Source organism: Artemia franciscana, chromosome 16 (genome assembly GCF_032884065.1).
Source record: "Artemia franciscana chromosome 16, ASM3288406v1, whole genome shotgun sequence".
Taxonomy (NCBI): domain Eukaryota; kingdom Metazoa; phylum Arthropoda; class Branchiopoda; order Anostraca; family Artemiidae; genus Artemia; species Artemia franciscana.
This window is the reverse complement of record NC_088878.1, coordinates 2,048,674-2,100,330: the sequence shown is the minus strand read 5'-3', so window position 1 is coordinate 2,100,330 and position 51,657 is coordinate 2,048,674. Positions and strand designations below refer to the sequence as shown.

The window sequence follows — 51,657 nt, the reverse complement described above, 5'->3', positions numbered from 1 at the left end:
AAATTTGAACACATCGGCACTTTGAAAACAGATTTTTCCCTTTGAAAACAGATTGGGTATGGCTAGCTTTGGCATACATCTTAAAAGCCATCCTCCTATATTGTGAAGCCGATTTTTACCGGCACTCGAAATCGTTATTTTGATATAGACTAGGCTATTAGTCTGGCAAATACCGAATATATATATAAGATCCGTGAAAATAGTGCATTCAAATTTGTGCTATAGAATTCTTGAACTGGCAACAGGTTAAGAACTGGTTTCAAGTTAAAACATGTTATTTTGGTAAAGAAACAGACAATAGAAGTATAAAAGCCGCCTATCCCCTAAAAGAGGTCTGTGGCCTACTTCTTGGGTTGCACACGTGCAGGGATGTATGTCCAGTTCCAGTAAACTTAGTACTTACTCTTAAAACAATCCTTTCGCGTAAGGTAATGAACGCTCTTATTGTACACAAATTATCCAGGGAACCTTCTCTGATCAGGTCAGATGAAGTTATAAACTGAGAATCAAATCTAATCAACCCTTTTTTGAACACAACAATGGTGAGTCAAGGGACAAGCTGCCGACAAATCCATTAATTAAGGTTTGTAGTTTGTAGAAATGAAATTCCCTACGGACAATGAAGACATGTTTAGCAGTTTGCTAGAAAATTGCAAAAGATCATAAGCGGCAAGTTAGACAGAGCTCAAATCAACAGAAATCGGGAGATTATATCGAATGAAGGTAAATATGAGAAACAAAACTGAATATCTCTAAAAACATGAGAAAAACATGAGAAAACCTCTAAAAACATGAAAAAAACTTGAAAACATGAGACAAACTTTTTTCACATGAGAAATCTTCCGAAAACATGAGATGTCATGAGAAAATATTAGAAGTGGAGGCCCTTATCCAGCCGTATCTGCTTGACATGAAGCTGTAGAAGAAATTACGATCGGCTTTCACTCTTTGCGTCAATCCATGACATTTTACAAACTCAACAATGTGATCAGAGTCAGCTTTGAATAAACGTACCGTGTTCTTAACTGTCTTGCAAAATTATTTTGTTGCATTTTTGTATTTTAATAGTTAGTTAGCTACCTATTATATCCAGAATTCCTCGAAACATAACATAATTAAGAGTTTCTTTTTCGTAGCGAGCTGTGTTTTAGCGGCAAGAATGTGTCGGTCTCGAAAAACAAATGGAAAGTGAAGCTGACTTATAAGTGAAAATTATTCCGGCTTGTCACGATTAACAGGTGACAAAGCAAGTCATTTAAAAACTGACCACACTTTCATTATTATAATCAATATAATGCGATGAAAGTTATTAATATTTAGACAATTTTTTTTCTTATCAAGTCCACTTTCCATATAGAACCAATTTTAGTCTTCTCTTGAATAACAATTTAGCAGCTTTCTGCTAGTAGCAAGTAATGGAAATAAACTACAAAGTGGCTTTGTTTTCTTGCTCGTAAAAGAGGGGTTTTAGTTAACTTTTGTTAGTCTTATTGGCCTGATTGTAGAAATATTTAACTATTGTTACCTATAAGGGTTATTTTAGGAATCACTACAGTGTAATCTATTTGATTTTTGCAGTACTCATTTCCTTTAGACTTAAGTTATTTTATTGAAGAATTTTAGTCAGAGTGTAGAATCTAGCCAACATCTGCTTCGAGTGACCAGAACTTGCCATTGAAACAATTTTTTCTGGTTATCCATCAATAACTAAATTCATTAGAAAACACAGTTAATCAGAAACTATGGGAAATGAATAGGAGTGACAGTTTCTTGAAAAACCTTAGTTTTACCTTAGTTCTTCTGCCCTAGGAATGACGCATAGACGGATAATAGATAGACATATTTATTAACAAATGAACTCATGTCATTTTTCTACAATCCTAATGAGGAGGGTTAATGCCAGATTTGCCTTTCCCTCAATTAGACTATCTGTCTTGGCTTTTTTTACAATTAGCGATGGCTTGATGCTCTCAACCCATGTGTTTTCTTGAATTTTCTTGTTGTTTTCTTGTGTGTAAAGTAAATCGAATTAAACTTTGCAATTTATTCTTTGATACATCATATAGACAAAATTTGAGTTGATAATGCAATCCCTAAATCCAGATTCACAACTGTTTGGAAATGGTATAACTGATACAATGTGTGTAAAAACTGATTGTATCATTGTACTGGACTTTTTCTAGCACTCAAGATATAAATATTGTACGAACAGGGAGTGTACCTTTGCCATGGCATTAGCGGAGAGTATTGCATTAAATTCATTTAATCAATTTGAAACTTACCGTGAAATCACCCCAAATACAATAATCCACTAGACCTCGCACCAAGAGCGCAAATTGAGCAATTAGCGTATATGATATAGAATTGTGCATGTCCAAATGAAAATCCTATTGTAAACCATCAGATTTCCTTGAAAAAAGGCAAAGTGTCAATAATACCATTATCATTGTTAATTGGCTATGCATCTTTCAAACAGCTAGGATACAGAATTTCTTTATTCTCTTAGCCTACCATATACATTCTACACACAGCACATAAAAAGCTTTACTAAAACGCAGTGAGATAACTATTATTAAGAACCAGAGGAGAGTGCAGGATTTAAAAACTAAAAGCTCTTGTTTTCATTAACTATTTTATTTCATTTTTCGATGTCGTTACTATTATTACAATGAATTTCTAAACATTTCTTTAGACAATCCTCGCCTGAATGACTTGCTAGTGAAAAAAAATATACTTTCCAATCAGTATAATATTGATTTCTGTGCCCTACGAATAAAAATTCTAAAATGTTTGATAGTTTGTTTATTACTAAAAAATTTGTAAATACATAGAAACGACTTTTCTCTCCTATTTAGATTTCTACTTCTATGTATAGATAGCTGTCGAGAACAAATAATGGTGGCAGATCTTTTAAGTTCGGCGTCTATTGATCTTGATGTAAAAAGTCAGGGTCAGATTTTCTAAAGTACAGTGGAAATTCATTCTTCTTGCATCTTTCTGTGAATTCAATGATGTTATTTTGATTCATATTATAAACTTCATTCGTTTTAATTTGCTTATTTAAAGCAGTATCAAATGCAGTGTTTTCTATTGATGAATCACTTTCTGTAACAGACTAAAATTCCTTGGGTTTACAAAAACAATAGCCATTGTCTTTACAGCGATGGCGTGGAAACTAAATTATCTTTTTATTCCAACAGTTCAAGTGTAGACCTGATTCTTCCTCCCAAAACTATTTAAAACTATAACGGTACCAGTCTGTTAGAAATAAACTGAATTCTCTTTAAGGGTTCTTTCCAATTACATCATTATAATAATTCTCCCACTGATCACATTTATCAAAGTGAAAATCTGAGCAGAGGAATCTTCTTGTGTGAGAGTCACAAATCTCTTCAAGACATTTCAGTCTTTAATTTGTGCTGCATATTCTCATGGAATACACGGGCTGCATAATCTGCGCTCTGCATTTTACTCGTCAATAATTTTATAATTCTCACATGGTGACCAGCTGCCCGGTGTATATATGCATAGTGAACATGAATATAACATTTTTCCAGTGTCGACTCTCTCACCACGAAAACTATTCTGACTTATGATCGCTGAAGAGAGTGTTCTTTTTTAGTTCTAGCGGGAGAGAGGAGCAATCAAGTGATATCAGATTTCAACTGAGCCTGTTTGAACAGGATCTTCGAAAAAATATTGATTTTTTATTCCGAATTCCGTCTTAAATCATCATTGGATTTCTAACGTAGTGTTCAAAATCAAATCTACAATAATATTTTGTTTTGTTTCGATTAGTATATCAATTAATTGAGTACTTGCGTTTGGGCCACGACATAAAAGTTGCATACAATAGTGCAAAGACGGATAATCACTCCTCATTATATTATTAAATATTCTTTGAAAAGATATTTTATTTTGAAGAGATAACTATAGAAAATCATCGTCTAGAATCAAAATTTTTTCCAAAATTGCAAGATTGTGTATGATTTTCGGTTTCTCAAAATCCATCCATTTTTAAATTCTAGCACTCTAACAGCTGCATACAGACTAACTAAGATATCCAAAGATTCTTTCTACGTCAATAATTTTTCAAGAATATTGGTAACCTACTATAAATATCTAACAAGAAAAAACATATTCGATTTAGAAACATTTCATTACATAATTACAACAATATACCACTCATTTTTTACTTACAGATTCATCTTATTGTCCCCAATGTAGTTCACTATTTCATTTAAAGCGGATAGAAGCCTATATATATGTATTTTGCGAAGTTTTGCTACATAACATAACTGTTCCTTCAATTTGAATTAGCTCAATAAAATGACATATCTCCCATACATATTATCACATTCTAGGCTTAACTGAGTTCCTCTTGTAATTTCTACTGCTACATTTGGTAAGCTTGTCCTTGTGTGATTGCTGCTGTTACTAGCCCCATTATTAACTTCAAATAGTGTAACTAAACCATTTATTATTTGCTAGTATTTCTTGTCAAATTAAAAAAAAGATGATAAAGAATATATTCAAGCTGTTCTCTCTGTGAATTCTACTTTTTTATCAAGAAAGATTTCTCTTTCTCTCTTAGAATTCTTTCTTTATGATGTAACATATTGGGTTTTCCAGCTATTTACCAATAGGGAGTAATATACAATTTAAATTGTAAAACATGTTTTAATATTACTTGACATGAAAAATAAATAAACCCCCAAATGAACTCGGGAAATCCAGTTATTTCTCTCTATACAGCGGAAAATTTCAATTTACGACACAAATCCTAAAGCCGGTCTTTAGTCCTAACATTATCAAGATGGCTTCACTTGAACCTCGTCTAAAAACTGTTTTTTTTAACCAAAACAAGATTCATTCATTCGACTAAGCCTATTGTGCTTTGGCGATAAAAATTAATGAAGCTAAAATTGAGTATCAATCTTAAAATTCTTGATCTTTTTCCAAAAGTCTCCTTAATCTGTTTGGTTTACTGTACCAAAATTAATATATTCGACTACGTTTTCAGTAAAGCACTAGTTTTTTAAGATTATACAAAAATAAGGATATATCTGTTATTTTAGTTGCACTAGTTTTATTAGTAAATGCTTGATCGACCGTGAAGTAATAAATATTGTGTGTTTTACCTACAACTTCACACTTTACTTCTATCGGGAAAATATTTTTTCCAAATAAAAATTTTTGACTCTTCTGCCATAATTGTATAAATTGGAATTTTATGGGCAATTTTACGTATATCATCATATTTAACCTTCCCTGGCATTCAATACAGATTATTGCAATTGATTTTGCTTACTGACAGCCAATGAAAACCATTTTATGTTAAATTGAACCGTTCTTATTGATTTTCAGTTACGACGATGAATTGCAATCAATTGAAATTAGTTATATTAATCTTTGTAGTAGTAGTAAAAGTAGTAGTAGAGCAGTTTTACTGAAAATAATCAATGTTTATATAATACCACAACAAAAGCGGAGCTTGCGAGGATGTGCTAAAATAAAAAAAAAATAAAAGAAAAAAGTATGGAGCATGAGACCATTTACTAAAACCAACATAAGAACAAACAAGGAAACATCACAATATAAAACCCAAATACAAAACATAAAAAATACAGAAAAAAAAAACAAAAATACAACCCACTGAAAATACAGTTAGTCTGTTTTGAAGGCACACCGACCAAGCAACGCCACACATAAATCAAACTTAAACTCTTTGAAATTACCATAATCCTTAATATTATTACTACAGGCATTATATTTATTTCAGCTATAGACAAATCTCATGGACTCCCGGTTCCTCACACCACAAAAACTCGGATAGTATCATTCTGGATTATATAGATTGGACAAAGTAAAAAGGGGAAACTAACAAGGCCACATCGATAACAATACAAAATGTAAGGGCAAATAAAGGAAAAATATAAAAGTCTTGAAATATTTTGAGGAGAAATATATTTTAACTTGTGCATCAGACCTCGGCTACGCGACAGTATTATAAAATTGACTTCACATGGTCCTTAAATAAGTTTCCAATGATTGAGCATTTATTCATTTTGCCATTTTTGAATTTTTTAAGCCTCTTTATGTTTTTGGGTAAATTCCGTGCTCACTTTAAAAAACTGATACGAATCTACATTGCGTGTTTTTTTTAACCCGGGACAGAAAACTGATAAATTGGATAGTGCAGACCTTCTCTAATGTTCCACTTTCCAATTTCAGGGTAATCCACACAGGAACATGCCAATAAATGAGCGGGTGTGCCAAAAAGCAGGGAATGTAGATCGGTTGATCTGTTTTAGGGTGTTCTATCAATCAAAATATTTAGAAGCCGTAGGGTTTACCAAACAGATTAAGAAGGGGAAAGGAAAAAAGATAAATGTTCAATGACTGAAATTGGGGGAAATCTAGCGGTTTACTTTAGCTAAAATTGCTAATATAGGCCACCACCTGTCTCCCAATTTTCAGATAACGTCGAATATAGATTTAACCTAAAATGTAGAGATTTTCCAATTCAAAAAGGCCGTACACACGTATTTTTTTCCAGTGCTAATTTGAGCAGCTCAATGGGTAAACAGTAGCGGTACAAAAGCAGAGGTTTTCAGAACCGAAAATCATAGACATGAAAAGTCAAATAAAGTTCATCAATATTTGTACGATTGATCTAACTTTTTTTTATTCCCTTCTGAAAAAAGAGAAACGATCAAGGATTGAAATAGCTCATGAAGACCGCGATCACTTACGAATTCCGTACTGTTTTTTTTTTTTTAAATTAAAACCCTGCGGTCACGCAAAAAATTTGAAAAATAAGACGGAGGGAACCATTTTCTGTCAAAGCGTGATAGATATTTAAAGCAGTAGATAGCCTAATGTTGTTTATATGACAGAAGAGATCGCACTTTTTTGAATTCTGACCAAAATATTTTACAATCCTTTTGAGTTACTCACTTTTTTTGGCTTTAGTTTTAGACAGTATAATTCCTGCTATTTTAGAAGACCTTCAGCCTAAACCATTGGCTTAAAATTCTTTGGTAAAATTCTAGTTAATTGACTTCTTGCTATCTCAGAAAGGGTTTAGGCTAGGAAAATGAAACTTTCAGGGATGGGTCTTCAGGCTAAACCAGGTCCCAGGAAGGTATTTTAAAGTACCCACCTCCACTCCTTCTCCCTCTAGAGGGCCCTGAAATTTGCCTACATGACAGGTCTATACCTATTGAAATTTTGACAAAACGACATTTTACCTTAATTTTCAGTTACTAGTTGCTTTTTCTCTGCCTTTTGTTTCTGAAAATGCAATTCCTGTTATTTGAGTAGAAGTTTGAGCTGTATCAATATTTTTTTTTCAAAATTTAGAAAATGTATTTTCATATCTTTAAAACCCTATAAAATGGAATTGACCAAGGTTATGAAGCTGAAAACAATTTTGTTGTACTTCAATTAAGCAGAATATTTATTTTGCAAGGTTTCACTTTTATAACACACATATTTGTAAAGGTCTTCAAAGGTCAGGGCCCTCTAGAGGGAAAAGGAGTGGAGGTAGTTGCTTCAAAATACCTTCCAAGTAAATACTTTAGTCTGTAGATTCATCCCTGAAAGCTTCATTTTCCTAACCTAAACCCTTTCTGAGATAACAAGAAGTCAATTAACTAGAATTTTACTAGTGTTTTTCCTTCTTAATTTATGAAATAGATTTATGGATCCTTTAGATCTTACATAATCAGGAATTCAGCAAAGGTATGAGGGTTAAAGTACTTTCCCTAGGCTATGTGGTAATTTTGTTGTTGTTTGTATTATTAATGAATAAATTAAACATATCATTTGATGCCCTTTTGTAAGGTCTTTACAAATATAATTATTGCCTCTACTGCACATTCAAATTTAATCACTTTTTGAGCTCTTGAAAATGACCAAAATATTTCTACTTTTTGGGTAGGCCTATAAGAAAGGCTTAAAACATTAGTATCAAACTTACTGTTTCATTAAAAAATTCATTTTCATATTGTTACATAAGCCACAGGCACTGATTTCCCACAATTAAGTTTGGTAAATAAATTTTTCAATATTATGCCATTTCTTCTTCAATGATACTGACTGTTCAATTAAAGTACATGTTTTCAATGAAATATCAAAAATATGAGATTCAATGAAAGAGGGTGTAGATAAATATCCCACAAGGCTACAATCCAAAGCTGTGTTTAAATTTATGGATATTCAAAATGTCAGCAAATTCTGGTTGTGAAGGTTATAAAATCAAGTATACAAGGATGATGACAGGATTGATTTTTTTCAGGTGCATTCTTTTATTTATTATTAATCTCTTAAGTTAGAATAATTCAATTAATTATGTTAATTGTTGCTATTAATTATGTTAATTATTGAGTTAGTATTAAGTCAAGATGAGTAATAATTCCTGTAAAAACCTATGGTTGATAAATATTTTCAATACATTTTTTAATGTTTCTTAAATTTGTGTTGTGGATATTTAAATACACTTCTCAGTTTTCTAATTTTTCCTCTTTTCTTTTTTTTCACATATTTTAGAACAGTTGGAAAAAAGAAATTTGCTATTCATTTCAAATGTGATATTTCAATATATCATTTTATTTTTATTTTTAAATGTCTTCTATTCTCAGGACACATGGTATGTTGCCAACTGAAGTAACTTGTCAATGCGGTCAGACCCCTTGTCTGCACTTACTTACTTACCAAATAATGTTTGGATGCATACCAACTCTGTTGCAATTCCAAAAACAAAAAAGAGGAAACAATGCAACTTGTCTGTGAGTGATAGGAAGGGAAGTTTCCTACATGACACCAGACCTCCACCAAACAATGCCATCATGTTCATTACATTCTTTTTGACTAACAGTTGTTCTGGACTAACAGTACAGAACAACTCTGGACTGGAGGTTAATTTGTAGTTAGGTGCTTGAGCATTGGGTAGGACACCAGGAGCCAATATGAGGTGAAGGGTTGTTATCAAAATAGATGAAATTATTTTGGTACAATGGAAATATAATAGGGGGAGGCCTCTCAGTCAGGTTTAGGTACTTAGAGGAATTGAGAGGGTGAGCAAGAGGAAGTTTATAATTCCTCTCTTAAATGGTAGTGAAATTCTGGAAAGGAATAAAGAAATCCTATTCCTTCTTATTCAAAGATACCTAAGGCCAGGTTCAATAATTATGAGTAACTGCAGGGCAGCATACTCTAGTCTGTCAGATCTTGGCTTTACTCACCACCAGATAAATCATTCAAGCAACTTTGTTGACCCTAAGGATGTGACCATCCTCACCCAATGTATTGAGAGGCTATAGCTCTCTCTTAAGAAAAATTACAAAAGGTCAGAGATGAGGAGTCTGTACATGAGGCAGTGCATTGTTAATGTTCTCTTCCTTGAGACCTATGAGCCAGAAGAGTGCCTGCATTATTTTTTAATTGAAGATAAAAAGCTTTACCCCCCAGGGTCAGAGCCCTCATTGTCTATAGTAGTGGATGCTGAAGCCAACCAAGGGGTATATTCTGATGAGGATTCATATGAAGGGGATACCTTACTGGTTTCAGTTTGAAAGATTTTTTAACTGCAATAATGAAGGTAGCCTATTTATTTTTTCACTTTTAGAATTATTGTTTCATGTAATTTTTTCTCGTTTTTGTGTTTTCATGAAAAACATTCAATGTTATTCATGTTTTCATGTTTTTCTGGGTTAGCTATCATAATGTTGAACAAATTTTGACACTGAGAAAACATTTTATATTATTTTGTTGAAAATGTGTACTTTAATTGAACATTCAGAGTCAAGGCAGAACAAAAGGGTATAATATTTATATTTTATTTATCCAACTTAATTGTGGAAAATCAGTGCTTGTGTATTATATAACAGTAAAAAATGGATTTATAATAAAAAAGTACGTTTGAAACCAATGTTTTCCTTTTTTATACCGAAAAACTAGAAATATTTTGGTCATTTTCAAGAGCTTGAAAAGGGCTTAAATTTGAATTTGTGATAGAAGCAATTATTATATTTATAAAGAGCTTTGAAAAGGGGATCAAGTGGTATGTTCACTTTATTTATTAGTCAATAATATGAACTATGAAAAATCTACCAGTTATGCTTCATTCAAGCAGAAAGTGAACCTGTTTTGCAAGTCTTCAATTTTATAATAGTCTACAAATATTGTGAAAGGTTATCAAGGGCTAGTGTCCTCATGCAAGGGAAAGTGTGGAGGCTGGTTCTTCAAACATCTTCTCAGGGGCACTGGCAGATCCAGAATTTATTTTGTTGGAGGTGCAAAATATTTTACTCTGATAAACATGCAAATAAAGAAATACCAGCAATTTAAAGGGAATCTTAATGAGTATATACTGTAGGTGGGTTATGGAAATGGTTGTAACTTTAATCTAAAATCTCCTGAGAGTTAAAGTTCTAATAAATCTACTAAAATGGTGTAAAAATATTAATACAAATATAGTAAGTTATAGGTACCTCCCCACCATTAAAAAAGTGAAAAGCTGTTCACCCTCTAATAAAAATATGATATTTAATATAGCAATATGATATTATCCCCAAATCTACCACTATGTTGGGGGGAGAGGATGTGCACCCTCACCTCAATCTGTCACTGCTCAGGAGATCTTTTAGCCTAGTCTGTGTACACATCCCCAAGTGTTTTGTCACCTAACTGCTTTTCAAGATGGCAAGAAAAAAGCTAAACTTTCTCCAGTACATCAGTGTAATCATAGACATTAATCTACAGTTTGACATAGCCTACTCAAACTAAGGAAACATTATATTATTCTGAAAGCCTTGAAAATTCCTAAAATAGCCTACTCACTTAGGCTATATCATTTCCAAAACCAGTTCATTTTACCCATGTCCCTCAATGCACAAATATAGTCCTATTACCCAAGTTGTATATTTTCCATGTATTTTTCTGTTTCTTGAAAACATCACTCTTTTGTTCAAATTGAATTAAAGGCTACAAAGAAGCATCAATAATATCAAGAAATAAAATAGTGTAGGCTATATATTTGCACATTAAGGGGGAGGGAGGATTAAGTCAAAAATTTTTTTAAAATTGTCTACATTATTTTATAATATTACCTTTTGGGTAGGCCTAGCTTCAGACTAATACCCAGTTATACACTATAGCTCCTATATTAGAACAGTCATGTTCTTACTCTTCAATGCACCTCTGTGTGCAAATTAAGTGCATAGTTTACCAAAATATGCTTTGAAATGGTGTTAACAGCAAATAATAGCAGAAGATAACATTACCTCAAATTACCATATGTCACAGCTTGGAGCAATATAAGGATTTTCCATCCTTGTCATGCTCCAGTGATGAAGAAAGATCATATAATAACCTTAATAACTAAACTTCTATATGTTGTAGGCTAAAGTAAAAATCTACATATTACACATACAATAAGCATATTAAACATACTTTGTGACTTGTTAAAAGTCTCTAAATCCATTTGATCAGTATATGTTCTTCTTCTTACAAATTGAATTGGAGAACCTACAGTATATGCAATTGTCTTTGGATAGGATGACAATATTTATTATCCAAAAATAATGTGATAGCATTGACTTAATAGATAGTTTGGACACCTCTTGTAGACTACTATTTTTGATAAAATTATAAGATGGGGTCCTTCTAAAGAAACAACTTAACAAAATAAAAGTAGACATATTTAATTTCTTATTAGAAGTATTGAATTATTTACAAACATCATGGCTGCTTTTGTGAAAATATATCTCCCCTTCACAGTCTAATATATAGCCCTAGGAATATTTAAAAACTAAAAGATGCGCCAAAATAGTGAAAATCTAACTTTATGATATGCAACTTAATTCTGTTAATCAAATTATCATGTTTTCCTCTATTGATATTCACTTTTTAAACTCATTTCAAGTAACATTTTGGTAATTTATGCACTGAATCACTGACAAAAATATATTCAAGACTGCAAAATAGCCAGTTTAACAAAGGAACAATTCTCTATTGTTCTTTTAGAAGGACCCTTCTCCTATCGTGCTAGTTTATTTTTTTTTGATAACTCAGGTAGCAAAAAAAGATATAAATAATTGGCATATGGTCAGGTCTTAACAGTCTGTTGAACACTATCCAGTAGCACAAATCTATGACCATGTTTGCAAAGGGGTAAGGATTCTTGTTTTGATTTTTTTTTTTAAGAGAAGAAACCTATTGGGAATATATAAAAGTATAGGATGAAGGCAATCCAACCCTCACCCTAAGTGCAAGTGTTCTACATATTTATGTGTCTTTTTTATCTATTTTTCTTATAATTGGAGTTGTAGAGATTTTGAACAGTATTGATTGTTTCAGAATTTATCCTAAGTTTTTTTTTATAATGCAAAACTTCCTGTGCAAAGCACAGAGTATCAATTCAGAGTCCAAGGTGAATGCATCTATATTAAAATTGGATATTTATTGAAATTATCAAACGAGTCAGCTTTCTCAGTGAACTTTATGAACAGTGAATTTTAATCCCAGTGAAGCTAGCTAGATTTTGCAATATTTCGCAAAAGATTGGTTTAAAATAAAACTTGTCTGACTGGTTTACTTTAATTCCATTGCTGGATAAACATATAACAAAGGAATTAAATTGAAAATTGATTAGTATTTCAAAAGTAAAAAGAGAGAAAAGAGGAAGAAGAGAGATTGTATTTTATTTTGCAAATGGGAACAGGAATGGTATAGAAGTGCCATAGTACCAGCTGTACTTTTGCACTTAAACTTCTGGGGACAGGTGTACCAGGTCCTGCACTTCCCATTTTGGAGATGATAAGTGAAACTATGCAACTCGCACTTGTAAGCTTATCTGCTCTGATGACATTGCAGTGAAAGCCCTTTCCTTTTTTGGTATGGATTCCATTTTGGCAGCTAAGGAGCTAGTGACTCATGTGACATCCAGAAAAAAACCTGCTGACACCATGGTAGACATCATACAAGCTATTCAACAATGTGATGGAAAGAAAACTACTCTCCCAAGATATGTTATTTTTGAACCTGATGAGGTTCCAGAAACTGCTGGTGAGATTAGCAAAAACAGTGAACGAGCTAGTTGTCAAGTTTGACAATTTTGTCAAGTCAGATCAATCCACTACCGCTAGCAATAGTGGGTTTAGTAGAAATGACTCCGCATCTATATCTCCGTGTCCCTCCTATGCAGTTGTTTTGAAAAACCTTCCCAAAGATGTGACAGATGCGGCAGCTCAGAGAAAAAACAGATGTGGCAGCACTTGAACAAAGTTTGTGGCAATGATGCTGCTAGTATCATTGCACTGAAGCCTTGTAAATCTCTCTGGATGGTAATAGTAGATAGCAAGAACGCCACTAATTCTGTAGCTCAAGCCATTTTGACCTCTGATTCCTCCCTCTGTACAAAAGTAAAATCCCTAGCTTATTACGGAATTGTGCATTGATTTCCAGCTGGTTTGTGCTCTGAAGATGTTTGTGCTAAGGTGTAAAACTGTGTTTTGGTGGTCAAGATTGGGGCAACACACTCATGTAAGCTAAAGTTTTAAAAACAAACAGCATTTACTACAAAAAAAAAAAAAAAAAAAAAAAAAAAACACACACACACATAAAGAAAATACATCCAATGAAAAAAAAATGCAATTCAAGATAAAGAAATGAATAAAATAACTTGATAAATAAATAAAAATATATCTATAACCATTTGTAACTTAAAGCAGGACTTCACCAGGTTATATCCATGTATATTTGATGTGCTATGTGTTTTTTCTTATGCTCTGTCATTGACTTTGCTTGTTTTAGTTATATTTATCCTCACATAAAGTACTTGATTGGTTCAATGTATGAAGATCACATCTCTGGTATATTAATTGGCATAGCTTCACTCATTTTGGTCTTACTCTTGGTGCTCATAGGTAACTATTAACCTCTTTTAGTTTATTATAGTAAGTTATATTCTAATAACTTACATTCTAAAAAATACATTCTAAAAATTGTCAGAACAGTCTTTATAGCATATGGATCTTTTTTGAGGCTGCTTGACACTTTTTTTTCTCGGGATTTGAAAATTTAAGGTGGCAAACCTTAGCAGCACTTGCTTTTTTTCTTAACAGGCCCTGGGTCTCAATTTCGTTTTTCTGACTCTGGATTTTGCTGATCAGTGAAGCTAGTAGTTACAAAAACAAAATCATTGATCACTGAAATCCATTAAATCAGAAAAGCGAAATTGAGGCTCAGTGTCCATTGAGAAAAAGAAACCAAGCGTTGCTGAAGATTACCACCTTAAATACTCCAATCTTGTGGAAAAAAGTTTCAAGCAACCTGAGAAATTAGGTATTCTTTGTTAAGTATAAAAATCTCAAGGCTTTTGAATGGCTTTTAAAATTCATTTTTTTTTGGAACAGGGGTCAGAGCCGTGACTCTGTAAGCTCAGCCAGAGTCAACCCATCTGATAATGGGTACCTGGATGAATCTGGGGAAGGTAGGCAGGAGGGGTCTGCGAAAGCACAGGATAGCTGGCGCCCTATCCTTTGTTACACTTCCTGGCTGAAAAGCCATGAAATGCAGATCAGATACCACAGTAGAGATTGCAAAGTTCAATGTGTTTTTTTATATTATATACGAATTTTGAAAATGGTATTAGCCTTCTTAGGTTTTAAGGATCCAACTTTCAAAGTACTTTGAACATAGTAATTAAAACCTGAAGCTTATGCCAAGGTGGAAATAAAACTTCAAAATGTGCATTTGTATGTATAATTATTGTTGCTACTATAATTTTTCTGAAATGATTTTTTAAGACTTTGGTTTATTACCCAAGTTATAAGCACCCATTTGTATATGAAAGAAATGCTACCTATACGTCTTTTTTAATGCGCCTATTCGCTGTCTAGTATTCCTGTTGCACTGTAGTGTATTCTTTTATTTCAAACTAGTCTTGTCTTGGATTTTTCAGAATGTCTCTGCCAAGCAATAGGGATTTTCGCCTATATTCATGGGTTGACCCAAGATTCTCTCTGATAGCTTAGAAAAAAAATGCTCTAAAATTGCGCTTTTTGAGAGTTTAACTTTCCCTTTTGATTCCATGCTCTCCCAATGCCTTTGTTTTATTCCTCAGTACATTGTCTATCAAATTTTTTTTTATAAATGGGGATACAATACAACCCTGCTTAACTCTTGACTCAACACGAAACCAGCTACTAACATCATTTCTTAAACGCTGCAATTTTATCCTCATGCATAACACTAGTCACTTTAATATGTTCATCTGATATAGCACACAAGAATAGGATCTTGGCTAAAGCTCTTCCATCAGCTGAATCCAACGCATGCTTATAATCTAAAAGAATAAGGGCTAAAGGAGTCGAATGTCTCACATACTTAATTTCTAGTGTCTTTTTCAATGACCAAAAAATTTGTAGGGCCCCTACCCCCTCTCTCGGTATCCCCCCAAATTCGTCAAATAAAAATTTTAAGAAATCATTCTGTTCAGTATAGCTGAAATGTCCAATAACTATGTCTTTGTTGATGACATGCCCCCCTCACAATTCCTAGAGGAAGGCTGCAAGTTATGAAATTTGCCCATTGTTTCCAGGTAGTATTTGTTGTTGGGAAATATATAGACATTTTTCTGAGGATGGATTTTATACGGGGAAAATTTCCCATTGGGTTAAAAGTTTTCGGCAGTGGGGATTTTCCAGGGGACAGTTTACATGGGGGAATTTGCCAGAACTCAGATGCAAACTTTGTTTTTTCCTCTTACTTTTTTATTGGCGACCCCTTTTTTATGTAGAGATGCTCTGGGGGAAATTTTCAGTGGAATTGGAATTCTCTGGGGTATTCTTACCCTAGGGGATTTTCCGTAGGAAAAACCTCCTTGGGGGAGTTATTACCAGGAAAAATTCTGCAGGAGGAAATTTTCTGCAAGATAAACTTTCCTTTGGTGTTTGGGAGATCTGGGAAAAATTGTCCACACAGGAAAGACTCCGCTATGACCGGAAAAATTATCAGGAATTAAATAAAAACAAGTCTTCTTTCATATGAACGTATGCTATGGGGTATTTTTCAGGAGGTATAGTCCGCAAGAAATTTTCTAGGGGAATCAGCGATGAGGATGGAATTGCCGGGAGATAATTTTCCGACGAGGAAGGAGTGTACGCGCTAGGACCTTCTTATGGAGGAATATTTCGTTGGGGCGAATTTTCCATGGGAGGGGAAGTGGATCTCCCAGGATTATTTGAAAAAACAAATAGAACTTAAATAAAAAGAAACAACTTTTTTCTCCTGATAGTAAAGAGCATTATTAAAACTTAAAACGAACAGAAATTATTCGTATATGAGGGGCCTGTCCCCTGCTCAATATCCCGCTCTTTATGCTAAATTTTGACCTTTTGTCCCAATTCTGTAAGAACAATTCCTGAAACACAAGAGTAGTGATACCTTTCTGCTTTTGGGAAGGTCCATAGGGGGTCTACAATTGGAGCTACTAGCCCCTCAAGACGCTATTATGTGAACTTGGGTTTTACGCAATAGGCTACTATAGTGCACTGGTAACAGTATAGTACACCTGTATGTCAAGTAGAGTTTGTTTACTTATGCAAATAATTTGCAATGGTATAGTACACTGGGTTGTTGCGTAATAGGATTTGTTTACTTATACAAATGGATGCAAGTGCTTGTTAATAGGGTATTGTCTACTTCAGGATTTCTTTGATTGTTACGTAATAGAACTTGTTAGTAAAGCGTAATGAGTCCGCTAGTAAAGCGGGGAATTTCTGGTAGTAAAAAACTAATTGGTTCTGGTCCAATAGTTACAGGTGAAGATAACGCAATCTTGCGTGACTTGTTTTGGTTTCGGTGGGCCTTTATAATACAGCAAACACTGGTTTTGAAGGTCAACGACATGTGAGATGTTAGTTCTTACAGTTCAATCACCTCAGTATTGGAAAATCTTTCAGTGTGTCTACATCAAGGATATTATTCTTGGCATATTCTTTAGTAATGGCTACTTTTACTCTATTAGATATTGTAATTTTTTACAATTACTTTACTCTAATTGGATATTGCAATAGAGTAATTTGCTCAATTACTCTATTGGATATGCGCTAGCAATGGCGAAATGGAACCTAGAGTGCCTAGCGTAGAAGTAGAAATTACAAGAGCTTGCCGGCTAACCTAGAATGAGACGAGATATTTGTGCGACATGTAATATCACTGAGCAAAATCAAGTCGTAAGAACAATTATGTTTTGCAGCAAAAGTGAATATATTGCATATACCGGATTAAATGCAATTGCGAAATATATTGACGACAATGATCAGAATCAATCTATAAAAAAAGAATAAGTTTGTTACTAGCGAGAAAGAATCCTTGTTAGTCTCTAATCGGTAGAAGTAGTATTAGTATTGAAAAATGGCTTGATTTGAGACACAAAAAATCATGCAGAATCTAGTGACTTTGGAAAAATGTTTGATTCTAGATAATGATCTTCAAAAATTATCTCGTCAAAGAAAAACCATTTTTCATGGAATGCTTAACGGTATACTGAGAAATGATTATCTATCTTTGGTTAATTGTATGAATCTTTTACGTCATTGGCCAGATACATTTACTCAATCTATTGCTATATTAATTGAAACAAAACAAAGTAATATTCAGGTCTTAGTTTTAACAACTACCTAAAATTCGTTTTTGACGGCCATTTCAGCATGGGAACTAGAAATAAGTCGACATTATGAAAAATCCTGTCCAAACATGTTTCGTGACGTCACTCCGTTATTCCCCCCTAGAATACATTCATTTTCTTGATTGTGAGTTAGTTTCTTTTTAGTCGTGAGATAGTCAGTATTAAAAAATGTTTTAACACATGTCCATTATGTTTGTATACATTGAGCAGTTGGTCATCTTGTGAGAATAGTACAATTATTGATGGCAATAACGAAAAGTGTAGATTTTGCAATCCGTCTAAATTGCATAGAGGATACAAAGTGTAAATTAAAAACTGTATTTACTGTCTTGAAGATGTTTTGGACTATCACACTAGAGGTTTTTTATGTTTCAGTAGCCATTACAATAATTGTGATCAATGGGAAAATACTTACCCTGGTATGATTGCAAAAAACCCTATGCATGATTTCAGTTTATTTTAAAGAGACTGGTATGGTTGTGGTTTTAAATTGTTTTGGGAGGAAGAACCTGGTCTACTTTTAAATTGTTGGAATAATGAGAGAGTTTGGTTTTTACGACATCGCTGTGAAGATACCGGCTACTATAATTATAAACATACTGACTTTTATTTGATTGTTACAGAAAGTGATTCTTCATATGAGAATACTGTGTGTGACGATGCTTCAAATAAACAAATTGAAACGTGTGAATTTTATAATATGAATCAAAATAATATTATTGACTATACGAAGAGATATTATAAAAATGAAGTTAGATTATATTGTAGAAAGTGTTAGCCTGACTTTTCATGTCAAAAACAATACAAGTTGAATCAAAACGAGCTGCCGCCACTTGTCATTACTGATCGTTAACTATATATGGAAGAAGTAATCTAACGAACATATAGTTTTTATTGTACATACAAGTTTTATTAATAAACCAATTCACAAACATTTTTTAAGCATTTCAATCTTAGGGCACTGAAATTGTATTGTACAGGTTGAACGATTGATCTAGAAAATCGTTCAGTCGAGGATTGTCAGCGTAAATGCTGATTAATTCGCTGTAAGTATATGCGCGATATCGAAAAATTAAGTATTATAGTGCATGAAAACTACAATTTTTTGTTTATAAATCTTGTACTCGGTTCCGATTTTGAATAATAGATTTTCCACTTCGCTCAAGAAAGTTTCAATATGAGGCGTGTAGGATGCATACGGTAAGCGAAGAGGATAAACAATTCAATATTCTTCGCTGTTTGAAAGATGCATTGACTTTGCCCCGTCTTTAAAGTTGATTAACTACTATTAACAATGATAAGGGTATTGTTAAGGCTTTGAATATGCTCGAGGGAATCCAAGGGTATGCAATAGGATCTGTATCTGGACATGTAGGGATCTAAATTGAATACATTGATTATTTGACTCGTGTTCATTGCGCCAAGTCTAATAAAATACTGCCATTAGGGATAACTTCCCAATAGGTTTAAAATTGATTTTGCGAGACTAGTACTATACTCTCCGTCAATGGTAATACTCTCCTCCAAACTCTAAATGTACTGTACCCGTTTGGACAATACTCAGATCTTGAGTACTAGACAAATCCAATAAAATGATACCATGAGTTTTTGCAAACATGTCTTCGGTTATACCATTTTGAAACAGTTGTGAATATTGATCTAGAGATTGCACTGTCAATTCAAATACGGTCCTCCAAGATTTATCAAAGGTAAATTGTAGAGTGAAATTCCATTTTCTTAACATACAAGAGATTAAAGTCCAAACATGTCAAATTTGTTTTCCTGTGCATAAATAGACCGGTGTCTATAATATACCAGACCTGGATTCATTCAGTCCCTATAATTTATCGTTGGTAGAGGATGGGGGTATGCACAGGACAAATTCAAAACAAAATTTTATGCCAACGGTTTAAAGGTCCCTAAGATTCATAGAGCCCTCCAATTTGATTAAAAGCCATATATGAAGACATTTATTGATACCTTTGACAGTAAGTAACCTGAGGCAAAGACGAAGGTTGAAAGGAAATCTTTAAACTTATTTTAACTTAAGCCTTCGGTAGGACGTGCGAGAGTGTGTGCCATAGGAGTCATTTTGACGTTGTAATCGACCCAAAGCATTAGTCCAAATATTTCCAGATCTTAATTTCATATCGTTCACGATGGTAGACTCCAATATGTTCCTCATACATTGGAGAAAAAGAAGTACAGTTTTAAATAAAAATATTACTGCTGGTAGTGCAATTTTAGAAATTTCATTAAACTGACGTTGGAATTTTATTACAATATGTGTAAGCTCCAATGGCTGGGGGAGGGGTAAGTTCAAGTGTATTGAGAAGACACTGATTCACTCCCGTTAAAAGTTTAAACAGAGAATCTATTTGACGATTTGGAAAATGGTGAGCACATTAGCTCTTGAATGGACTACACCAACTGGGATTCGTTTACCCGGAGCTAGTGATGTGCCAGGCCCCAAATTCTGTGTGGTCCTTCAATGTCTTTCAAAAAAACACTTTTAACGAAAGTAATTAAAAATCGTAATAAAATGTTTATGGAAAATCCGAAAAATATCTATTATTCATTCTCGGCTTACAATCAAGCTACTAATTAACCCTATGGTTACATTCTCAATCAAAAACACACCTGAAGAGTTATGTGACGAATATTTTGGCAATCAAATTACCCGACGGCATTGGCAATGAATTCATTAATCTCCTTTTTGACTTTTGTTTATATATAACTGAGGACAATGCTCAACTGTCAGAAGTAGTTAAGTAACGGACAAAGCAAAATCGTCAACTTGTTCTTGCCCTAGCTTGCAAAAATAAAGGAAAATATTTTAAAAGAAAACGGGTCTTTTAAGCGGTTGGTTGTTTCTTTTCATTGTTACTGCCAATTATTGCAGGATTTGTAAACAGTATTCTCTAGATGGCTAGACCTTGCAAATTTACGCCAATTGAATTCACCCTTTCACTAAAAGAGGACTTTGAACATAATCTCGATAAATTTTTTAACAATGAAGCAATTGCCAATTATGAAAAATTAATTTCGCTTCTAACTGCACTTCGACCTGTCGATAGGTATAAACCCTACCGCGAAAGATCGCTCAAAGTAAATATCATTTATCAACCTAAAGGTTCTGAAACTTTGAAACCACCAAAACAGGAAGAAGAAGATTTATCTGAACCTTTATCTAGTGTTGTTGATCTATTACCCTAATCATATCTTGAGCTAGGTTCAAAATTTTTTCCCTGTCTCACTGAAAAGGAACATTTACAAATTGATAACAAAAAACAATGAAGCTATAATCCACGGCAAGAGTTACGATTTAATTGATTTGGTATCGGATTTAATTGCAAGTCGTAAAAGACTTGAATTATTTGATAGTGACTTGTATAAAATTTTAAAGTCATCAAACCTTGCAAAAAGTCTTATTGGAAATACATATGTTTTATAACGATTAAGGAAATATGGTCAAATATCAAAAGATATTTTTAAATTGTTTTTGCAAAGTACTAGCGAACCAAATGGCGATGATGATTTAAAAGATATCAAACGAAGGCGTCTTAATAAAAGTGCATAACCTATTAGTAGGCAAAAGGGTAGTGCACACTTTGCACCGCGTTTTCGTTCAAAATGGCTCAAGTTTGGAAACGAGCTTATGAAAAAAATGGCGCAGCGAGAAGTTTAAAGTCCCCACTACACTTGCTTGAGTCGCTAGAGTTGAAAAAAAGTTGGCCACAGAGTATTTGCACAATGAATCCAGTTACACTCTTCATCGAAATCATAGAGTTTGCGGTAATCATTATCGAAAAACAAAAGCCTTATTTCCATTGCGTACATTACAAGCAGATCTTCTGACTCTAGATGCTAATTAAAGACGCCATAATAGGCCTTACAAGTATTTTTTTACTTGCAATCAGTGCTTTTATTCGCTTTGCATATGCCGTTCCATTGCGTTCAAAGAGAGTGGTTGAAGTTGCTAGAGCCCTTGAATCAATATTTGAAAAGGATTAATATAGAAACATTACATTCACACAGATCATTTGCTAATCAACATATAAAAGAAGTTTTATTGAAACATAATACAATACTTTATCATAGTCATAGTCTGATGCAAGCGGCATTGTCTGAACGATTGGTGAGAACAATTTGACTTTAATATAGAGATATTTTACGTTGAAAAATACGTTTGCTTTTATTCAAGGTTTAGTTAAAATCATTTCGATTTATAATCAAAACCCTTATCGATCCCTGTTCAATCTTAGTTCTCTTGAAGTGTAACATTAGAGTCATCACAGTAACATTACACTTGACATTTTTCTTAAACAGTATTTCAATGAAGGGGGCAAGTGGAAAAGAAGAAATTTAATGTTGGTGACACAATTCGAACCAATGGAAAAAGTAATATTTTTATGGCACTTGGTATTAACCAAGTGACATATAGCAGTCGCCAATTCTGTCGGTCTGTCGGTCCAGGTTTTGCTACTTTAGGCACTTCCAGGTAAGCTAGGACGATGAAATTTGGCAAGCGTATCAGGGACCGGACCAGATTAAATTAGAAATAGTCGTTTTCCCGATTTGACCATCTGGGGGGGGGGAGTGGGGGCCTGGTTAATTCGCAAAGAATAGAAAAAATGAAGTATTTTTAACTTATCAGCGGGTGATTGGATCTTAATGAAATTTGATGTTTGGAATGATATTGTGTCTCAGAGCTCTTATTTTAAATCCCGACCGGATCTGATGACATTGGGGGGAGTTGGAGGGGGAAAACCTAAAGTCCCGGTTTTGCTACTTTAGGCACTTCCAGGTAAGCTAGGACGATGAAATTTGGCAAGCGTATCAGGGACCGGACCAGATTAAATTAGAAATAGTCGTTTTCCCGATTTGACCATCTGGGGGGGGGGGGGTAGGGGCCGGTTAATTCGGAAAAAACAGAAAAAATGAAGTATTTTTATCTTATGAGCGGGTGATTGGATCTTAATGAAATTTAATGTTTGGAATGGTATTGTGTCTCAGAGCTCTTATTTTAAATTCCGACTGGGTCTGATGACATTGGGGGGAGTTGGAGGGGGGAAACCTAAAATCTTGGAAAACACTTAGAGTAGAGGGATCGGGATGAAACTTGATGGGAAAAATAAGCGCAAGTCCCAGATACGTGATTGACATAATCGGAACTGATTTGCTCTCTTTGGGGTAGTTGGGGGGGGGGAGTAATTCTTAAAAATTAGAAAAATGAGGTATTTTCAACTTACGAACGGGTGATCGGATCTCAATGAAATTTGATGTTTAGAAGGATATCGTGTCTTAGAGCTCTTATTTTAAATCCCGACCGGATTTGGTGATGGGGGCGGGGAGTTGGGAGGGGAAACCTAAAACTCGGAAAACAATTAAGAGTGGAGGGATCGGGATGAAACATGGTGGGAAAAATAAACACAAGTCCTAGATAGATGATTGACATAAACGGAACGGATCCGCTCTCTTTTGGGTAGTTGGGGGGGGGGGGTATTTCTGAAAAAAATGAGGTATTTTTAACTTACGAACGGGTGATTGGATCTCAATGAAATTTGATATTTAGAAGGATATCGTGGCTCAGAGCTCTTATTTTAAACCCTACCGGATCTGGTGACATTGGGGGGGGGAGTTGGGAGGGAGAAACCTAAAAATCGGAAAACACCTCCAACGAGTGGAGGGATCGGGATGAAACTTGGTGGAAAAAAACACGAGTCCTAGATACATGATTGACATAACCAGAACGGATCCGCTCTCTTTGGGGTAGTTGGGGGGGGGGTTAATTCTGAAAAATTAGAAAAAATGAGGTATTTTTAACTTACGAACGGGTGATTGGATCTCCATGAAATTTGATTTTTAGAAGGATATCGTGTCTCAAAGCTCTTATTTTAAATCCTGACCGGATCTGGTGACATTGGGGGAAGTTTGGGGTGGGGAGACCTAAAATGATGGGAAACGCTTAGATTGGAGGGATTGGGATGAAACTTGGTTGGAAAAATAAGCAGAAGTCTTGCATACGTGATTTACATAATTGGAACGGATCTGCTCAATTGCGGGGGGGGGGGGGGTAATTCTGAAAAATAAGAAAAATGACGTATTTTTAACTTACGAAGGAGTGATCGGATCTTCATGAAATTTCATATTTAGAAGGACCTCGTAACTCCGATATCTTATTTTAAATCTCAACTGGATCAAACGTAATTGGGGGGGGGGCAGTTGGGGGGGCCGGAAATCTTAGAAAATACTTAAAGCGGTAAGATCAGGATGAAACTGGATGGGAAGAATAGAAACCTGTCTAAGATACGTGACTGACATAACTGGACCGGATCTGCTCTCTTTGGTGGAATTGGGGGGGGGGGGTAATTTTGAAAATTGAGGTATTTGTAACTTACGAAAGGGTGACCAGATCTTAATGAAATTTGGTATTTAGAAGGATCTTGTGATTTGAAGTTCTAATTTTAAATTCCGACCAGATCCTGTGACATTCGGGGGAGTTGGAGGGGGGGAACCGGAATTCTTGGAAAACATGAAAATTGGAGTATTTATATCTTACGAATAGATGATCGGATCTTAATGAAATTTCATTTTTAGAAGGAATTCATGTCTCAGAGCTCTTATTTCAAATCCCGACCAGATCTTTTGACATTGTGGGGATTTGGAGGGGGAAATCTTGGAAAAACACTTGGAGTGTAGGAATCGGGATGAAGCTTGGTGGATAGAATAAACAAATGTCCTTGATACGTGATTGACAGAATCGTACTGGATTCGCTCTCTTTGGGGGAGTTGGGGGAGGGGTTCAGTGATTTGGCGAGTTCGGTGCTTCTGGACGTGCTAGGGCGATGAAAATTGGTAGGCGTGTCAGGGAGCTGCACAATTTGACTTGATAAAGTCGTTTTCCCAGATTCGACCATCTGGGGGGCAAAAGGGAGAGGAAAAATTAGAAAAAATTAGGTATTTATAACTTACGAGTGGATGATCGGATCTTAATGAATTTTGATATTTAGAAGGACTTAGACTGTGACTCAGAGCTCTTATTTTAAATCTTGACCGGCATTAAGCCTCTTATTTTCCGTTTTAAATCAATCTATTGATTCATAGAATTTTGTTAGAGCTCATACCATATGATCTCTTGGCTCTTAGCTCTTCTTGCCTCGTCACAAGTGCCATATGAGCTCTTAGCTCTTGTTTAAAAGGGGAATTACTTATGGCCCACTGAACTTTTAAAAGTGTCAAAAGTCTTAAACGCTAAACATGTAACGTATTTTTTCCGTGATGTGAAAGGTGAAGAGATTGTTGGCGATTTTTACGAGTATGAATTGCAAAAAGCTAAGACCAGTGGAATGTCTCAGATTGGAAAGATATTGAAGAGTTGAACTAGCAAGGGTAAGAGACAGTTGTTTGTTCTTTGGCTAGGATGCAACTCTGATTTTGATGTTTTGATTGCCGTTGAAGACATTCACAATGTAAAATGATTATTATTTGATATTTATGTCTAATATCCTTGACCCCTTCTATGATGCTTTGAATAAAACAGGCGATTTTGGGACAAAATTCTCCCCAGCCATCAAATTTGACGAAAGGTATGAAGTTGTCCTTGTTGATTGTATTCTTAAAAATAAATATCATATCCTGAGAAAGGATCGTACATATAATATAAAAGTTAGATCGCACGGTTGGTCACTCGTTAGTCAGGAATGTATGGAATCAATTAACTCGGCTGAATAATCCTTCGTCACATTATCATACAAGAAATATAGTATTATCGATAATTTCTGTCGTGCTATCAATATAAGAATCTCTGCTCGTAAATTTGGTGCGTTCCACTTTAACTATTCAATGGAACAGGGTAAGATTAGTTTCACCATTGAAAATGAAAAGTTTATTCTCAATGATAATATCAGAGATCTTGGATTTATCCAAAAAATAATCAATGGTAGGAGTGCCTCCTGCGTTTTTTGAATGAAAAACCACTCTTAAACACATTCACCACTACGGTATAAAGCACCTTCAATGTATTCAAGTCAACACTTTGTATTTGGAACTCTGTCAGTTAACAATAAGAAGTGAATTGGGCGATCCTCTAACAATAATAAAAGGTTTTGCTGTGATTACATGTCATTTTGGACCTATTCAGTGAGATGGCTAATAGAAAAATACTTTTGTTTATCCTGATATGGATTACTATGATGCTACTCTTAGACCACGACAATTGGGTCATGGAATGGGCTATTATATAGGTCGTTCGTCACTGTATGGTTAAGATTTTGGCAATTAGTTTGCTAAGTTGTTTCACTCTGCACTACTCCTGACTCAAATTTGCTGTGATTACATGTCATTTTGGACCTATTCAGTGAGATGGCTAATAGAAAAATACTTTTGTTTATCCTGATAGTGATTACTATGCTGCTACTCTTAGACCACGACAATTGGGTCATGGAATGGGCTATTATATAGGTCGTTCGTCACTGTATGGTTAAGATTTTGGCAATTAGTTTGCTAAGTTGTTTCGCTCTGCACTACTCCTGACTCAAAAATATATTGCACTGGTTGCCACAGATTCTGCACCCTCTACAGTACAAAATTGGGGCTCTGGGATAGATTAAAAAAAAACTGTTTCGCAAAATCTCAGGTCCAGCATGCGGATCCCTCGGTGAGCGATTGAAATCACGGCAAACCCGAACAGGTCTAAAAAGGTTGAAAAACACCCCATCACTCATCCGTCTCAACTCAGGTAAGAAGCGTAAAACATAGCACTCGTCAAAGAAGAAAAAGAAACCAAAAGTAAACATTGTTAGATCAAAAAAAGATTTCTTTTTCCAAAAATGACACTTTTACCGTGTAAAGTATCTCATCCTTCAGTAACCTCACCTTAAACCTTTTCAATGCAGAAAGTGTTGATGTGATTGTAAAATGTGGTTACCATGAAGGATTTTATCCGCAACAACCGCTCTCTGAAAATGTACACTTTCAAATTTATTCCAGTGAAGGCTATTTCATAGATTTGACTTCCACGTCTATATATTTGCATGTTATTGTCTAAAAATCTAACAGTAAAAAGCCAAGTGCAGCCGGGGGTTATCCTATGAAAATTGTGTACTACACAATTTGTTTAGACATATCAGTGTCTGCATTAATGGAACATTGATGAGCACAAGCAATAATCTTTCAAGCTATGTAAGTAATATGCAATTCATATTGATGAATCCAACCGGCTATGAGTTCTTTTGCTTTGACAAGTGAGAAATTATAACCTAGTGGAAATAATACCAAATTGATCGTTCGCATACAGTCACAAATCAACTATATATAGATACGGGTACATGTACCTACACCGATTCGCCATTTATAAATGGCAAAATTCCTTTAAAACTCGCTTTAGTTTTTGTAAAAAATGCCAATGCCTCTGTATCATGGACAAATTCTTCACTCATATTTTAAATGTTTGGGCTTTCAGTTATCGTATGTTAATTAAATGGAATTCCACTATACAATTTGTTCTTCGATAAATCATACAGGACCCTATATGGATTAAATAAAAAAAAACTGTTTTTTCACTGAAAGTAAGGAGCGACATTAAAACTTAAAACGAGCAGAAATTACTCCGCATATGAAAGGGGTGGTTCCTTTCTCAGTGCCCCGCTCTTTACGCTAAAGTTTGACTCTTTCTTTCAATTCTACTTTATTAAACAGTAACAAACTTTAACGTAAAGAGCGGGGCGTCGAGAAAGGAACAGACCCTTTCATACACGGAGTAATTTCTGTTCGTTTCAAGTTTTAATGTTGCTCCTTACTTTCAGTTTAAAAACTAGTTTTTTTTATTTAATGTCTGAACCTTTTCGAGTCAATGCATGTTTGATTTTGGCTCTCCGCACATAAATTATTTAAATGAAATTTGTATAGTAATTCTTTTTTGGCTAAATGGCTTTCTCGAGTTTTTATAAAACGATTTTGAGAAATAAGGGGTGGGGAAGGAAGCCTAGTTGCCCTCCAGTTTTTCGGCTACTTAAAAAAGGCAACTAGAACTTTTGAGTTTTAACGAACGTTTTTATGAGTAAAAAATATATGTAACTTAAGATTTAACTTAGGTAATAAACTTCTATATTCTTATATTTTGTTATGTACACGAGGGGGTTTATTAATACCTCGCTCTTTACATTAAAGCTTAAGTTGTGTACGAATTCTTTAAGAATGACCCCTGAATCAGAAAAGCCATAGAATAAATAGTTGAAGTTACTTAAAAATACTTTAGCATAAAGAGCGAGTTATTTAGGAGGAGAAGAACCCTTCGTATGCGTAAATAATCTCTGTTTGTTTTAAGTTTTAATGCTACTCCTTACTTTCAATTAAAAAAACTTTTCATGTTTATTATTCCTTTGTTTTCTTTATAGTTTTGCTAGAAAATCCTGCGCCCTTTCCATTGAATTTCTCTTCCCTCATGACATATTCCCCCAAGGAAAGATCCTCCCACATAGCCCCCTCCACTCACGTCTGTACACTTCCCAATAACCATCACTGTATGTAAACACAGGTCAAAGTCTCTAACTTGCAGCCCCTTTCCCGGTTACTGTGGGGGAGTAAATCATCCCCAAGACTTTGTTAGTATGGTTTTCGACTATGCTGAACCAAATGGCTATCTCAAAATTTTGATCTGTCGACTTTGGAAAAAAATGAGCGTGGGAGGGGGCCTAGGGGCCCTCCATTTTTTGGTCACTTAAAAAGGCCACTAGAACTTTTTTATTCCGTTTGACTGAGCCCTCTTGCAATATTGTAGTTACAAATTTTTTTTGTCAGGCTCGTAACTTTTGATGACAATGACTAAATTTGATTAAACTTATATTTAAAACTGCATAAAAATCCGATTCTTTCGATGAATCTTTTAGTATCAAAATTCCGTTTTTTAGAGTTTTGTTTACTATTGAACCGGGTCGCTCTTTACTACAGTTCGTTACCTCGAACTATTTGATTGACAATTCAGTCTCTAGACTCAGATTCACAACTATTTGAAAATGGTATAACAAAAGAAATGTTTGTAAAAACTCACGGTATTAGTGTATTGGATTTTCCTGGTACTCAAGATATGAGTATTGTCTGAACGGTTAAAGTAAGCTTAGCCGAATCATTGGAGAAGAGTGTAGTATTAAGCTCACTAAATCAATTTGAAACCTATTGGGAAATTATCCCTAATGGGAGTGTTCGATTTGACTTTTCACCATGAACACAAATCAAATTATCAATGTATTCAAGTTACATCCCTACATGTCCAAATACAAATCCAACTACATACCCTCGGATTTTCTCGAGCATATTCAAAGCGTTACAAATATCCTATCTGATTGTTCACTGTAGCCCATCGATTGTAAAGACGGGGCATTGGCTGCGTATCTTTCAAACTCTTGGCCTACCATATGCATTCTGCACGCCTAACACTAAAAATTTTCGTGAGCAAAGTTGAAGATCTCTTATTCAAAGTCAGAAGTAAGCACAAAATTTATCAGCCAAAGTTGTGGTTTTCATGCATTATTATATATTTTTTTTCGATGTGGTTGATATACTTACAGTGGATTTCTCAGAGTTTACGGTGGCAATCCTCAATTGAACGATTTTCTTGTTGAAAATGCTCTATCTAACTTGTATAATATACATTTCAGTGCCCTACGATTGAAATGCTTTAAAAATGTTTTTGAATTTGCTTATTAATAAAACTTTTGTTTACAATAAGAACTCTGTGCCATTATATTTCTTGTTCCACGTATAAGTAACCGTCGGTAATGATAAGTGGCGGAAGCTGGTCTGGATTCAACTTGTATTCATCTTGGCATGCAAAGTCAGGGTCACTTTTCTACAATATAATGTAACTTCATTTTTATTATATTGCTTCGTAACGTCAATAATACTATTTTAATTCGTATTACAAAATCCACACGTTTTAATTTGCCTATTTGAAGCAATGTCATACACAATATTCTCATATGAAGAATCCCTTTCTGCAACAGCCAAATAAAAGTCAGTAGGTTTATATTAGTAGTAGCCTGGATCTTGTCAGTGATATCATAAAAACCAGACTCTCTTATTCCAGTAATCTAAGCGTTGAGCAGGTTTGTCTTCCGGAAAAATTTAAGACGACAACGATACCAGTCTCTTAAAAAAAATGAAATCACGTTTAAGGTGGGTTTTTCGCAATCATATCAGGGTAAGTATTTTCCTTTTGATTACATTATTCGTAATGACAATTGCAATATAGGAAAGCTCTAGTGTGAGAGTCGCAAATATCTTCAAGACAGGAATTACCATCTTTAATGTGCACTTTATATCCTTTATGCAATTTAGGCGGATTGTATAATATACACTTTTCTTCATAGTCATCAATAATTGTACAATTCTCACAGGATGACCAACTGCTCATTATATACAAACATAATGGACGCGTGTTAAACATTTTTTCAATGTTGACTGTCTCACTGCTAAAAAGAAACTGAGTCGCTATCAATAAAATGAATGTCTTCTAGGAGGAGGAGTAATCGAGTCACAAAAATGTTTGGACAGGATTTTTTTAAATGTCGACTTATCTCTTGTTGGCACGAAAATGGTAGTCTTAAATTAATTTTTAGGTAGTGATTAAAAGCAAAACCACAAAATCATTTTGTTTTTTTTCAATTATCTTAACAATAAATTGGGTAATCCATTTGGCCCACGACATAAAAGTTTCATGCAATAGTCCAAAAATGGAGAATCAATTCTCATTATATCGTTAAATATTCCTTGGGAAAATATTTTCTTTTGAAGAGATAACTCTTGAAAATCATAATACAGAATCAAAATTTTTTTCTGAATTCATTAGATTCCTTGTTATTTTTGTTTTCTCAAATCCAGTCATTTTTTAATCCTTATAGTCTCACTACCGATTAGAGACTAACTAGGATTCTTTCTCGCTTGTAACAAACTCATTCTTTTTTTATAGATTGATTCAGATCACTGTCTTCAATGTATTTCACTTGCATTTAATCCGTCTTGTAATCTTTGTATATGCATTAAATTCATTTTTGCTGCAAAACATAACTGTTCTTCCGACTTTAACTAACTCAATTAAGCACTATAGATTTCTTTTCGCGATTACTAGCGCCCTCAAAATCCAATAGAGTGAAAGCATCCATTACTAAAGAATATACCAAGAATAATTTCCTTGATGCTGAGACACTGAACCCTTTTTTAATACTAAGGTGAGTTAACTGTAAGATCTAACAACGCGCATGTCGTTGACCTTCAAAACCAGTTTTTCCTGGATTATAAACTTCCACCGGAACCGTAACAAGTCGCGCAAGATTGTCTCATCTTCACCTGTAAATATTGCACCACAATCAATTTCATTTTTCTACGACCGGGACTTTCCCCCTTGACTAGCGGACTCTAATAAATCCTCTTACATGATGATCAAAGAAGTCCAGAAATAAACAATACTCATAAATAGATAAATCATACTACGAACCAAGTATAAGACCCAGGTGCGATTAATATTGTCTTGAGGGGCTATTAGCTCCAATTGTACACCACCTATGGGCCTTCCCGAAAGCAGAGAGGCATCACTACTCACAAGAGCTGCTTAATCGGAATCCGAACTTTTTTTAGAAATACAAAAAGACTTGTTGTGTGAAGAGAGGTATTAAGGAGGGGGCACCCCCCTCGTATTCAAAATAATATCTGTTCGTTTTGAGTTTTAATGTTGGTCCATATTTTAAGCAAAAAAATGTATTTAATCAAGAAAGGCCATTGACGCGTGTTTATTGGTTTTGTTGTTGTTGTTGTTGTTTTTTCCCTACGATTGTTCGTATCAAACCAATAGTCTTGGAAGATCGAGAGAAGGCTCATTTGAACGGTAATTTTGACTTCACTTTGCCCTTTTTAAGTGACAAAAATGATTTGAGTACAAACAATCCCTCTTCCATTCCCCTTTCCCCTCCAATAAAAAACATCCGATCAAAATTCTGAGATAGCTATTTGTTCAGTTTATTTGAAAAGTCCAATAACTATGTCGCTGGTGATGACATAACCTTCCCCCCCCCCAGTTGCTGAGAAAAAGGCTGTAAATTATTCAATTTGCCCATTATTTACATGTAGTATTTTTTTGGGAAATAAATAATGTTTTCTTTGGGGGGTGGGGTAAGGAATTTTCTGTAGAGTATCTTCCATGGGGAAACTTTTTGCGTGGAATTTTCTTCGGAGGGTTGAACGGGATTTCCTGGCAAGACTCGAAATACTACTAGTAATAAAAAAAAATCAGCTGAAAGTTAGGAGTAACATTAACGCTTAAAACAAACAAAACTATTCCGTATTTAAGAGGTGCCCTCCTCAATCCCTTATTCCTTACACTAAAGTTTAATTTTTTGTCCCATTTCTCTGATAAAGATTGCTCATAAAGAAGGGCCGTTGAAATTGAATGAGAAGTATTTTTAAAGAGTTTCTAGACTTTAGTGTACAGAGAGAGGAATTGAGGAGAAGGTAGCCTATATCCATGATCGTCAATAAATTAACCACTGTATTTAAAAAAAAAGCACCCGGGATAGTTCATGGTAACGACCTGTAAGTAAGGATTGACGCGGCTCGAAATTAACCAAACCTATAAAAAGCAAAATGTTTATTCTGATTCCAAATATGAAAGTTCGTTCAGTTTAATGCTACGTATCAACAGTTACGTGCCTGAGAAAAATTGTCCAATTTTCGAAAAAGGGGGAAACACCCCAAAAAGTCTCCCCGTCTTAATGCATCACACCATCAAATATCAGATCATGAAACCTCGCTGTAGAGGTTTCAAGCTCTATATACCAAATGTGGAACTTTGCATAATGATCGTATTGAGCCAGTGACTTAAAGATAGAGAGAGGTCTCATTTGATCGGAAGTTGAAAGTTCTAGTGCTCTTTTTAAGAGACAAGAAAGATTGGAGGCCAACCAGCCACTTTCCCACGCTTTTTTCCCTTAAAGTTGTTCGATCAAAATTCTAAGTTAGCCATTTTGTTCAGCCTAGCTGAATGGTCCAATAACTACACCTTTGGTGATAATATGACCCCCCACTGCCCCTGGGGAAAGGTCCGTAAGCTATGAAATCTTCAAATTGTTTATGTGTAGTATTTTTTGTTGGATAGTATACAATAATTTTTTGTGGGGGGGGGGTTAAGGAATTTTATGATTGAGGGGATTTTCCACTATGGGAATTTTCCATGGGAAGGGAAATTTCTGAGGGTAAACTTGCCTGGGGAAATTTTACACTGGGGAAATTTGCCAGAATTCCTATATAAAATTCTTTTATTTGTCTTACTTTGTCTTTGCCGATTCAATTTTAGATGTCGGGATGTTCTGAGGAAATTTTCAGTGGGTGGGAATTGCCTGAAGGATGTTTCCTTGGGGTAATTCTCCACGAGAGAAATTCTCCATGGGGTAATTTTTCGCAGGAATAACTTTCCCCTGGTGGAGGGGGAAAATCCTCGGAAGTCCGATTTCCGGATGAATTGAAAAACGATCAGAAATTAAAGTCTTATTCAAATGAAAGTTTGTTAAGGAGAATTTTTCAGGCGGAATCACCACAAGAAATTTTCTGAGAGAATCTTCAGCGTGGATCGAATTATACGGGGATGGGATGAGATGTAATATATAAGAGGAGCTTTATTTGTAGGAATTTTTCGTGGAGGGACAGAATTTTCCATACAGTGGAGCTGGATTTCCAGGCATTATTCGAAAAACAACCAGAAATTGAGTAAAGAAAGTAAGTTTTTTCAACTAAAAGTAAGGAATAACACTAAGATTTAAAACGAGCAGAAATTACTTTGTATATGAAGGGGTTTGCCTCCTCCTCAATACCTCGCTCTTTACGCTAAACTTTGATTTTTCGTCCTGATTCTTTAAGAACGACTCCTAAAACAAAAGAGCCGTTAATTATAGGCAGCACAATAGCGCTGCCTAAGTAAAGAACGATATGGGCACAATGTAGTATTTATTTATTTGTTTTTTTCTCTTTTTAGAAGAAATTTTTCTTTAAAGTTCTTAGAAACTTTAGTCTAAAGAGCGAGATATTGAGGAGGGGGAAATTTTCCTCATATGCGGAATAATTTCTGTTCGTTTTAAGTTTAAATGTTGCTCCTTACTTTCAGTTGAAGGAAACTTTTTTTTATTTAACCTATAAATCGCATAAATCCATACTGACTATTCCCTTCGACTCTCTAGTTTAATATTCAGCTATTCCTGGAAACTTTTTCTCAGCCCTGGAGTCTATCAGTGCCGTAATGATTGTCCGACTGACTATCTTGTTTTAATTGTTTGGTAACGTTTAGGTCTTATTTAGCTAAAGGTTCTGGGCTGGTAGTAAAACCTCTGTTATAGAGTTCTCAAACCTGTTAAACTTGCATGTACAATTTTTATCAAGGTCACACTTCTGGGAGTATTTCTTCTCTCTCCTTTTTTCTAAAATCGTACAATTTCTTCTAAACAATAACCCTTGGTAGGTAACCTGAAGCTTAATATATTTCACATGGTGGAATCAGCAGAAAAATAGATTTTTTGTGCAGATATTGTTTTATAACTTGAATTTCTTAGGCTCTCTCTTACGAATATTAAGGGTCACTCCTTATTCGCCGTTTGCGTCTTTAAATTATATAATTGAGTGAATTGTATTTTAAATCATGTTCATATTGTCAAATTACTAGATGATTTTGGGAAAAATAAGTAAAAGCAAATGCTTTCTAAGTAGATTCATTCGATGTGTAATAATAGGATATTTTTCGTTATTTTTATTTTTGAAGTCTATGAAAGGTTTCTTACGATCTATTTTGAATTGTGTTTTGCCCCCTGAAATTCTAGTGGCTTGAGGCCTTCGCTCCAATTATGTCGCCACTGAATGCGCCTTCTTATTTTACCCCGAAATTCTTGATTTTACCTGAATTCATCACCAAGCTGACTATATGGCCAAATCTTATTTTTTTTTTTCTGGCTACGTGTATCTTGCGGAAATATCCAAGCATTTATGTAAAACTCTGCTTTAAATATCATCGCACTTTTGCTAGAAAAAAGAAAACATATATTGTATTAGCATATAGAATAAGTAACTTTCTTTCTTTCTTTCTTTCTTTTAGGCTGGTGGATTGTCTGGAGGTGCTTTTTGTCCAATTTCAAGTTTGTTAGTGAGTTGTTAGGTACTGGTGAAGTGTCCCCTACAACAAAAGAAATTCAAGAGGCAAGATCGAAAGCTAGAAAACCACGGAAAAGACGAGAATGACCCTCTCAAGTACAGACTTTTTAGCCGAAAATAATATTTGTGGACAAGCACTGCTTTCTATTGTTTCCCAAGGAAATGCAATCCATGCTGAGCTAGGGCAATTGAAAGACTTTGTCCCGTTAGTTTTTAAGAAAGGAACAAGTGAGCATGTAAAATTTGGGGGAGTATTAATAGACTTTGAATACTTTCAATCACCAGATTCTTTTGAGGCTACTCTTGAAAAAAATACGGTAAACGTATTTCAGCTTTATTCTCTTCTTTTTTCTCTCTATAAATTTCCATTATATAGGATATATTTTAGCTTCTAACATATTATGGATCAATAGATCAAATACTTTTTTATTACCTTGTGGATTTTAAAAAAATATACCACCTATGATGTAGAAAACATCCAAGATTTGTTAGTGTCTGCTTGTGTGTTGGTGTATGGAAGCTGTGGCTAAATTACTTTAAATAGACTTAGTCAAACTGGCTGCTGAAGATTTTATCATGAGTTGCGCCGACTTTTCTTTTTTTTATTTGTTTTCTATTAGCCTGGTACTTTGATATCGTAGAGAGTGGCCAAATCGCCAGATTACTATGACTGAGCCCTTTAACTTTTTCGTCGAAAAATGAGAAACAAGGTTTCTATTGTAGCCTAATACCTTTTCAACCTAAGAAAGAAACAGCTTCCTTATTTATCATTTCCAAAAGCATTAACACTTTTTAAATAATATGCCTGTAACGTGTATTACACAGAAGAAACGGCCTTTGGCCTTTTCCTAGCAGGAATAGTAAAGAGCAGACTCTGTTGTTTTCGCACCCCTTTTCACCCTTTAAAGTATCCGGGTTGCAGATTTAGCTAGCAACCTAGTAAGAGACGATCACTTCCAATACTAAGAAATATAATAACCCATAACTCCTAGAAATTGAGTTAGATCAAAACAAGAACTCCTGACATAACGTCATTTCTGGTTTTAACTTATGATTATAACATCATTTTTCATCTTGTATACGAAGTTGCAGTTTTTTGTCACGAAGTTTATTTTATTTTAAATATTGTGTTTGTCAGTTTTACATGGCACTAGAGGTAGCACTTTCCTTTAACAAAAGCCCTTAAACAGCTCTCTATGATGTTCCAGAGCTCTGCTAGTTGCGGAGAAAAAAACGGGAAAAAAGGCCACTTAAGTGCTTCCCGCGCAAACAAAAATATTTTCCTTGTTGTTCAAACCAGGGTCTCATTTATAGGGTTTTTGGCTATGGTGATTCCAATGGCGAACTTTTACTTCGACTGGATTTGGTTTCATAATGGTTAATTTTGGGTCACTCTCTCTTACTAAGTTGCAGCTGCCGCTGCAACCACGATTTAATATTTTGAAAACTAAAAAAGGAGGGACAACGTCATCTAGTGTTTGGCGATACTTGGACTTTTCCCAAGTTTCTTAATCGCGTTCCTGTCAGGAACTGAGATCAGGCACGACCCTAATTTACCAATGACAGTACCTAACTTTACATTGAATTAATGATTCTTATTATTACACTAGCTGTTGGGGTGGCGCTTCGCGCCACTTCAACACCTAGTTGGTGGGGCGCTTCGCGCCCCCCAAGCCCCACCGCGCGCGTAAGTCGTTACGCGCCATATTAGTTACGCACCATTGTAGTTGTGTCCCTGTGTCCCACCTGTGAATAGATATATATATATATATATATATATATATATATATATATATATATATATATATATATATATATATATATATCTATATATATAAAAATAAGTTGTCTGTCCGTTACGCTAGATTATATCTTCTATATATATAAAAGAAAACAAACTAGAATGTAAAAACTGGAAATTGCATAAATATTTCGAAATATTTTGACAATAGATAAAAGTAATTCGAAAAAGAAAAATGGTAAAAAACTAAAAAAAAACTAAGAGAAAAAACTAAAAAAAAAAATTAAAAATTAAAAAAATTAAAAAAAGAAAAAACCTAAAAAGAAAAAACTTAAAAAAATAAAAAAGATAAAAAACTAAAAAAAAACTAAAAAAGCTAAAAACTAAAAAAAGAAAAAACTAAAAGAAAAACTGGGAATTGCACAAATATTTCAATATATTTTGACAATAGATTAAAGTAATTCGAAAACCTTAAAACAGATACCCCAAATTTGAGGTTTAATTTAAATTGTTGGAGCTTTAGCATGCTTGGCACGTAAAGATTTTTCCAAGTGTCAATGTTAGAATGAACATTGAGAAATTGAAGAAAATAAATCAATAAAAAGAAGAAACTAAAAAAAGAAAAAACTAAAAAAGAAAAAAAACTAAAGAAGAAACTGTATCTATATATATAAAAATGTATCTTCTATCTATCTATATATATAAAAATATATAACTAAACTGATAATATAGATATAAACTACTAAACTACTAAACTGATATAAACTGATATATAACTGAAACTAAACTGAAAAGCAAACTGAAACTAAAAATGTAGAAACTGGTAATTGCATAAATATTTCTATATATTTTGACAATAGATTAAAGTAATTCGAAAACCTTATAACAGATATTTATAATTTTGAGTTTTATTATAAATTGTCGAGTGTTTGCATGCTTGGTACGTAAAATTTTTTTCTAACATCAATGTTAGAATGAACACTGAAAAATTGAAAAACATTGAAAAAGGTAGAATGTTACCAAAAAGCAAAACCAGGCTTGCGGTTCAAAGAGAAATGGCCAGATTAAGAATGTGCAATTTACGTCAACGAAGGCGTAAAAAAACTAAAAAAAAGGCAAAAACTACAAAAAAAACTAAAAACTAATAAAAAAAATAAAAAAGCTAAAAAACTAAAAAAACTAAAAAAACTAAAAAAAGGTAAAAAACTAAAAAAACTAACTACAAAAAAAACTAAAAACTAATAAAAAAAATAAAAAAGCTAAAAAACTAAAAAAACTAAAAAAAGGCAAAAACTACAAAAAAAACTAAAAACTAATAAAAAAGCTAAAAAACTAAAAAAACTAAAAAAAGGCAAAAACTACAAAAAAAACTAAAAACTAATAAAAAAAAATAAAAAAGCTAAAAAACTAAAAAAACTAAAAAAACTAAAAAAAAGGTAAAAAACTAAAAAAACTAAAAACTAAAAAAAACTAAAAAAAAGGAAAAAACTGAAAAATAAGCTAAAATAAAGGTAAAAACCAATAAAAAACTAAAAAAAACCTGAAAAAACTAAAAAAAGGCAAAAACTACAAAAAAAAACTAAAAACTAATAAAAAAAAGTAAAAAAGCTAAAAAACTAAAAAAACTAAAAAAACTAAAAAAAGGTAAAAACTAAAAAAAAAAATAAATAAAAACTAAAAAAAAAGGAAAAAACTAAAAATAAGCTAAAATAAAGGTAAAAACCAATAAAAAACTAAAAAGAAAAAAAGGAAAAAACTAAAAAAAATTTTCATCTAAAAAACTAAAAAAAACTAAAAAAAGGTAAAAACTAAAAGAACTAAAAAAGAAAAAAATAAATGACGACACTCAAAGAGAAAGCGACCAGGACAAAAGGAATGTTCGATTAGCAATCAACAAAGCACCGGGACACAGGGAGTATAAATGACGACCAGGACATAAGTAAAAAAAAAAACTAACAAAACTAAAAAGAAGGTAAAAACTACAAAAAAACTAAAAAGAAAAAAAAACTAAAAACTAATAAAAAAACTAAAAAATCTAAAAATCTAAATAAACTAAAAAAGAAAAAAAAAAGGAAAAAAATAAAGGAGAAAAACAAAACTAAAAAACGAATGTATATACAGACCGGGACACCGGGATACAAATGACGACCGGGACACAGGGAATATAAATGACGACCGGGACACAGGGACACAACTACAACGGGGACACCGGGGGAAACAGGGGGATATAAATGACGACCGGGACACCGGGACAGGGAATGGTCGATTAGCAATCACCATCAACAAAGCTCAAGGGCAATCATTAGAATCATGAGGTATAGATCTGAATACAGATTGTTTTCCCATGGACCATTATATGTTGCATGTTCAAGAGTCGGTAAACCTGACAATCTATTTGGATCAGGTGACGTCACCTGAAAAAACTGGATCAGGTGACGTCAAAACTGAAAAAACTAAAAAAAAGGCAAAAACTACAAAAAAAACTAAAAACTAATAAAAAAAATAAAAAAGCTAAAAAACTAAAAAAACTAAAAAAACTAAAAAAAGGTAAAAAACTAAAAAAACTAACTACAAAAAAACTAAAAACTAATAAAAAAAATAAAAAAGCTAAAAAACTAAAAAAACTAAAAAAAGGCAAAAACTACAAAAAAAACTAAAAACTAATAAAAAAGCTAAAAAACTAAAAAAACTAAAAAAAGGCAAAAACTACAAAAAAAACTAAAAACTAATAAAAAAAAATAAAAAAGCTAAAAAACTAAAAAAACTAAAAAAACTAAAAAAAAGGTAAAAAACTAAAAAAACTAAAAACTAAAAAAAACTAAAAAAAAGGAAAAAACTGAAAAATAAGCTAAAATAAAGGTAAAAACCAATAAAAAACTAAAAAAAACCTGAAAAAACTAAAAAAAGGCAAAAACTACAAAAAAAAACTAAAAACTAATAAAAAAAAGTAAAAAAGCTAAAAAACTAAAAAAACTAAAAAAACTAAAAAAAGGTAAAAACTAAAAAAAAAAATAAATAAAAACTAAAAAAAAGGAAAAAACTAAAAATAAGCTAAAATAAAGGTAAAAACCAATAAAAAACTAAAAAGAAAAAAAGGAAAAAACTAAAAAAAATTTTCATCTAAAAAACTAAAAAAAACTAAAAAAAGGTAAAAACTAAAAGAACTAAAAAAGAAAAAAATAAATGACGACACTCAAAGAGAAAGCGACCAGGACAAAAGGAATGTTCGATTAGCAATCAACAAAGCACCGGGACACAGGGAGTATAAATGACGACCAGGACATAAGTAAAAAAAAAAACTAACAAAACTAAAAAGAAGGTAAAAACTACAAAAAAACTAAAAAGAAAAAAAAACTAAAAACTAATAAAAAAACTAAAAAATCTAAAAATCTAAATAAACTAAAAAAGAAAAAAAAAAGGAAAAAAATAAAGGAGAAAAACAAAACTAAAAAACGAATGTATATACAGACCGGGACACCGGGATACAAATGACGACCGGGACACAGGGAATATAAATGACGACCGGGACACAGGGACACAACTACAACGGGGACACCGGGGGAAACAGGGGGATATAAATGACGACCGGGACACCGGGACAGGGAATGGTCGATTAGCAATCACCATCAACAAAGCTCAAGGGCAATCATTAGAATCATGAGGTATAGATCTGAATACAGATTGTTTTCCCATGGACCATTATATGTTGCATGTTCAAGAGTCGGTAAACCTGACAATCTATTTGGATCAGGTGACGTCACCTGAAAAAACTGGATCAGGTGACGTCAAAACTGAAAAAACTAAAAAAAAGGCAAAAACTACAAAAAAAACTAAAAACTAATAAAAAAAATAAAAAAGCTAAAAAACTAAAAAAACTAAAAAAAGGCAAAAACTACAAAAAAAACTAAAAACTAATAAAAAAGCTAAAAAACTAAAAAAACTAAATAAAGGCAAAAACTACAAAAAAAACTAAAAACTAATAAAAAAAATAAAAAAGCTAAAAAACTAAAAAAACTAAAAAAACTAAAAAAAGGTAAAAAACTAAAAAAACTAACTACAAAAAAAACTAAAAACTAATAAAAAAAATAAAAAAGCTAAAAAACTGAAAAATAAGCTAAAATAAAGGTAAAAACCAATAAAAAACTAAAAAAAAAACTGAAAAAACTAAAAAAAGGCAAAAACTACAAAAAAAACTAAAAACTAATAAAAAAAATAAAAAAGCTAAAAAACTAAAAAAACTAAAAAAAGGTAAAAAACTAAAAAAACTAAAAACTAAAAAAAAACTAAAAAAAGGAAAAAACTGAAAAATAAGCTAAAATAAAGGTAAAAACCAATAAAAAACTAAAAAGAAAAAAAGGAAAAAACTAAAAAAAATTTTCATCTAAAAAACTAAAAAAACTAAAAAAGGTAAAAACTAAAAGAACTAAAAAAGAAAAAAATAAATGACGACACTCAAAGAGAAAGCGACCAGGACAAAAGGAATGTTCGATTAGCAATCAACAAAGCACCGGGACACAGGGAGTATAAATGACGACCAGGACATAAGTAAAAAAAAAAAACTAACAAAACTAAAAAGAAGGTAAAAACTACAAAAAAACTAAAAAGAAAAAAAAACTAAAAACTAATAAAAAAACTACAAAATCTAAAAATCTAAATAAACTAAAAAAGAAAAAAAAGGAAAAAAATAAAGGAGAAAAACAAAACTAAAAAACGAATGTATATACAGACCGGGACACCGGGATACAAATGACGACCGGCACACAGGGAATATAAATGACGACCGGGACACAGGGACACAACTACAACGGGGACACCGGGGGAAACAGGGGGATATAAATGACGACCGGGACACCGGGGCAGGGAATGGTCGATTAGCAATCACCATCAACAAAGCTCAAGGGCAATCATTAGAATCATGAGGTATAGATCTGAATACAGATTGTTTTCCCATGGACCATTATATGTTGCATGTTCAAGAGTCGGTAAACCTGACAATCTATTTATATGCAAAGACAATGGGACAGCAAAGAATGTTGTATATTCGCAAGTTTTACGTAGTTAAAACCATATATATATATATATAGGGGGGGCTTGGGGGGGGGGGGCGCGAAGCGCCCCCACCAACTAGGTGTTGGGGTGGCGCTTCGCGCCACCCCAACAGCTAGTATATATATATATATATATATATATATATATATATATATATATATATATATATATATATATATATATATATATATATATATATATATATATATATATATATATATATATATATATATATATATATATATATATATATATATATATATATATATATGTTTTTAACTACGTAAAACATGCGAATATACAACATTCTTCGCTGTCCCATTGTCTGTGCATATAAATAGATTGTCAGGTTTGCTGACTCTTGAACATGCAACATATAATTGTCCATGGGAAAAATAATCCGTATTCAGATCTATACCTCATTATTCTAATGATGTGTCCCTGTGTTCCGGTCGTCATTTATATTCCATGTGTCCCGGTCGTCATTTGTGGTCTGGTGTCCCAGTTTGTAATTTCTATTTGAGTGTCCCGGTCGTCATTTATATTCCCTGTGTCCCGGTCGTCATTTGTGTCCCGGTCTCTAATTTCTATTCGAGCAATCCCTGTGTCCCGGTCATCATTTATATATCCTGCCTGTGCCCCCGGCGTCCCCGTTGTAGTTGTGTCCCTATGTCCCGATCGTCATTTATATTCCCTGTGTCCCGGTCGTGATTTGTGTCTGGGTGTCCCAGTCTGTAATTTCTCTTTGAGGTTCCCGGTCGTCATTTATATTCCCTGTGTCCCGGTCGTCATTTGTGTCCCGGTGTCCCGGTATGTAATTTCATCAGTTGACAAACATGACGTCAGTCGACAAACAACTTCATGACGCATACAGCTCAATCCTTATAATGACGTCAATTGTTAAGTTCATATCAGTAGGTTTAATCAAACGGGCTTCTTAAACCTTTTTAGTTTTTGATGCACAGTATGAGTTTGAGTTTTAAACTTTGTTTCTGTGGAATTTTTGAGACTTGAATCATACTCGACAAAAGGCGTCGGTAAAATTCCATTGGAAAAACTCGAGTTGATTTAAATTTCCCACAGACAGAATGTGCTTGATAACTTTCAGAATCATCCTTTTGACAAATTGTGCTCAAGCGTATATAGTTGTGTTTTCATGGTTCAGCGCAATATTTCTCTGTATGTTTACACTGTAACTTTTGCGAAACAGTTCTCTGGACATTGTTTATAACACAGTGGCGCTATTTTTTGTCAGAAAAATTAATTCAAGTATTACATGTTGTTAATTAGGAAATCGAGTATATGTAGCAATTTCCTTTAGAATGTGCCATTAACAGATCTCTATGGTGTTCCCGTGCCCCGCAACCAGCGGAATAAAACAAATTACACGGCAGTGTTTTCCATGCAAAAAAAAAGCAATTTTCCTTGTGACTCAAGCCGTAGGACTTTTGGCCATGGCAGCTCCAATGGTTTGCTTATTTTCGATGCGATATCATTTTAAGGGTGTTTCAGATTTTTTTTTTTTTGGTTACTGTGGGCTGTTGTTCGTCCACGATATGCTGTCTACAGTATTCTAAGACTTTGGTACTATTTTTTTGGATAAATACAAAGGTAAGAGTCTATCAAGTTCGTTTATGCCGATATCAAGTATTTATTTTAAAAGGTGCCCAAATCCTATAGTAACTCAAAAAAGTGTGTCTTCCTTTTTTCTCCGTTTTTGTTTTCAATGCTAGTATGCTTTTTGTAAAATCCTCTTGATACTACTAAAGTAAAATGCATTAAAAAAAAAAAACTCATTTTGGTGTCATACTCGTATTCCATCTGTGATATTAGGGTGTATGACTTCGTCGAGAGTAAGTTTCAGTTGGTATTGTTAATAAATTGCGATTGAAAAAAGTGTTCCATTCTGTACGAGATTCCAGCTAAGAAAAAGCCTTATGCTTTTTTCTGTGTTTACTTTAATTGATAATTTAGAAGGACTAACCAAAAAGGTCAAGCCTTCAGCCTCAGAGGCGCCATTTGGGCCAAATCTTGGGGTGGGCATGGGGCAATTGACAGAACTTGAGACTTTTGTTATGAATCTAACCTACTTTCAAAGTTTACAGTGATTAATAGCAAATAGCGTAATTACCCCAAGGGTCGTCAGGTAATTACGCTCTTTGGCTAATAGGCGTGCAGTTTGTTCAAATCATTTGAATAGAATGGATTATGTTGGACATAATGGATAATTATGGCCAGAAAAGAGCCCTTTGTGGTGGAAGCTTGCCCCCCTGGAAAATCTGGGGTAGGCGTTTGCCCCCCTGCCCCCCCCCCCCCAATGGCGCCTCTGTTCAGCCTCTTACAGATTTAACTTTATGTTATGGCGTCATATGTTTACTAGCAGACAAACTTTTTAATTTATAGTATATTTAACTTCAGTACATTTCTTTTATTGCTATTCCATTTAATCGTTCACTTGATTTCATATTTTGCTACCTTCTTATTACTTTTACGTAATTTTTATCAATTATAAGCTAACAGATTTAACAGATTAAGTTAACAGCCTTCAAAAGCTGAAAATAAAGAGAGTCCCCAGGGGATATGCTTTTTAAGCCAATAAAAGAAAGGAAAGTAAAAGGCAAGGGCATGCAAATTTGCAGAGATTCAGTGTGTTCTTTAATAACATCGTTTTTACTGGACAAAATCCTATCCAAAAGTCTTCAAAGGTCATTGGTATTAGATATTTCATCCTGTTGTGTGATCAAGTGTGAAGACAATTCTTCTTTTTATTAAAAGAGAAAATTTTCCGCGTCTGAATTAGGCACATGAAAGCTTTAAATGATAAGTGATGGTAATTAGCATGCAATTGAATTGTTGCACAACATACGTCAAGAAGGTAGCGATTCATTAGATTATTTTCTATCTGATATGTACGTAACTTATGTATATATACGTAAATACATATATGCCTTAGTGCATAATACATTAAATACTACCCAAAAAGGGACACAATTATAAAAACTATGATATTTGAAAAGCTCTTAGGACAAGTCCACTTTCCTAGTTTGAGCTGAGGCAAATCACAGTGTTTACGTGCCTATTTTTGTAGCCACTCTGTCAAACAGCTTTTGTGAGTATGTCCTATGCTTCCTCTGTAGTTGAAAGGATTTACCAAATTTTCTGAAACTCCTGAATCGAAACAAATTCGACAATTATGATTCATACAGAATAAGTTTATACAGAATATAATAACATTAAATCATAAATGTAGTCACACTCAAACTTAAAATAATAATTTTTTTTATAAAACAAACCATTCTTAATTGAGAGGGAATTATAGTTTTTTGAACAGACTTTTGACTTCTTATTTTAGAATGGAAGTATTGAACCGTAATTTTTTTTGTACAAATATTTCTTTTTGAATAAATTTGTATCACCTGGTTCTTTTTTGATCTTCAGTTGCCTCTAATAGGAAGAGGAGTCATGTATGCTCATATGAGTTCCCTCTCTAACAGATTATTTTGTGACAAGTCTACAGCTGTAACCAATACAGAAAAGGGCAAGGTCATCGGATTCAATGCTCTCAGATGTTCATTCATCGAACAATATTTATGATATTGCATGTACTTTTTCTTGGGGATGAATCTGAAGTTGCCTGAAAAAAAGAAAAGTATTGCCTTTTTTCAACGATTTTCAAAATACTTTCAATCTACGGCACCATGTGCACCAAATTTAAGAAAAATAATTCGGCAGATGGATAGAGCGGAGTCTCAGCTATTGAATGATATCAAAAATGCCGTCTTTAGTTGACTTTTTGAAACTTAAGGAGAACAGAAAATTACCTACTAATAATAGCATAGAGAACTTGTGTCTTTTAAACTTGTATGTAATGGACAAGTTATTGTGAATGGAGGAGTCGTGTACAAAACCGGCAGTCCAAACTAATGAAATTTTGAGTACAGTGTTGACTTAAAAAAGAATGAGAATTGCTAAACTCTGATTTATAACAATTTAAGTGAAGCTTCCATATTTTAGCAGTATTTTTAGTATCTTAATTCTTTTTTACATACATAAATAAATCACTGCTTATAATTTTTTCGTGAAAATCGAAGGAATAGAATTGGTTGGTTTTGAATATATCCATGTCTGCACACCTCCCTTGTCCATGATTTTAATATGATTTTTCTTCTAATTCTGAAGTGCTATTTATCTTGCAGTCATTGAGAATCCTAGATGACCAGTTAAAAGCTAACTTTGGGAGCATAATTAATCGCTTTTATCTGTTTTTGGAAGCTATCCATAGATACGTCGTGAATCTCCGCACCTTCTTAGAAGATTTGGAATCTGGAGTTTTTGTACAACAAACAATGGAAATGCTTATGGATCACTATGAAGCCAGGCAGCTAATGGTGAGCTTTTACATTTTCTAGGAAAACTAAAATGGAAAACTTAAATGGAGGTAACAGGATATTTGTAGCCCTTTTTTATGTCCTACACATTCATTCGCGGGTAGGGTATCTAGGACTCGGTTCTATGTGGAGCGCTTTGGGTAGGGTCGTACTGTGACTTCAGTTCAGTTCACTCGGGTTTAGTAAAAAAAATACTTGTATAATCTCTCTTCTCTATACAAAGATGCATGCTGAGTCCCTTAACGCCTTAAAACTTATTACGCACTATGGCCCTCGCTCTACTCCTCGATATAACCATGGTCCTACCTTTATTATCATAAAAAACTTGATTCTAGGATAAAATACAAAATTTATACGTTAGGCAAGCACTGTGCACTTACTGCAGTCAAGTTCAAGAGCTATGCAGTCATAGACGAGGCATTATCGGTGATGTAGTAAAGAGCGACGTTTCTATATTATATTTATTTCTCTCTTTTTTCTACGCTTCATAATACAGAATAGAATATCGTAGAAAGTTTTAGAAGTTCTCAATTAATTGCAAATACAGAGTTCTAATGCCTTTTTAAGGACCAAAACCAATTTGAGGGCTGCCTAAGGCATCTTTTGTGCCTCAACAGCCCCACTGGTATCAGCCTAAAATGTCAGAAGTCTATTTTTTTTTTAAAAGATTGGAAGATAAAAAAAAATTTCTTCGGGGGGTAAGTAACTCGTACAGACCCAGGGGTAAGAGTCACAAATTCTGAATACAGCCTATTTGAAATGGAATTCATTGATGTATTATATTAAAAGTGAAAATGTTACGCCTTGTTAAGCTGGTAGTCATGCTAGGATTTTCAGTCTGTATAATTATAGGGACCTCTGAGAGGCTCTCGGGCCAGTGTCCGTTCCAGTGACCCCCATTTCAACCTCATATATATTGGCATATTGATCCTCTTTCAACCCATAGTCATTTAGGAATTATTAATGGAACGGTCCCCACGGACAAGCTTTACTTTTTAGGGGAACTAGCAATAATTTTTTGTTTACATGTATTGTCAGTAAATCCTTCTCTCTCTCTCTGTCTTATAATTAAGTGCTAATCTTTGAGAATCGTGAAGATTGCTCTACAACCGTCAAAAAGTAACATTAATTTATTTCTTCAATTATTTTTTCGTAGATGGAGTTCAATTTTCGTTTATTCCGTATTCAAGGGCTTCTGAGGTTTATTGATTATAAATTGGATGCTAGTAATGTAATTTTGCTATTAAAACCAAAACATATTAAGTGCGTTCTAAAAAATGAGCAAATGATGCACAAAATTGATGTACAAATGTTTTTGAGTTTGTTGATATAGATGTTCAAAATCGACGAACGTTACGCACATGTTTCTGTGTGACTACAAAAAAAAACAAAACAAAACAAAAACATCTCAAATGGTAGATCAAACTTTCATTTTAGAGTTGATTTGTGTAAGTTTTTTTTTTATCTAATATGTTTCAAGATTTTAAAGTAGGCCTATTTGAAGTTGGTTAGGTTGCAAAATATAAAGGGAAAATATGAAAAGTGAAAATTCACCTGAGAATCGTAAGAGTGGCTAAGATGGGCTTCTCCTGTATCTCTTTTAAAGGCGACTCTTTGTAGGATCATTCCTAAATTGCATGGAACTGCCCCTCTGAAAACTTGCATGGAACTACGGGAGTAATGATGGAGTTGCTATGAAAAGAAATGAAATGGTTTGGGTTATCATAAATATTTCGAGTCAAGGCAAAATCAGAATTCTCGGATCTTTGGCGTAACTTCGTTGCTCTTTCGGTTGAAGATTAGTGTTTAGATAACCTCTCTCCTGATTTTTCGTTGATCTTTTTGGTACAGTAACAGCCACAAGAGCAAGGGATTGTATAAACAAGACCACCCAGAATAGGGCTGATTATTTCCTTGCTAGTATTGAAAAAATGTGTATAGTGTTTATGCTATTCAAATATATTGTGTATGTTTAGTACTTAAATACTATGTATAGTATTTTAAATGTAGAATCTTCTCCACATTTTTCGGGGAAAATTTGCATCCTGTGATATCAAGCAGTTCGTGTTAACGAACTGTAGTAAGAAGCGACCCGGCTCAATAGTAACCGAAACTCTAAAAAATGGAATTTTGATACCGATAGTTACGTAAACAAATCGCATTTTAATGCTGATTTTAAATATGTAACTTTCATCAAGATTAGTCTTACCTATCAAAAGTTACGAGCCTGAGAGAATTTGCCTCATTTTAGAAAATAGGGGAAAACACCCCCTAAAAGTCATACAATTACGAAAATCACACCATCAGATTCAGCGTATCAGAGAACCTAGTCGTAGAAGTTTGAAGCTCCTATCTACAAAAATGGGGAATTTCGCATTTTTTGCCAGAAGACAAATCACGGGTGCGTGTTTTTTTTTTCACAGGGGTGATCGTATCGACCCAGTGGTCCTAGAATGTCGCGAGAGGGCTCATTCTAACGGAAATTAAAAGTTCTAGTGCCCTTTTTAAGTGACCAAAAAAATTGGAAGGGACCTAGGCCCCCTCCCCCGCTCATTTTCCCCCAAAGTCACCGGATCAAAATTCTGAGATAGTCATTTTATTCACCATAGTCGAAAAACCTAATAACTATGTCTTTGGGGACGACTTATTCCCCCGCAGTCCCCGTGGGAGGGGTTGCAAGTTACAAACTTTGACGTATGTTAGCATATAGTAATGATTACTGGGAAGTGTACAGACGTTTTTAGGGGGATTTTTTTTGGTTTGGGAGGGAGAGTTGAGGTGGGGGAGGGTTACGTGGGAGGATCTTTCCATGGAAAAACTTCTCATAGGGGAAGAGACTTTCAATGAAGGGGGCGCAGGATTTTTGAATCCTGTGCGATTTTTGAATGAAAAAATTAATATGAGAAGTTTTTTTCTACTGAAAGTGAGGAGCAGCATTAAAACTTAAAACGAGCAGAAATTATTGCGCATATGAGGGGTTTACTTCCTCGTAATACCTCGCTCTTTTACGCTAAAGTATTTTTAGTAATTTCAACTATTTATTCTACGGCCTTTGTGATTCAGTGGTCATTCTTAAGGAATTGGGACAGAATTTAAGCTTCAGTGTAAAGAGCGAGGTATCGACGAGGGGTGAACTCCCTCATATACGCAATAAAAACATACGAATATAGAAGTTCGTTACGTAAGTTGATTCGTAAATTACGTATATTTTTTACTAATGAAAATGTTCGTAAAAAAATTAAAAGTTCTAGTTGCCTTTTTAAGTAATCAAAAAATTGGAGGGCAACTAGGCTTCCTCCCTCTCTCCTTTTTTCTCAAAATCTTCCGATTAAAACTAAGAGAAAGCCATTTAGCCAAAAAGAAAATTAATATGCAAATTTCGTTTTAATTATTTATGTGCGGAGAGCCAAGATCAAAACATGCATTAACTAAAAAACATCCAGAAATTAAATTAAAAAAAACAAGTTTTTTTAAATGAAAGTAAGGAGCGACATTAAAACTTAAAACGAACAGAAATTACTCCGTATATATGACAGGAGCTTTTCCTCCTCAACGCCCTGCTCTTTACGCTAAAGTTTTATACTGTTTCAAGAAGTAGAGTTAAGAGAAAGAGTCAAACTTTAGCGTAAAGAGCGAGGCGTTGAGGAGGAAAAGCCCCTTTCATATATACGGAGTAATTTCTGTTCGTTTTAAGTATTAATGTCGCTCCTTACTTTCATTTAAAATAAACTAGTTTTTTTTTATTTAATTCTAGCCGAAAAGAAACGATCTAGATAGGTCAGAAGTTTGAGAAAATTCGTTAAAAGCCTTAATTTGGGAAAAAAGGTTCATTTCAGTGACGTCATTTTTCTATACATTATTGCAGGATTGCAATGACATTGTCGCACTTATTTGGAAAAATTGAATTATTGTGTTGCTCTGGTGTTTCCTTTTTTAATCTTTTATTACAGTTTTTTTTTCATTTTTTTTTTATTTATTTTTTATTTTCAAATTTTTTGACGTCATATTTTAGTTTTTTTGCTTTTTTAGTTTTTTCTTTTTTAGTTTTTAGTTTGGCCCTTTCTCTTTGAGCCGTAAGCCTGGTTTTGTGTTGCTCTACTAAATTTCTACTAAACTTCAAACTTTTGGTTTTCTGTTTTAAGATTTTCGAATTGCTTTAATCCAAGTGTCAAAATATATAGAAATATTTGTGCAATGACAGTTTGACAAATTTTCTTTGAGCAGCAAGCATTCTAAACTTCAACAATTTCTACTAAAATTCATACTGTTGATTTTCTGTTTTAAGGTTTTCGAATTGCTTTAATCCATTGTCAAAATATATTGAAACATTTGTGCAATCACCAGTTTTTTACATTCTAAGCAATTTAATGAAATTTAAAAAGAGCCTCAATTTTTCGAGCTCGTGTAACGTTAATAACGGTAATAACGAGTAACGGTGTAACGATAAAGATAGTGTAACAGACGGACAGACGGACACTACATTTTTATATATATACTAGCTGTTGGGGTGGCGCTTCCCCGCGCGCAAAAGTCGTTACGCGCCATATTAGTTACGCGCCATTGTAGTTGTGTCCCTGTGTCCCACCTGTGAATATAGATAAATATATATATATATGTTTTTAACTACGTTAAACTTGCGAATATACAATATTCTTCGATGTCCCATTGTCTGTGCATATAAATAGATTGTCAGGTTTACCGACTCTTGAACATGCAACATAAAATTGTCCATGGGAAAAACAATCCGTATTCAGATCTATACCTCATTATTCTAATGATTGACCTTGAGCTTTGTTGATGGTGATTGCTAATCGAACATTCCCTGTATCCCCGTCCTCATTTGTATATCCGCCTGTGCCCCCGGCATCCCCGTTGTAGTTGTGTCGCTTTGTCCCGGTCGTCATTTATATTCCCAGTATCCCGGTCGTCATTTGTGTCCCAGTGTCCCAGTCTGTAATTTCTCTTTGAGCGTCCCGGTCGTCATTTATATTCCCTGTGTCCCGGTCGTCATTTGTGCGCGCCCCCCCAAGCCAGTCTGTAATTTCTCTTTGATCGTCCCGGTCGTCATTTATATTCCCTGTGTCCCGGTATCCCGGTCGTCATTTTTGTCCCGGTGTCCCGGTCTATAATTTCTCTTTGAGTGTCCCGGTCGTCATTTATACTCCCTGCATCCAGGTTTTTAGTTTTCTTTTTCTCCTTTATTTTTCAGTTTTTTTCCTTTTTTTAGTTTTTTTTCTAGTTTTCACCTTTTTTTAAGTTTTTTTTTAGTTTTTTTTTCTTTCTTAGTTTTTAGTTTTTTACCTTTTTTTTAGTTTGTTTTTAGTTTTTTAGCTTTTTTAGTTTTTTAAGTATTTTCTTTTTAGTTTTTTTTTTGTAGTTTTTACCTTTTTTAGTTTTTTTTTCTTCTTCTGTATTAATGCTAAAGCCAAGGTTCGAACCTGGAACCTCTCGGACCTAGAACCTGGAATATAACGCTTTACCAACTCAGCTACTTCGGCTTGAATATATTCGTTTTCGAATCGGTATATGATGAAATAATTCAGACGTCATATGCTGACAGACCATGACGACATACAGCTCAATCCTTATAATGACGTCAC

The 51,657-nt window shown here is 33.8% G+C and overlaps 1 protein-coding gene across 5 annotated transcripts; it reads left to right on the top strand.

Moving 5' to 3' along the window:
- Positions 1 to 6,796: 6,796 nt before the first annotated feature.
- LOC136036893 (WASH complex subunit 5-like) lies at positions 6,797 to 47,818 on the top strand. 5 transcript variants are annotated; one of them, XM_065719257.1, is made up of 5 exons: positions 6,797 to 6,869; positions 13,819 to 13,931; positions 34,824 to 35,196; positions 45,866 to 46,057; positions 47,678 to 47,818. In XM_065719257.1, exons 3-5 carry the CDS (start codon positions 34,963 to 34,965, stop codon positions 47,687 to 47,689), a joined length of 438 nt encoding a protein of 145 aa, XP_065575329.1. In that variant the 5' UTR covers positions 6,797 to 6,869; positions 13,819 to 13,931; positions 34,824 to 34,962; the 3' UTR covers positions 47,690 to 47,818. The 5 variants fall into 5 exon arrangements, with proteins under 5 accessions (XP_065575329.1, XP_065575333.1, XP_065575332.1 ...); XM_065719261.1 differs by having other exon boundaries at positions 6,829 to 6,850; XM_065719260.1 differs by having other exon boundaries at positions 6,851 to 6,951.
- Positions 47,819 to 51,657: the final 3,839 nt, after the last annotated feature.

What these genes read in the sequence shown, in the direction of transcription:
- LOC136036893 (XM_065719257.1), top strand. Translation starts at nt 34,963, where the DNA reads ATGACCCTCTCAAGTACAGACTTTTTAGCCGAAAATAATATTTGTGGA. An exon ending in CTACTCTTGAAAAAAATACG is followed by an intron (nt 35,197 to 45,865) that starts GTAAACGTATTT and finishes TTTATCTTGCAG; the next exon opens with TCATTGAGAATCCTAGATGA.